The sequence below is a fragment of the Ananas comosus genome, linkage group 3, assembly GCF_001540865.1.
Source record: "Ananas comosus cultivar F153 linkage group 3, ASM154086v1, whole genome shotgun sequence".
Taxonomy (NCBI): domain Eukaryota; kingdom Viridiplantae; phylum Streptophyta; class Magnoliopsida; order Poales; family Bromeliaceae; genus Ananas; species Ananas comosus.
In genome coordinates, this window is record NC_033623.1 from 935536 (window position 1) to 1004964 (window position 69429).

The window sequence follows — 69429 nt, forward strand, 5'->3', positions numbered from 1 at the left end:
AACTAGAAAAAATATTTCAAAATATATCATGTAATATCGCATTTGCATACCACAATGTCATCATATTAAAAAAAAAAAAAAAGAAAAAAAAAAGCCATATTTATGTATGCTTTTGCCTCACTTCCATTCGGTAAACCTTAATACCAAACGACCTAACTCTATAACAAGAGGCAATTGAAAATATGACAAATAAGTCTTTTTCTTTTTTCTTTTTTTTTTTTTGAGAGAGAGATAGGTAGCGCGCTATGTGCTTTGTTTTATTTCATTTAGAAATAAACTTAGCTGGAAATATGAATCAACTAGAATTCGAATTTGGGACCTAAGGTATCAACCATCAAGCCTTTTGCCACTTACTTTAGGGACGGTCGGTAATACGACAAATAAGTCAACATGCAATTTTATTGACCCCAGTTCATATGTAGAATTGAGCCCAGTACAGGCCTTAAACAAAGCCCAGATTTTGAGCCTTACAATTTTATGTTTCTTCTTTCTCTTTTCTCAAAGCCTAAATAAATTTAGGGTATCTAAATTTTCATGTATACATGCACCTAAGCAAAGTACAATGAGAAAGTAGAATAGCAAAAATTCCATATCGCAATGAGTCCATTACATTGTATTTTCTACGATCCCCAATAAAAAATTAGAAAGTATACTTTTATATATTTTTGTTCCAATTCTGTAGTGTTTATTAGCATTATATAAGCCTTCATACTAAACGGGCGCTTCGTCTGTTGGTCCGTTTAATTTGATCTTGGGTTTTAGTGACTGAATTTGGATTTTAGGCCTTTGTAGCTTTTCAGGCTTTTGCATGTAGCTTGGTGGTATTTCTTAATTAGTTGCTTCTCCTATATAATATTTTTAAAGACTCTCACAACCCTTTTGTGATCATCAGCCACAATAAAGAGTGGCTAGTTGCATGTCCTCTTGTTTATTTGTTATTCAGTTGCGTTATACCCAGTTAAATAAAATTTGTCTATATATTATGGGTGTTCTCTATAAAAAAGACGTGATCTAAAAGTTAGAGAAGTGGGAAAATTCATTCCGCTAGTAAAAATCCATTCAACCCAAAAGCTTAAGCCTGGTGGGCTAGACCCATTAATAAACATCGAATTTATTATTTTCGTGTTTAACAAGTGAAATTCTAACATTAAGGACCCTTAGAATTAGGATTGGAGTAAGCAAACTGAGTAGGACTAGGAGAGCACAAAACAAGCAAATCTCTCCTTTTCTTTTCATAATGTTTCTTTAGTTGATATGGTGGCAAGCATGTACATGTATCCACTTCTCTCCGTATTATGGAAGTTTTTACAGCACCAAACTAATTTTCAACGATAGAACATTAGAAACGTCTATCCATACTATTGAACATTATCTTAAATAGTTGTAATTTAATTGAACCCATAAAATGGAACAAGTTTTTGTCAAAGGTATTCTAACTTTACTTCTTCTATATATAAAATGATAAATGTCGTACGCTAGCGGTCAAAATTTATATTTGGAATAGTTTGAAAATAAAGTAGAAAAATACTAAAACATTAGGAAGTTCACTGTCTAAAGAATTCAAATATTGCAGATTATATCTAACAATACTGATTATCATTTAAATACTCTATTATTCGAAATAAAGTTATTAAGCAAACGTCTTGATATAATTAATTAATTAATAATGCAGAATCTTTCTTTTTTTGAGAAAAAAGTTAGACTCGATATTTGGTTCATTCATAATAAATATAAACTGAGCTTCAAAAAGTGGGGCAACTGGCCACGAAAATCAAAAACATTCCGAACAAGAGCACGCAAGAAAGAAAGTTAGTTTATAATGTTAGAATTGGTTAAATTTGTAGTTGAAAATCCGATTTGACGTTTTCGTTGCGGAATCCCAACAATCGATACCGAATCCACAGCAGTCGGTATCGGAGCGGGTTGCAGATTCACGAGATCCGGTACCGAGGCGAGTACCGGATTCCCAACATATAATACAGAATCCAACCTATGTAATTTATATATGTGTTAGTTCACCACTCATGTAGGTCTCTGACATCTAACAAAAGTTAATGATGATTCCCTGATCATCATTTACTTTCCTTCCCCCAATTGATGACACCACAACACTCCCATGATTTGATAAGAAATTTTCCCCTCCCTCCAAAGTGATATGTATCTCTTTTTTAAATAAAAAAAATTAAAGTTGAATATTTTAATACAAAAAAAGGCACCCAACTAGCCAAATCATATTGGCACTTCACAAAGATAAGCAACTTTTTTGATGCCTAGCATTGAAAAGTAGATGAAGCCACTAAAATGTGTCTTTCCTTAGCTTAGTTGACATCTCCAAAATATATAAATTTATATACCACTTCTTATCCCTCCAACTTAATCTTCTCCCCTTTTTATAATAGATGATGAGAAGGAAAGCAAAGAGAATTAATCTACTAAGGTAAAAATGTGCAGAGACCCCTCGCCTATCAGCCATTCTGAAATAACCCTCTGAATTTTAATCGCTTTTTCTATCGGTGAGCTTTTTCAGTTAGTTAAACTATCAGTAGTTAATTGTTTTAGTTTATTTACTGAAAAATGAATCAAAACTATTACTTTTGATGTGAACTCGATAAAATTTACTCAAGAGCGAAAGATCAAAATTTATAGTTGAAGGGGTCTTCATGCATTTTTACCATCTACAAATTGATGGATACTTGTGGCCACTAATTAATAATACTTACTATGGTGGGCAATGACCACTTAAGATATTGTTAAATTAAACCAAATGGATAAGATACTGTTAATTAAATTAAACCAATTAGATCTTTCAAAGTTAGTGCTCCAAAGTTTATGCTCAACACAAAAAAGAAAATAAAATAAAAATAAAGTTAGTGCTCAATGGAGTGCTCCTTTCAGCAGTAAATGCCATCCTATCTACCACTTGCTGCAACAGAGTTGCAAGTAGTGATGTTAAATTTGTGGCCACTCACAAAACCCTGTGACATAGAAAATCACTTCTAGATCTTTTTTCTCATCCATGTTTCCTTTTTGTTATAACATATAATATTGAAAGTGGAAGGAATTAGCTTAAATCATTATACCAAAGAATTTTTTTTCTCAAAAAAAAATGATTACTTTAATAATTTTTCTTGCAATTTGGACAGTATATATCTCAATTACTTGTTTTACTTCTCTTTGTTTACTTTAATTTTTCACTATGCACTTTGCACAGTGTCTTCTTAAATAATACGAAAAAATCGTTATTTCTCTAAAAACTTAAGCCGATAAAGAACGAAGTTTAAATATTTTTATATTTAACACTTTTCTCACATCTGGACTCAAGACTTTTTACTAGGACTATGACGTGGATTTGAATTAAATGAAAGATAAAATTAATAATGATAGTACCTCCTCATCTGATACCATATTAAATAACACAAAACAATCGTTATTTTCTAAATGCTTAAGCAAATAGAAAATAGCGTTTAATTTTTTTTATATTTAATACCAATTATATATCATCTTGTATTTTTTTTTGCTTTAGTTCTCATCATGTATTTTTCATATTCTCAAAAAAGAGTTTTCTAAACCATAAGATGGCAAACTAATTAAAGTATTTTATTATTGTGTAATCTGCAATTTATAAGCAAAATTTATTGTCTTGTTCAATAGCAAGTTTTTACAGAAAACAAAATTAAAGTCATATATATCATAGTAAAGAAATAAGCTTGAATCACGAAATAGTAAATAAATTGCACTTATTTCTGTTTTTGAGCTTGCGCATACATTCTAGAACGGAGAAAAACTTGAGTAGGGATCTCCTTAATGACGCCTCGCTGTATGTATTACTTTTTATCTCAATCCAAGAGTTATAATTTTTATTTTTAGGATTAAAAATTATTCGACAAATTTTGAATGAAGACAAAACTGATATGTGACAGCGAATCAAGGGCTTCCCAATAAAGCATAATTGAAGAGCTCTTTATTCAAGTTTTATTCTTCGAGAACCCAATAACCTCTTCAGATATATCAACTAGTTTTTTTTAACCCGAAAATCCATCGATCAACTCTCTTTAAACTCCCAACCTCTAAGTTGGTGTTTGAAATAACTATTAAAATAAATTCTGAGCCATTTTCTACTAATCAGATCAATCTTTTGAATAATATAGTATCAGAACGGATTCTAAGCCCCCTCCGTTTCAAGAAGTGCATTATCTCTTAATTTAGTCAGTCTCCGCAAAATAATTCATCTGATATCGATCATGCGCGCGGTGGATGCTTAGTGATGAATAAAGTGTTTTTAAAGTGGATCCGTGCCTAACTCCATTAAAAACGTACGTGACCTCTTATCCCTTTTTAGTTTTTATTTCACGCCACCATGCAAATTCCACTTGACATGTCATGGATGTTACATAGTTGACCAACGGAAAAAGGGCGCGAAAGTCTCGCATTGGTTGGTCGCATGCGACGCTTTTTTCATGATAATTTATTACTCAACGGTGAAAGGCGAAGAGTAAAGCAAAAGCTTAAAAAAAAAAACAAAACAAAACAAAAAAAAACAAAAGTACCCTCACGGGGTCGGCACAAAGTTGGCTACATTATTCATGCTTTAATAACTGTGCAGCATTTATTTATTTTTTATATTTCTTTAATTATATCTCTAATAAGAGTATTAGCCTATTAGGGGAAAAAAATATTAGTGATCAAGTGATTTTGAATGTTGAGAAATTCGACCATGACTAAAAGTTGGATATTTCGAAGATGAACTCGGCCTCATCTCTGTAATTTTGTGTTTGATGAGAGTCAACCGGTGAAGAAAATGAATACTACTAGTTTCGGAGCATAGTCATTCTGCAATTCGGTGTACGTACAACAGATGATTAACTGCTGATCAGCAACGGAATCAACACCATGATCCTCTAGGGTTAAGTGGGTGGTTGGTTAAGTAAAACGATCTAACAGTTAGAAATAATAAAAGGGATAAATCTAACAGCAGAAAGGTCGGTAGCGTCAAGCGCTTGGTGCTATCGATAGTATTCCAATTGGACTCTATATATGAATTTGGCTGAAATACTATTAATAATACTAAGTCGTTGATACTACTAAATTTTCGACCACTGGATAATAAAATGTGTAGTTAGGATGAAAGTGGTCCCTTCAGGTCGAGTGGATGGTTGGTTGAATAATACAATTTAAGGGCTAGAAATGATGAAATGGATAAATCTAACAGTAGAAAATTCAATAGCACCAAACGCTTAGTGTTATCGATAGTATTCCAGCCGGACTCTATATATATATCTTTATTTGGGATAAATTTATACTAACACTAAATTGTACTGTTCACAACTTGTATATTTAGAGAATGTAAAAATATATAAGGAAGAAAATCAAGAAAAAAAAAGTCACATATTCTACAATTTTGTATTGAAATTTCATAGGACAATGAACTAAAAATGCCAAGTATTGACACACCCTTTTTTTTTCTTTTTTCTTTTTTTTTTAACGATTGCTTGATGTTTACAACACCAATGCATGCGTACACTCTTCAACTTTCCTACATTTAATTTAATTTACTGGAGAAAGTTTTGACTCTAGCTGTGTGTCACATTCCCAATAATTTATCCAGCATTAAAAAACTATTTATATTAATAAAGAAATAATCAAACAGATATTAAAATTGTTAATTTGCATGTATAAGAAGGATATATATATATCTAAGTTAAATCTAAGTTTGTTCGCACTATCAAGTTAATAAAACACCGGTCCAGTTAGATTATGTATATATTTTCTTGCTATGTGGTTACGAGAAGATCGGATTACCTCGCAAAAAGTTTAAAATCACAAAAAATAAGATATAAATCGAATTACAAACTCGAACAAGTCGAAGGTGCATGAGAGTGATTAATAGAGAAAATTTGACCGATACATAATTAACTTTGAAAATCTATAGATCGAGTTTCCAACTTTCCATTCATAGGAAATAGAAATCTTAGCTAGTGACAAAAAATTTGATGACTATATTTAAAATTTTAAATTCGAAGTATAACGACTTTACATTTTAAACTAAATTTATTTCTAAAAAAATAAACGAAGTGAGTAGCATGCTACATTTCTCTCAAAAAAACATAAAAGTATCACTATTTTTACCCTATTTTTTATCAGATTTTTTTGAAACAATCCCTCTATAGATTTAACAAGTAATAGATCGTTTCTGATTATTGGACTTAGAGTTTGATTGGGTCGTTTACGATAAGCTTGACCTAAACCTGCCCTCTTCCATCTGTGCTAGAGACGATCAGTAAAAATATATATATATATATATATTATAGTATTACTATGGATGCATGAAAAAATTACTTAAAAACTTTGGTACGTGTTCTGCAAAAACACTTGTAAAGAGCAACCAAAACCATTTTTTTAGCTTGTTGCAAAACAACGGTGACACATTACCATAGTCCTATGTGCAGGATTTTTTGAAGCACAAAAATGTCTTGTACAAGGCGATTTCACTGTCCATTTAATGAAGCGTCATCCAAAACATCGAATCTGTTATTAGATATAGCAACATACATTCATCTGAATGGAACTTGTCAATTTTTTAAGTGAACTCACTGTTCATTACCTTCCATTTTGGGCAAAAGAAACCCACCACTAAATTGTACCCTCTCTCCCTCTCCCTCCCTCTTTCTCACATCATCCATGATCCCACCCCCATTATGATTCATGAACACAACAACAACAACAACAGAGGAACAAGAACCAATTTCAGATCCCATCCAAGAACCCAAACACAAACACACCCCCTAAGAAGCCGAAAACGCGACACGTCACCTAAAATGGGATGCCGTGTCCAATTATATACAGAAAATTTCTATGCACAAAGCACTTGATTAATATATACTCTCCAAAATACTATTTTAATTTAGGGGCAATTGCCTATATATTTCTACAAAGCTTTTGATTTTTTAATTTATCCTTTTTAAAAGATTAATATTAAAAATATTTTTTTTTACGCTTCAACCTATTTTAAATGTATTTTTAAAGTTAAGTTCTGTTAATGAACTGTTAGTAATAACTATTATCTTTATAAAATTATTATTTTGCTCTTTCAATTATACCCTTCTACTATTACCGACTTTTATTTTTTATTCTTAATTTAGGGACACAAAAAATATTTTGATTCTTTGTCTTTTCAAATATACTCTTTTACCATCACTAGCATTCCTTATTTGTCCTTAAGTTTCGGGCAAAAGAAATATTTTAAATTTTTTTTTTTTTAACTCTGGTAGATATTTAACTCACGTTTAACCCAAATTAACTTAACGGATAGTAATTATAAAGATATTTTGAAATAACTGAGGAACATATATTTTTAAAATTTTAACGATTCCTGATATGCTACTGTGCACCATATAAACACATCGATATCATTACAGGAGACTTTTTTAGACAAATTTAAAGCATATTTTTGGGATCTTCTAAAATACTATTTTTGTAATTAAAAAAAGTGCATTTCCCCTCTCCACATCTCTATCATCCCAACTATCCCCCACACAAAAAGAGTCAAACCCAACTTGGTGGCGTTGCAATCCGTTTCTATTCACCTACTCCCCCCTCCCCCAATATTTCCTACTCGTCATAAAACCTCTCCTATCCACCCCCGAATAAGACCAATTCCTGCTCTTATTCCCCCCACTTCTTTTGTCCTATTTATTCCACTAAAAGGTGAAATTGAAGTACAAGGTGAAATTCAAATTAAAATAGATATATTCACAAAGAATTAGGGCTCAAGTAAAAAGTTAAATTTTTTTTTTGTTATTAGTTTGTATATATGTAGAACTGTTGTTTATTTGGTATGGATGTAATTAAAAGCTGAAATTGTAAAAGATAAGCTAATACTTATTATTATTAGTATTATTATTATTAGGCTAAATTACATAAAACTCTCTTAGAAATATTTGTTTTTTTCAATTTCTTTCTATAACTTTCAAAGATTTGTATTTTATCCTGTCAACATTTCAAGTTATTACATTTAGATCCTTCCGGTCCAAGATTTTAAGTGTCCGTCGGCACGGACCGTATCCATCGTGTCGTATCGTACCAACAAGATACCGGCACGATACAAACCCTGTGTCGATGATACAACTCAAAATCCTCTATTCTTTAAATTAGTAAATAATTTCCTCAATAAAGTTTAAAAGATGTGATAAAAAGACATAATAAATAGTTAGAATATTTTGTTGCTAAAGAAAATAAATATTTCATGCTATTATGTGTCGGCACACAAGAATTTCTTTTACCGACACGCATCGGCACGGCTCGGCACGCACCGTGACGTACCATGCCGATAAGTTTCCGGCACGACCACGTGCCACGGCACTTAAATCCTTGTTCCGGTCAGCATTCTATTACTACTCCACCCATTCCTTATAATTTATAACAAAATACCTTTCAAAATAATAAAAATATATTAAAAAAATTTTATATAGAAAAAGTAAGAATAATTTGGTTATTTTTTGCCATCTCCATTAACGTCGTACATTTCGAAAATATTTTTAAAACTTTAAGAGAATAAAATATCGATTTTTAAAAGTCGGAGAGATATAAAAGGTGAAAAAATAAATATTTACAGAAAGACATTTTATAATTTAGCCTTATTATTTTAGGTGGAACATCTAAAATTTTTCTTGTATACATTAATTTAACGAAAAATTAACGAAGACATTGGAAATAAAAAGAAAAAAAGAACTACGTGACACTAAATGCCTTTAAACCGCACCGGTTGTTTACAGTGTGCGGTCGCTCTGGGTCGGCCTCTCACCACACAAAGCGGCGATGCACGTGTCGCCGCTTTTGACCGTTGACTTCAACCGGCAGTTCCCGGTCGCCATCACGGCCTGCCGATCAGGAGCGTCCATTTTCAAGCTTTTTCTACCGCATTTTGACTTTAATCAGAAGATTTGGTCTAGTCCATGACCTTATATATCTTTGTGTACCGCAAAATAAGACACCTTTTTATGATAATATAATTGGTATGAAATTTTTCTCTTTTTTTTTGGCATTATTAGATTAAAGACTGATTTTTTATTTTTATTTTTACCATCAACATCGCTGTTAAATTTTTCACTTGTTGATTACTTATCTATGATCGAAATGATTTGATATGAAAATAGCTAGTTTTGTTTAGTTTAAAGAAATTTAAAATGACAGTCGATAAGAATACTAATTTTTATTATAACGTGGATAATTCAGAACAACACGACATGTAATTAGTAGGTATGAGTTTGTAGATGAATTCGAATTTATTCTCAACAATTTATTGATTTTTACCGACCGTCCCTAGAGCAAGTGGCAAAGGGCTTGGTGGTTGGTACCCGAGGTCCCAAGTTCGAATCCTAGTTGATTCACATTTTCAGCTAAATTTATTTCTAAATGAAATAAACGAAGCGGGTAGCGTGCTACCTATCTCTCAAAAAAAACAATTTATTGATTTTCAAATGTAATAATATAATTCAATTTATATTATGTTATATAAATAAAAATATTTATTTAGCAATGCTATGTATATACACATATGTTGGTTATAAACTAAATTTTTTTAAGAAAATAAGCATTATTTTATGGACCTGTAAAATTTAGATGATGAGGTAGCTTGATCCTACATTTAATAAAGTCCAGTTTGAACAGAATTATAAAACATATACTTTATGCACACAAAAATCTTTAAGTATGAAATGTTATTGTTTGTTCTTCATTAACTAAATGCATTTTAATTATTCTAACTTATTCAATATAAATATCGTGGCTTCTAACGACAAGATCAGTAAAGACTAGCGAGACAAGTCTCACATCGTTTGATACTTATGAGTGTTAGCTTGATGAGAACGTTAGGGCTTAAAAAGAAAAAAAATATGAGATCCCAGATAGTCTTCTATATAGAGTTAAAACTCTTAATCCGGTTATACCATTTTGGGCGGTGACTAGATCCAAAAGATTAAAAGAATTAAGCTTGATAAGACTAAAATAATCCAAAAATAGATGATTTTCTAAAAAGTGGGACGTCATATTTGGTATCAGAACCAATTACTAGCTAAAAATAAAAGATGAGTCTTAATTGAGCCAAAATTATACAACAGAAAAAGCGAGACTTTATTATTGATGACTGTGTTTTACTAATGATGAAAAATGAAATTTTTTTTGTCAGCAGAAAATTTTTACGTACAGAATTGAGAGAAGGTAACCGGCAATAGCCGGTGGCTAGAGTCCCCCCTCTCTCTCTCTCTCTCCTTTTCCTCTGTCTCTCTCATCCTCAACCGCCAAATGTGCCTCCTTTCTCTCTCTTTTTTTATTTTTTATTTTTTATTTTTTATTTTTTGTGGGTCGACCCACAATGCTCCAACAGGCTACAAAAATTCAACCCACCAACACTAAAATAATGGGATTATATTTCAACTATGAATTAAATGCGCATCAAAATTGCAATGTGGCCGTTGTTTTCTACGTCTAATTAAATACAAAATTATTATTATTATTATGAGCTGAAGCATCTAATTAAGAACATCGAAGTAACACACACAGGAGTCAACACCAATCTCTCTCTCTCTCCCTCTAAAGCTCTCTCTCTCTCTTTCTCTGTGTTCCCCAGTTTGGATTCTATGCTTGTTTTGATGAATTAAGCTTCAAAAATCTTCTATAAAAAGCGAAAATTCTCTTGAAATTTTTTAATGGGTGTCTCCAATTTTTCGCTTCTGAGCATAAAAGGAGTCTCCTTTACACTTCTCTTAGCTCAAATTTTGGTTCTTAATCTCTCCGTGTTGCCCAATTTCGGTTCTATGCTTGTTTTGATGAATTGAAACCTACTAAATCTTCTATAAACAGCGAATTCTCTTGAAATTTTCAAATGGGTGTCTCCAATTTTCGCTTCTGAGCACAAAAGGAGTCTCCTTTACACTTCTTTTGCCTCAATTTCAGGCTCTTAAGCTCCCTCTCTGTTGCCGCATATGGGTTCTGTGCTTGTTTCGATGAATTGAATCCCAAAAATCTTCCTCAAACAGCGAAGTTCTCCAGAAATTTTCAAATGGGTGGCTCCAATTGCAGCTTCTGAGCAAAAAAGGAGTCGCTTTTACACATCTTAGCTCAGTTTCTGGTTCTGGGAATCACTAGATATGGGTAACAGGGGAGATCCGTCGAAGCTCCTCTTCATGCGCACATGGCGTTTGGTTTTATGCCTCCTCTTCTTCTACACTGCGCCCACCAATTCCCAGGGCCAGGAGAGCTTCTGCAGCTCCTCTGATTTGGATGCTTTAAGGGGCTTCTCGGAAGGCCTTAATTCTAACATCAAAGATTGGGGCCTCAATTCGTCGGCGGCGGCGACGGTGGATTGCTGCACCTGGACTGGTGTCTCCTGCGACGATTCCTTGACGGGGTTTTCCGGCGGGCGGCGAGTGATTGGATTGGATCTCCAATCCATGAAGCTCAAAGGGTCGATTTCCGATTCATTGGCCGGATTGGATCATCTGAAATGGCTCAATCTTTCCTTCAACTATCTCCGTGGCACCGTTCCAATCCAACTGTTTCACCTTCCCCAGTTGGAGCGCCTTGATCTGAGCAGTAATGAGCTCTCCGGCCCGACACCGATGAACATATCGCTTCCGTCGATTCGCGCTTTCAATATATCTTATAATTTGTTCAACGGAACCCACCCCGTCCTTACCGGATCTACCGGTCTTCTCGTGTTTGATGTTAGCTTCAATTTGTTCGTCGGTCAGATCGATACGAGCATCTGCAATTCGCCTACCAAGATTCAAGTCCTCCGGTTCTCGATGAATATGTTCTCGGGCGATTTCCCGGTTGGTTTTGGCAATTGCGGTTCTCTTGAGGAGCTCGCCGTCGATTTGAATGGGATTTCCGGGAACTTACCTGATGATTTGTTCAAGTTGTCATCTTTGAAGCTGTTATATCTCCAGGAGAACCAGCTATCAGGGAGGATGAGCACAAGATTCAGTAATCTCTCTAACCTTTCGCAATTGGATATTTCCTTTAATTCGTTCTCGGGCAACATCCCGAACATTTTCGGTAGTCTTAAAAAGCTCGAATACTTTTCCGCTCAATCTAACAGTTTCAGGGGCTCTTTGCCCTCTTCCTTATCGAATTTGGCCTCGCTTAGAGTGCTTTACCTGAGGAACAATTCGCTGAGCGGCGAGATCAGTCTCAATTGCTCGGCGATGACTCATTTGAGCTCACTCGATCTCGGCACGAACTTTTTCACGGGTCCGATTGATAATCTCTCTAATTGTCTAGAGTTGAGGAGCTTAAATCTCGCCAGGAACAATCTTCGCGGTGAAATCCCTCCAAGTTTCAAGAACCTCGATTCGCTGTCCTACATCTCCCTTTCGAATAACAGCTTCTCTAACTTATCTTTGGCTTTGCGAGTTTTACAAGACTGCCCTAGCCTTACTAGTCTTGTCCTCACAAGGAATTTTCTTGATGGCGATCAGACTGCGCCGATGATTGGGATTCACGGATTTCGAAACATAGAGGTTCTTGTCATCGCAAATTGTCATCTTTCGGGCTCGATACCGCAATGGTTGATTAATTGTACGAAATTGAAAGTTCTTGATTTATCTTGGAACCAATTGGACGGGGCCATTCCTTCGTGGATTGGAAGCTTCGAGCGCCTCTTTTATTTCGATCTATCTAATAACTCGTTGACCGGAGAGATCCCGATAAGCTTTTCGACGATGAAGGGCCTTGTTACTCGCAATACCACTCAACCACCGAGTGAAAACGAGGATTTCCCTTTCTTCATCAAACGGAATAATAGCGGGAGAGGTTTGCAATACAATCAATTTAGCAGCTTCCCGCCCTCTATGATTCTCTGCCATAATATGCTCATTGGGCCGATTTCGCCAGGTTTTGGGAATCTCAAGAATCTCCATGTTTTAGACCTAAGCTGGAACAGGTTTTCGGGGATTATACCGGAGGAATTGTCGGGCATGTCGGGCTTAGAGACTTTGGATTTGTCGCACAATATTCTTAGCGGAAGCATACCTTCCTCGTTGACGAAGCTCAACTTCCTTTCAAGTTTCAGTGTGGCGTATAATAATTTATCCGGGCCAATTCCAACAGGAGGCCAGTTCTCAACCTTCTCGTACTCCGACTTCGAGGGAAACGCTCGTCTATGTGACTTCCACTTCGCTTCATGTCCCTCCAGGGTTTCCGTACAAACCGTAGCCCAAAGGACAAAGAACAAAGGCGCCGTTATAGGTATCTCTCTCAGCATTGGACTCGGAACAGCTTTTATTCTTGTTTTTATCTACTTATTTGTCGCGAGGGCTAATGCGAGAAGGCAGGAACATGCTACAAAATCTGTTTCTGATTCCAACGGAAACTTCGAATTGGCCCCTTCCACATTGGTGTTTCTGTTTCAGAATACCGAGAACAAAGAGCTAACCATCAATGACATATTGAAAGCCACGAATAACTTCGACCAAGCAAATATTATTGGGTGCGGGGGCTTCGGCTTAGTTTATAAAGCAATTCTACCAGATGGGGCAAAACTCGCAATTAAGCGGCTTTCTGGCGACTATGGGCAAATGGAGAGAGAATTCAAAGCCGAGGTAGAGACCCTCTCGAGAGCTCAGCACACTAATCTTGTTCTTCTTCAAGGATATTGTAGAATCGCGAGCGATCGGCTCTTGATCTATACGTTCATGGAGAATGGTAGCTTGGACTATTGGCTTCACGAAAAGCCCGACGGCAGAACTACACTGAATTGGGAAAGAAGACTCAACATCGCGCAAGGAGCGGCAAAGGGATTGGCGTACTTGCACCTATCGTGTCAGCCGCATATATTACACCGTGATATTAAGTCGAGCAATATACTTCTCAATGAGAACTTTGAGGCTCATTTGGCTGATTTTGGGCTCGCTAGGCTTATTCTGCCTTATGATACGCACGTGACTACCGACTTGGTGGGGACTTTGGGGTACATTCCTCCCGAGTACGGCCACTCGTCGGTCGCCACTTTTAGAGGCGACGTGTATAGTTTTGGTGTTGTTCTCTTGGAGCTGCTTACGGGGAAGAGGCCGGTGGATATGTGTAAACCTAAAGGAGGAAGGGAGTTAATATCGTGGGTTCTTCAGATGAAGAAAGAGAATCGTGTGGCCGAGGTGTTTGATCCTTTGATATATGAAAAGAAGCATACTAACCAGCTTATGCAGATGCTTGAGATTGCTTGTATTTGCTTGAGCGACAACCCTAAGATGAGGCCATTAACCCATCAACTAGTTACATGGCTCGATAACATTAGTCTTGGTAGCAAAAAGCCATCATAAAACGAGGAACAAATAAGTTACAATTCGGTGATGCTGAAGATATTTGGCGGTTTACCTTACTGTTAACTCTGTTTTCTTCAATGTGCAGATGCCAGGTGTATATAATAATCCTTTCGTCGTCAATTCGTTCTATACATAACGACGCAACTATATGAGAGGATGCACCGCACACATGTTAATCTGTAAGTTATGTTTGCTGAATAAAAGAGTTAATTTTATCCGCTGTATAGAAGATCCGGATAGTTCTTTTCGTTCTGCTTTCGTAGCAGAACTTTGAATTTGATGTAAGAACAGAACATGCATATACAGCTACAGAAATTGAGATACTGCTCATCAACAATTTCGCTGATATTTTTGTAAGTTTGATGTAAAAATGTACAAACATTAAACATTTATAGATCTGGAGTTAACTGTATAACATACTATCTTCTGAATCCATGAGGAGTGTTGATTATGGTGGTTTTGTATAGTTCCTGGTTATTAACTCTTTCAGTTTATGTCTTGCTAGAAGAGTATCTTAAGTCCATAAAATGCACTTATGTGATCTTTACATCAGCGACGGAGGCAAAGAATTGTGAAAAGAAACGAAAAAAAAAAAAAAAAAAAAAAAAAGCAAACATTCTCTTGCTTGTGAAATTTACATTTTTCTGACTACTCCATACTTGTTCTTGTTGGTTACTTGCAATGCATCATGATTAGATGCACGGCGACATCTTATGTACTAAAAAAAGGAGCCAAGTGTGGACTGCAGAAGTTACAATCTGTCGACTCATTCGATCACACAAAATTTGAGTAAGAAGCCAAAAATCAACATTGAATTCGCATACACCATTTTGCTGCAAAAATTTGCTTTATAATGAGAACTCCTCATTAACAATTGTCGATTTGAAACGCCAAATGCATATGATCTCTTTACATGACTGTAAGATTCCTATAAAGGGTGATATTACTAAATAACAAATGAACATCCAAGTATTCATACTAGTCTCAGAATAATTCAACAAGATATGCTGCTGCTTACGTATCAAGCATAGCATTCGACGTCATCTTCGATCTCGTGCACAGCTTGGAGAGGGCCACCTCCAGAAAAAGACCCAGATTCACATATGTTCACAGGACCATTGCCAAAAAGGCGTACTTGCGGTTCAATTTGATTCATCCTATTCCATTCGTCATCAGATAGAGACCAATCAAAGATATTTATGTTCTTCTTTATCCTCTCAGGGTTTAGGCTACACGGTAGGACGCTCGTTCCTCGCTGCAGTCCCCATCTCAGAATAACCTGTCACCGACAATACAAATGCCATCACAAAAAAGGCGAATAAGTTTGCCAAATTCGAGTAGTATTTGAGTACTATACCTAAAAAAAAGTGACAATCTATAAGGTATATTCGATATAACGTCTAGTATAGTAAAAACTTAATTGAATGATTGCATACACAAACATCAATTTACATAGATATTTAAACAAGTAAACAGGGTAGATAATGCACATCAATTTACACATTGGAAAAAGTGTTATACACTGCTTGTATTGCATGTGAGTCTTCAAGCTTTATGAATTTTCACACAAAGCAAACGCCTACATCAGCTTGAGTATAAAATGGCTTCTATATGCCGCGAGAATTTGAATTTGTCTCCTCAGGTTCACAAATTTTTTACGACAAAAAGTTAAATACAAGCTAAACAATCTCAAAAACTAAGTTAATGAAAGGGAAAAAGCAAACACACATATAGAGTCTAAAGTGGAAACTTTAGTCATACTTTAGTATTCTTGCTAGTGTTTCATGCATTTCATAACCTACTGTTATGAAATCAATCGAACCAAAAAAGTATAATTTGAAGCTGCGTAAGTTCGATTGTTCAGAAAGAATTTCCAAGAGAAGAGGATAGCGAAAACGAACCTGTTCAGGTGTCTTATTATGGCGATCTGCAATTTCTGCAACAGCAGAAAGCTTCAACATCGGGCCATGCACCGATCTCGACCTTCTAAACGATATTCTAGGGGTCCCGAGCTCGTCTTCTGACCCACTGTCAGAAAGGCCAGCACCACTTGTCAGCATATTCGAAGTTGCGGGCACTCCTAACGGAGTATGCGCGGAGACATGGATACCTTTCTCTTGGCAGAACTTCACAAGCTCATCTTGCCTCCAAAAGGGATGCAACTCCACCTAAACATAACAGTTTCAAGAAGAAAATCGCACGGTATGAAAATTGGTTTAATAGAAAATTGACGCGAATTGTAGTGACCGACTAAAATTTGTGAAGTGCGAATTAACTTCATTCTATGATATTACTAAATTCACGTAAATTTGCCAACAAACTATCATATCAGGGTATTTAACTTACAAGCAAAAAGTAAATCAAACTAAATGGTACAGGGAAAAGAAGTGTATCTGTGATTTCCGTATCAAATATTTCTGCAGATCAGAAAAGCCGACAGGAAGCACACCTGGTTGACTGCTGGAACTATCTTGGCGAACCGAAGCAACTCAGAAATCTGCTGAACATTGAAATTGCTGACACCGATAGCGCGAACAAGACCAATCTCAAGAAGACCCTCCATAGCCTTCCAAGTCGGCTTCAACCTCTGCAAGAATTGCTTGTATGCGCTTCCCGATTTCCATGGCGGGTCGGTGGCATCTTCGACGGCCGAACTCTCGGGCCAGTGCACAAGATAAAGATCCAAATACGAAACGCCGAGGCTCTTCAAAGAGACTCTGACAGAATTCTCGACCCTCTTGTGCGAATTCGTGGCGCAGTACAACTTAGAGGTCAAGAACACCTCCTCCCTCTTGACTCCGTTATCGAAAGCTGCCGCCAACGCCTTCCCGACTTCGACCTCATTTCCATACAGATGCGCACAATCTATGTGGCGATATCCGACGTCTAAAGCCGTGGCGATGGCTTCGATACAGATGTCTCCTCCACTCTGCCATGTTCCGAGCCCTATAGCCGGAATCTTCGCGCCCGTGTTTAGAACAAAGTACTTTTTACTTGTGTCACTCTTTGGCCTCATCCTACCAACCTAAACAAAGAACCACAAAAGCAAGGCCTGGTAATCCGAATATGCTTGAACTCGGCACAATGCAATGGATGGATTAAGGCATTAATAGCTCCACAGGCCGCAACTATTGAACTGGAAAGGACGAAAAGGCATAGCAACATTCTTCAAATAATGATCGGAGTTTCTATGATGGGAAGCACGGCCCACATAAACTGTGATTCTATACAACGTGATTCATAACTAGTAAAATTCATCTACAAAAAGAGGTAAATATGCTAAATATCATATGAAAAGCGCTAAAACATTTATAAAAAAAAAAAAAGCCAAAATCAAAACCAAACCTTTTTCTTGATCCCCTTAAAGAACTGCTGTGGGGGAAAGCAGATGCATCCCTCGCACCGAAAAAGCGATTCTACAAGAAATCCCCAAACACAGAAACGGAAACAAGGAGAGACGTGTTCAACACCAACTGCGGATGTAGAAAAGAGTGTAACCCTAATAAGAAAAAATAATAATGCTGAATAAATCCACGGCCACGTAGCTATCTAATGTGCTCAATAAAAGAAGAGAGAGAAAGAGAGCTCTCACTTTCTTCTTTTTTTCCTTTTTTTTTTTTTTTAATAAGCCTACCTACCAGAGGACGACCTGAAAATCCACCAACAACCTACCTCCCCTTAAAATAAAGACTTCATTTTCTTTCTTTCTTTTCTTTTTTTGATATTATTATAACACGGTCAAAATAATTTGACATCGAATGAAAAAATAATTTTAATTAAAATATATGAGGTCTGTATCCTAATAATAATAATCAAATTTAAGTGTTTTAGACTGATGATTTACACTCGCCGGAAGTGTGAGAACTAAGTATTATGCAGGACAAAGTGCTATACCAACTGATTTGATGGAAACCACTTCTAGAATTTTACGTTGTTTGATAATTTGTAGGATTATGCACTAGCGGGTCGGATAGTTATAATTATGCAAAAAAAAGAAGAAGAAAAGAAGGGCGAAATAGTTTTGAACACTACAACTGATACACTCCCACACGAGTATAAATTTTTACATCTCTTCATTTCAGAGTTCATATTGAACTTTTGTCTCATCAAAAAAATTTTAGCAGTAAGAATTTTCTAAATTTTTAGTATGGAGGGAGTAGGATCTACGCACTTTGAAAAAAGAGTATAACACATGATAGTGACACCCCATTATCTATATAACTAATCAATCAAATTTTACCAATGAATTCACCTATTGAATCCCACAAATACATTTATTGTACATTTCTCTCCAAATGAGAGATTTGCTTGGTTGAAATATGGATGATATGGTGCTTCACTAGCATTTTTTTTAATAGTTACAAGAATGGTTAATGGTACACTTCAAATGGATAAATCTTCTTATACCCCCTCAGCCGCTTTTTTAATCAAATTTATAGTAAATTTTAATTTGTCTCTAGCTATTGTTTGGTTGGGGTTAAGGGGTGGAATAACCTCTTAAGGTTAAGGGGTGGAATAACCCTTAACCCCCATTTTATTCTCAAATATTTCTAAAAATGGATGGGATTAGATCCCATCTCAAATGGATTATTCCGGATTAGCTAACCCCACCTAACCCGACCAAATCCTAATCAAATATTATTTTCTATTCATAATAACCCACTATCCTTCTTATCTCACATACTCCAACCAAACACTATTTTTCACTATCCTGAACTAACTCCAACCTCCAACCAAACACAAAAATACTCTGACCCCATCTTAACTCTAAACTTAACCCTATCCCTGAAATAACTAATTTTTTCTTACCCCGAACCAAACGGTTACAGTTTAGCATGTATTTACTATGCTATTTACAGTTCAAAAATTGCACTTCACTATTTTATAATTCATTTTTATTTTTACTGTATACTGTTAAACGAGATGGTAAAATGATATTTACTTTTTGCAAACTACAAAGTAGTATAATTAATATAGCATTTTATCATTTCTATGATTTTACACTTTATCACCCTTTTGTTTACAAAAAATAATATTTTACTAACTTGCTTAGCAGTAGGCTGTTTATCGGTTCAATAATCCAATTTGTAAATAGAAAAAAAAATATATTATAATGGAAGAGTGATAAATAATGGATAAATATATAATGCATTGGTGCACACATGCGCTAAAGCATAAGTAATAATTATTTTTCTAATAATAAATACAAATAGAGAGTTAGGTTGTCATACTATCAGTAGCTATCAAATTATTCTCAATGATACGGCTTTTAAATCAACGATCGGTACTGTTAGACTTGATCTACACTATTAAAAATATTTGGAAGCTAAATTTTATAACAATTTTTTAACATTATTTGACTAGTGACCATTAGGCTCAGAATTGATAATGATCAATATGATGCGTTTGTGAATTTAACGGTATAAAATAATTCAGATCTAATAAAATTTTTATAAATATTTTTTTCACTATTTAAAATAAGATCAGTACCTATGATGTTAAATTCAAGTCTTTTATCATTATTTTTTATAAAATTTTTTTATCTTCGATCGTTTACTTTTAAACTACTCGTTTGATAGATAAATGATGTCGAAAAATTATGAAATTTAGCTTTCAAATACTTCAATAGTGTAAATGCAGTCTAACGAAGCCGATCGTCGATTTGAAAGTCGCATCATTAAAAATAACTTAGTAGTACAGAGACTTTCGTTTTATCGATAATATAATAGTCAGACTCTCTCTCTCTCTCTATATATATAGAGTCAAAACTAAAAATAATTTGTAATAAGGGTAATAAAAGAGAGAAGATTTGTTTTCTTAGAGAGAAATGTAGCATACTATCCATTTTATTTTTTTTATAAATAAATTTAGCTGAAAATATGAATCAAGTAGACTTCAAACTAAAAACCTCGAATACTAACCATCAAATTTTTTACCGAATAAAAAGGCCTTAAGCGTCTTTACTTTGGCCAGTGAACTTTGGACAGATAGTAGCAATAAGGGGGGCATAGTTGGGAAAAAAAGAGCTAACTATCATCTCCTCTACGTGGTGGGCTTTCTGGTTGGAGCGAAATAGAAGGATTTTCGACCATAAAAAACTTTCGTTGCGACAGCTGTTGGTGGACTTACACACACTTATGAATTCGTGGGATCTTTATTGTGTTTAGTTTAGTTTTTTAGTTTTTTTTCTTTTTTTCTTTTTTTCCTCTTGTGAAGCTTTGATGCTTCACTTTATTGCTAAATTCATCTTTTTACTGAATGAACCGATAGCATGCTACCTTTCTCTCAAAAAAAAAAAAAAAAATTTACCATTTGAACTGAGGACGGTCGGTATAAAAGAGAGAAGGGTGAATGGGGAATTAGGAAGGGTTTGTCTTTTTCAAGTGGGGCCCTCCTAAAGCATAATTGAGAAGAAAACAAGAGAGGATGAAAACAACGGCGCTTGATGAGTCGGCAGTACTTGTGTTAGAAAAAAAGCCAGAGCAGGCAATGGCCCAGCTGCCGGAAATCATTGCATGGGCCCACAAACCGCTGCTCATAATATCTTCAAAGCCCTTGTTTGGATATATCAGCATAAATTTGGTAAAATATACAGAACTTATCTGGATTATAATTATGAATTATTTTGAATTAGCTATTCTGAGTTTTTAAAATTTTGATTTTGCTAATTAATTTTTTAATATATTTTGTTTGAATCAATAAATAATAATTTGATTTTAAATTTTGAATGCATCTTTTATATTTACAGATTTAATTAGTATGCTTTATGTAATTCTCATAATAAGTAATTAGCTTAAATTTTAAAGTTAAAATACTATTGACTGACTAAAATCCAGCAAATTGGAAGGCTAGATAGTAAAACTAAAATTTTGAAATGTTGGGTTGTTAATTCAAAAATGGTTTGTAGTTTAGACAAGTTCTGTTTGTTTTTATCAATAAATTTTATAAGAGTAATTTGGTACTGTGAAATTTTGTTTTCTTATTATCATTTAAAACGTCATTTTTTTAGTTTTTTTCACAAGGTTTCGATTGTCATGATTTCGTAAAATAACACTTTCATTTTTTTCTTTTGTGTGTGTGATATACCGAACAAGATGATCATATATCTAGAAAAGCTTAAACATTCTCTTTAATTGATTTGTACCAAAAACTTGCAATATTTGAAAGGTAAAGAGTATAATCAAGTCTACCAAATTGTGAATATTAAAACCTTTCAAACAGCTTGCTAAAATAAAACCTGAACATTGTATGATGAAAACGAAAATTATTATACGTAATTATTGAATAACTTATTCTGACATCCAAATCAGGCCTATGTTCATATGCTAAAATGTCGTGCGTAAATTGGTTCTACATTACAAATTTGCACATTAGCATTTATAGGATTATTATCTTTAAACAGCTTATAAGACATCACTTTCAGAAAATATTTTAGATTTGTCATGAAGGATCCCCCATAGGTTGTTGATATATTAACAAGCTCATGTGACGCTTTAAACTACATGCATATATGACTTTTTTAAACTACTCAATAGTTTATAAGAGGAACATTCTCCCGCATAAATAATATTTTGTATAATGAACATGTGTTTTGCTTTTGCAATATTCAAAGAATCTTTCTACTTTTACAATTTAGTATAGTTTTTAATTTCAATAACTATATTGGCCTCAGCTTCTACTTTTTTATTGTCAATTTTTTTTTTAACTATACTGACTATCACTAACGCAAGTGATAAAAATTTTTAATATTGATATTCAAAATCGTAAAATAAATAAAATTATAAAATTATAAAATTTGATTTCTACAGAGTTCAAATAGCTTATATTGTGTATGATAATTCCAGGCATTGATTTACATGCAACCGTCATCAGAAACAATGCGAAAATATTCCAACTTTACTTTAAAAAGGTGCGAATTAACTCATTCTTATCCCTTCTCTCATTGTCTTCGCAATAATAATTTCTAAATAGAAAAAAAAGAAATTGAAGAAAAACAGAGTAAAATGTCCTCATCATTGCCATGGCCACCAAGATCAATTTTCTGAGAGAAAAAGAGAAGAGCATATTATCAGCATCCATTAAATGTTGGGAACATGAAGAAAAGCATCTGATCTGTACACTTGACAGTAAACTAACAGAGGTGTAGAAATGGATGCAAAAGTTTTACTTGTAGGGAGTTAGCAGCACTCTTTGGGGCCCACATTACATTTAGTCTTGTTTACAGAAAAGTCTTGCACACTGAATATTTATTACTTATCGGTAATAAATATATTTCAACAATCAAAAGCTACAAAATAATTTTGCTGTTGAATTTTTCTACGTACGGAGTTGTAGGAAATGTGTCACTTCACTCTTCGTACTCACAATTTAATGTAAAGATTGATAGAATCACTCAATCTTAATTGAAGTTTTGATACCTATAAGTGATTAGCATCCACGATTCTAATGATAGCTTTATCTGATGCGAAGAACATTAAATCTTAACTGTAAATATAAATATGATGATATTAATTGGTTCCCTGTTCTAACTGTAACTCTCAAATCAAATATTAGGATTGAGTCACTTTCTAATGCCGACAATTTCGTCTTAAGGATGCGTGAGAAGGCTAAGTGTTCGAGCATTTCGGTTCTCGAACGTTAATATATTGCAATTTCAAACTTAAACTTTAAACATTATTACAGTTTAGTCCTATAATCCAACTAAATCAACTAAACAGTAGGTATCGCACGATGTAGCAGTGACGTGACATTGTTGCGATTAATGACACATCAACGAATAAAATATCACATCAATGTCACATTTTATCTAGTACGATAAACTAAACTACAGAATTTAATTGAAATAATCGAAAAGGCTTAAGATAGAAAGTATAACGCATTAAAGTTTGTAACCAATTTGTCACCCACACCGTAGTTTGACGACTCAATGTATAACTTAGGTAAAAAAATACAGAACTTTATTTAAACAATAGACTATTTAAAATTAATTATCCAATCTTTCAAATTTTTAATTTTATTATCGAATTTTTATTTATTTATTTGATTTAAGTGAGTCAATGATACTATCACTTCGAAATTTAAGTTAATTATTTAATTTTAAAAAATTAGAGTTGCAAAAGTTACTTTAAGTATACTGACTAAATTTGGAAAAATAAATAGCATATTTAAATTTTAAATTCAAAATGCTATTGACGGGCTCAAATCAAACAAATTTAAAAATAAAATAATAAAATTAAAATTTATAAGTTTATATATTTTATAATAAATAAATAAATAAATGAGGAGCCTCGCAGAGTGCGGATAAAGCACTCTCTTTTTTCTCTCCGTGATGTTTACGTCTGCTTCGTCTTCTTCATCATCATCGTCTCTTCCTCTTCTCCCTCCATTTTCTTTCACGTATACATCTAAAATCCCCATTTTTGCAGAGCAACAACAATGGAGGCCCTCTCCCACGCAAAACCCTACTCCTCCTCCCACCTCCCCTTCTCCCCTCCCCGCCGCAGGCCCTCCCCCCTCCTCCGCGCCCATCGCTCGCCTCTCCGTGGTAATCCAATCCGTCGAACTCGTACTCTTTAATCCCTAATTCTGAATCGTTTGTGCCTTTTTTTTTCTTTTTTTTTGGTGTCCAGTGACCTTGTGCAGTTGCTCCAAGAACCAATTTAGTCGGAGTGGCTACGCATTTCGTGGCTCGGATTTGAGAAATTTTTTGATGGGGGAGCGTGTGATCCAAAGGAGCACCATCGCGAGGTCGGAGATCGCCGCCGCAGGTCCCGCCGATGATTCGTCCCGTGCTTTATCAGGTTCTTGCTCCGAAAAAACCTAGTTTTGGTTGAAACCCTGTGGTTTGATCCATTTTATAGATGCAAATGAGAGCTAAGAAGACATTAGGGTTTAGATTTTATCAATTACCTTCTTTGATGAATTTTTAGTTTAAAAAACCTAAATTTGGTAGAAACCCATTTATTTCTATAGTAATTCTTTTCAAATGATTAAATAAGAGCTCCGAACAAGTACACAGTGTTTACATTGTGTGTCTCACACCATCTATTCGATTTTATGCCACAACCAGAACTGAAACTGGGTTCGAGAATCAGAGGGGTTTGCTTTTACTCCGTGACCGCCGTTGTCGCCATATTTCTAATCGTGGCGATGGCATTGGTGCATCCTTGTGTTCTCCTCTTCGATCGATACCGTCGGAGAGCTCAACACTTGATCGCCAAGATATGGGCTACATTGACCATCGCCCCATTCTACAAGCTCGAGATCGAGGGGATGGAGAATTTGCCCCCGCGGAGCACCCCGGCAGTGTATGTTTCCAACCACCAGAGCTTCTTGGACATATACACTCTTCTAACGCTAGGGAGGTGCTTCAAGTTTATAAGCAAGACGAGCATTTTCATGATCCCGATCATCGGGTGGGCTATGAATTTCTTGGGATTCATTCCGTTGCGGCGCATGGACAGCAGGAGTCAGCTGGTATCAGTTCCCTTGCACTGTCGTCAAAAGTATCCCATTCTTTTCAGACATCTCACTTTATTATCAAGTTGTCGAATTTCTTGTAAATTGTTTCTTGAGGCATTTTATTTGGGTTACCTTCGCTTAAAGCATGGAATTTGTAGCCGAAATTAACTTCCATCGTTACTCAGCTAAGTAATTGCAAAATTCATGTACCAATGGTTTTAGTTTCTAAGATTAGAAAGTGAATTTTTAACTTTTTCATCGCTGCAGGATTGTCTCAAACGCTGCGTGGATTTGGTGAGAAAAGGGGCATCGGTGCTTTTCTTTCCGGAGGGTACTCGAAGTAAGGATGGAAAGTTAGGTGCATTCAAGGTGAGGCATAGGCCTGTAGAGCTGAATTTCGTACTTCTTTCAACTACATGATCTGATTGCTTGACTAACTTATTTTGCGTCGATGGCATTAAAGAAAGGCGCATTTAGTGTTGCTACAAAGACTGGTGTACCTGTTGTGCCCATAACTCTTATGGGAACTGGAAAACTGATGCCCGCAGGAATGGAGGGGATTCTAAATTCGGGTTCCGTGAAAGTTGTTATTCACCATCCTATTCAAGGCAAAGATGCTGCTTCGTTATGTAATGAAGCTAGAAGTGTTATAGCCGACACTCTTATCCTCCACGGCTATGGCGTGCATTGAAATGAGTAAACAGATACTGCTCTTTTTAAGATCTCAATGATGAGGCTTTCCTTCTTCATCTATACTGATGAGGTACTTAGTTTTCGCCTATTTTCATATATTAATGTCTAGTCTCCATTTTCTTGAACTATTGATTTCTCCTATTTTCCATGTATCTATGTCTATTTTCCATTTTCTCGAACTATTATGCAGTTTAAACTTGTCCGATGTGTAAGAACGTTTTTCTTGTTGTAATTGCCTGTTGCTCTTATGTGGTACAGTTTATTGAACTTCTAACTTTCATGATTACATTAGCATTTCTTTGTTTCGAGTAAAAGCTGAATGAAATAAGCAGATGATGTTTCTACTGCATTGACATGAAGAGCTCCGATGTAAATATAAAGTATATTTTTCTCTAGAGGAAGAGAATGTACTGCAGGAACAAAAACATATTGCATGATTAGCTTAAGCACTACCTACAAAAACTGAAGATAGTGCATGCAAAGATGTCGCATGAGGACAACTGGGTAGCTGTAAGTACTGGTGCTTTGTCAGCGTCATGCTTACAAACAAGCACAATTAGAAGATTATGTTTTTGATTACCAATGGATGATTGTTGTCAATACACAATTTTCGAGAATTCAAGCTTCACGATTCATTCAAAGCTAGAAGAACTATGAACTTCCACAATCATATTAAACTCTCTAAATTATATTGTATGATGCTGTTCTGTGTGAAGAAATGCAAACTTTTTGCAAAGACTTTCCATGCGGGTATTCCAATTTTATTTGCATGCCGCCGAGCAGTTTTGTTTTTCTGAGATTTCGGGTGCTAATTTGTATCATTTTTTGCAGGATGATACAGCAAGAGTGGAATGAAAACCTTGCCCTTTGCCCTGCTGTTCGCTGCGATCTTAGCACATCTGTGGTGCAATGCTATAAAAAGAGGAATGAGTTGGAGCTCTTTGTTTGCTTACCTGATGCTTTTTGAAGAGATATATATGGAACTAAAGTTTAATTTTTTCCGACTCATCATACACAATAAATAGTTCATAGTATGGTCACATGCACGATGCTCGCTTAGAGGAAAGTAGTTTCTTATCAGCACAATTTAGAATGGAAAGCTATTTGTAGGAGTGCTACTCAGAAATAGATGGTGTTTAAGTTCGTATGTTGCTAAACTTATTGTTTTATTGTCATCCTGAGAAACACAGAGGCCATAGTAGTCAATTTTGTGTGTTTGCGACATGTGAATATAAGTGTTTCTCTTCAAAATTATTCTGTCAAATTTGTCTATGTGCCCACGTAACCTTTGATAATATAGTAGTATTAGTTGTTCTTTGTCAAATAAGTTACGTAAATTTTGGAGGAGAAGGGGGAAACAAGATTTCACAGTACAATTCACCCATAAAATCAAAACTGCAAAGATGTTTGAGCTGCAGCTTCACAGTTTTTAACTGCTTTTGCTTCTTCCCCTGCCATTTGGGTTTCAGAAAGGGAAAATGTACAAAAGACCCCCTAATCTTTAGCACTTTTTAATTTTGACAATTAGACCTTCTGGAATTTATTAAATAGTTTGATATGTTTCATTCTCTAGATTGTCTCAAAGCAGAGGAATATTTCCAAAGGAAAAAAAAAAAATTCTTTCCTAAATGTCTTTATACGTTTCTTTTGTAGTGGGACTATATGTCGTAATACTAGTCTATGTTCTCTTGAAAGAGTGATAATCAATTTAAAAATCTCAGGAGCAAGTGTAATCTGATCACAATTTCCATCCTACCATTGCAACTAATTAAACTCTTAAGGACCAAAATGTCACCAACCTCATAGTTTGAGGACCAAAAGGTGCAATTTATCCTAATATTTATCTTCAAAAGAAGTGACTGGTAGGAGTATATATCACTCTTACCAGGAAGTCTATTTTGTAGTAGTTTACACCGCATAATCTATATCCAGCTAATCACATATTTTCTTTTCAAAGAAAAATACAATAAAATATTTTTCTACAAATCATGATGGGATGGGTGAGTCCTAAGAATCAAATGCAATTATTGGAGACAACACCATATCACCCATATGACCATCACATTTTAGACTTTTTCCACTCTTAGATGGCACAAGATCAAACAATTTGCGACGTGTTACGGCGAATCAACAAATGATCATAGCAGCATAAGAAATCATACCAAGAGGATTGGATAACAGCATTTGTTGCTAATGCCTGGATGGAGAAGTCACTTTTTCTGTTCCGAATCCAATTGTTCTTTTATCAAACTTAGAATCTCCATTATCTGAAAACGTAAAGAATTAAGTCAGTGATCTTTACTTTTTCTTTCTCATGAAAGCAAATAACGAATTTTATTGTCGTAAATGACCCTTTCAATTTTATCTTAACTTTTGCTCTTTTTTTCTTATTTGAATCATTTAACTCAATTAAATTGCGAATTGATTAAATTCATTGGTGATTTTGTCAAAATTAATGATCTTAAATACATTTAGCAAATGAGACCGGAAAAATAATGGGTAATAGCTAATTGAGCGATTAGATTTAACAACTTAACTAACTAGAATAAATTGAATCAAAAATTTAGAAGTTGAGGGGGTTGCTTGCTTTTACCAGAAAATGATTTTTCAGTCTCAGTGGAAATTAATGAGAAGTCATATTACCCCAGAATAATGTTGCAGAACTGGTGAATAATGATCCAATGCTTCATATATCTTCTCGATAAGGCTAAGAAGCAGATCCACTTGATCCCCAAGCAAATCCACCTACAGTTCAGGAAAAACAAGGTATGTGTGCTAAGTTATCTATGAAGTTTTCCATTTATGCACAAATAAAATTTAAAAAAAAGGGTTTGGCAAACAAATGAGAACATAAGTCGTCATCAATAAAAACGATAAATATCGAAATTATGTTACAAAAAAGAACAGTAATTGATGTAGCTTCTGGAAAAAGTACGAGTTGCAGAAACAAGCAGCGAAAAAACATGACAGCAGTAGGATTTCATTGAACTACTTACGGAACTTGAAACAAAGAAAATACGGAAAATGGAGGAGTGAATTTCATTGGATATTCTGGTTCTATTCTTTCAGACATGCACTTCTATATATAAGAGGACACCTCGTGGTACCAATAAAAGAAGCATGGAATTATAGGTTGCGAACTATGGCAACAACAGCATAATGGTTCAAGAACATTGATCCAAAAGTGAAAAAGGTTCCGACAAGTATAAACTAGGGACATATTACTAGTTATACAAAAAATGAGCTAGTTGTAGCTGAAGTTTTGAGTAAGATCGTTCAGATAAAGCAGAGGATTTAGCTTTCATTTATCGATATGAAATGGATTGTTTGGAATAAAGTATGTTTCCTAATTATATTTAGCAGAAGAATGACCTCCACTTCTTTAGCAACCTCTGCTATTGGGTTGCCCGCTTTTGAGTCCAATATAAATTCCAAAAGAGAAGGAAAAACTTTCTCATGGGACAGTCGCAAGAACTAACAGCTGTGCTGTACTTAGTAAAGAAGAATACTGCCAATAGAGCAACCTTGAGATGCAGGCTAATGAGGTCGGCTTTAAACACTAAGACAGAAAGTCCTGACCTCCGCTTCAGCTGTTTGGAGATCATAACACCGCCTGGTGAAAGCTTTACGATATAGCAATTCTTTTCCTTTAATCGAGTTTACTTGCTCGACTAGAGGGTCCAATTGCCGATTCAGATCTTCCAACCTGTGTGATGATCTCTCAGAAACAAAATAACGGTTTGGTTTCTTAGGAAAGAAATAATAATAATCTAGGACTATATCATTCTGACCATGAAATAAAACCAAAGGAACTATGCATGAAATTCGTTTTTGTCAACATAAAATGTTAAACTTGAAAACAGCTTGCATGAACTTAGCATAAACAGATGTTTTCTCTACAACTAAGGAGAAGACATTATGTCAATTAATCTGCTTAACTTATGGAAGGGTTGTCTAATGCATGAACTGAACAAAAGCCAGTTGTAGAACCATGTAATCACTTCCACCCTAAACCAAGTATTGTCGTACCACTAGAATGGGGCATGACACTGTACAGAGTCTTCATTGCCATGGTCTGCATAGGCATAGCAACACAGAGGGCTGGTGGGCACACCATTCCTTGCTCCGAACTAAGAGGAAGCTTAACAGTAAATTTACTTTAGACTGCATAAGGTTCTTCAATCAAATAGTTATCTTTGATAAACAAAAAAAGTTGGCATCAGTTTCATTCAGGAAAGGGGTAACCTTGAGAACAATGAGCATGCGAACACAAGCATAAAATGTTAGATGATTATTTCAAGCATATAATAACTTGTAGGAAACTTTAAACTGTTTTATGTCTATCTGTCTTCCATAAAATATGACAGTAAAAAAATTTACAAGAAATAACAAACCTTGAGGTATTTGCTCTTATTCTCTCACAGGCCATAAACTCAAAGTCCGTGAATATTTGCAAAAATTCAGTAAATGGTATTAGCAAATATTGAAGATCTCTGCAATGTCTATCATCAGCAACTTCAGTTCTTTGGGAAAAAGAACCGTCAAAAGGTACTTCATCCTCTTGGCATTTTGTCAACATCAAATTATGCATGCTTTTGGTTTCTTTGATTATCTCGCTGAAAATAATGCAATCAATCTCCTCCTTGGCCAGTCTCTCTAAATCAAAAGTTTCCTTCATGCTATTCCACATATTTACAATCTCACGGATGATAATGCTAAATGTATCCTCTCGGATGTGGGTTTCTAAGTAAGTATCAAAGTAATCAAAGCATTGTGTCCTCACCAAACCTTTGAAGAGTATGGTGTAAGTCTCTTCCATTAGTCTAGATATAGTGTTCAAATCATCTTTTTCTTCCATTAGATGTCTTATCTCCTCAATTAGCTGAGCATCTACTAAACGACGACATTTCTTGTTCTCTAACCACTTGTGGGCTTCTCTCGGCAGCTGTAAAATCTTGGTTTCTCTCTCTACTGATTCAGATCCTTCTGAATTATGTTCAAGATAGGCTTCGAACAACTCGGCATTCTCTGTTTTGATAGCATCCATTCGTTTAATTATCAGAGCAACTGCTTCTTTAAGTGCATTTAAGTTTTCATCTTTTTGCGACGAATATATTTTTTCTTTCGATAGCTTATCCTTCAGCCAGTTAATTTCTTCAGTTGTCCTCTCAACGGACTCGTTGCCTGATGGGTTTTCTTTCCCCAGGTCTTCCATATGATCGACTTTTTTAAAATGAGTGCCAAGCCCTTGATTATCTATTGCACCTGCACCATCACCAAAATTATTTAACAAAAGCTTATCTCCTACTGATGTGTTCCCTTCGAGTCCACTATTTCGTCCCAAAAGTATTTTCGACAAAGAATTATGGGGAGTCCTTATTTGCATGTCAATGTTAGAGACTAATACTCCTAATTCAGCTTGCAAGGTCGCAATGTTGTCGATAAGAGAGAACCAGTTATGATCCAACAAAAATGGAACAGAACAATTTGCAGGAAACCCAGTACTACGGCATAAGTCTCTGAGAAAATTTGTAATGACAATTCCGGAAATCTCTTTCTCAGCACTCGAAACCCACTGCTGCTCTTCCATAGTTGTTTTAAAGAAGGCGACAGAGCTCCCCATTATTTCGAAAGAAGAGTCGATGCTTTCTTTTAGAACGCCAGCATCGATAATCATCTCCTCGAACTCCATCAACAGCTGCGCCATATTATAAAGGTCAGGTAGCATCTTCATGCCATCACCGTCAACGTCAAGCCCAGAAACAAACCTCTCTACGTCCGACGAATTCCCCCCTCTCTTTTGCATCAGACTCGTCAGAATCTGCCGCCCATTCTCCAACTTGCTACTAAGTTTCTGCATCTGTAGACCAACCGAGTTTTTCAATTCATCAAACATATGAAATTCATCCTTTTGCGTACCCATTGTGCTGCATGGAACCGGCTCGCTTGCTCTCTCATCCTTCACTCTTTCGAGCCCAAGCGCCGTTAGCAACGAGCTCACTTCCTCGCCCTTGACTTCTAACGCTAGCCTAAGCTTCGCCTCGTTCTCTTTCCTCCTCGTTAGCTCCCTATCTTTCTCGGTGATCGTGATCTCGGTCTCTTCGAGCCGACATTGGATCCGATCCCTGGTCTCCAAAAGATCCGCAAGCAGCTGCTCACTATCACGTGCATCGTCTACGACGCTGCCATCCATCTCGTCCTGCACGAACTTAAGGCACCACTCGAGCTGCATGATCGCAAGCTCGCAGAACCTCGACTTCTCGTTTAACCGCTCCAGATCCCCTTCCTTGGACAAGCTCTTCTTGTACGCACCTTCCATCGCAGAATTCACAATCCCCATCATGATCGAATCGGCTACTTTGCCGGAGACTCTCAACCGATGACCGAGGCCACTAAAGAATGCATCCATTTTCTCATCAAACAAGTGCTAAATCTTGCTACCAACTAAGTTTATATTCAATCAAACCATCCCATTTCTTTGCATTCTCTCTTCGGAATTTCTTCGAACACTTTCTCTACATACAAATGAGTGAAGGAAATTACAGAAGAATAACAAAATATATATAGAAATTTTTATCATAATCAACAGTGTAAGTGCTAAAATTCAATGATAAATGCGGGGAAATTAAAATAAAGATCACAATAAAAGAAAAAAAAAATTGATGTTTTTATTGCATGTAGTAGTAAAAGTTGGAACGTAGGGGAAGGGGATAGACCCGGTCTTTTGAAATCAGAGGATCCACGAATTACGTGAAAGCTCCTACGTATTTTTAGCTCTTCCTTACATTCTTTGGTGTAAAATTGTACTACAAGTCCCGAAGTTTAAGCCACCTTTCATTTTGATCCTTGGAATTTTAAATTCAAAGTTCGATTACAAACTATTGAAATTGTTTCAATTTAATTCTCCTGCATCTATCCATCTATCACGTATTTTTAATCCATTAGTCCAATTTCTAATAATGAGAAGAGTGTTGTTACACATCTCTTTACACATAAATTAGCCGCTTTTTGATTAGTTTATGCACATATTTGAAATATGTTATGTATAATCATCGACATATCAATACCCTCTCTAAAGTGTTTGTCTTACTAAATCTCGGGCATGAAACTTGCGCACCTCACCGATCTGCGAGTATAGGTGTTTGAAGGCGACCAGCAAAATCGGAGATCAAATGCAAAGAGCAGTTGAAGGTGCGTGTTAAATAATTTAAAATAACTATTATTCTCTAAAAAGTTCAAGTTATCAAAGAATAATATCTTTATATTTTTATACTCAATGCTCTCCTTCACACCTAAGTTTGAGACTTTTTAATAAATGAAAAATGTGAAGTAAATTAAAGGAAAAGAAGTTAAATAATGCCAGAAAACTGATAGGACTTGAATTTATAACCTTTGCTTAGAATTAGTCTTTCCAATTGTTGCGGTTGGAACTGCAGCCAATTTGGGCATAGTTTCAACTGCTACAGTTGGATCTCCTCCTGCAGTTGCTACTCTAGCAATTTGAGTTAAATATTAAACCAAATATCAAATTTATATTTACATACAGTAACAACTACAAGCAACCAAACGGCCCTGAGTGCAACTACTTAAACCCAAAAGGCAAAGTAAAAATATGCAAAATCGGAGAGGTTGAATTGAAGTTTACCAAAAAAAAAAAAAAAAAGGTCGAATTGAAGTTTACCAAAAAAAAAGAAAAGTAAACTTCAGAGGAAAAACCATCCCTGTTGTGTTGCAATTTCTAAAGTATCATATAATTTAAAGTGTATCAATTTAGTATCACGTGGTTTTATTTTTTTCTTTTCGTCAGTCCTTTCATTAACATTTAGTTAAATTATATACCAAAAATTTTAGATAACCCATCTAGGTTTATCGAATATTTACTTTAGTATTCTTTAGTTTTAACTTTGTCACTGATTTAACGGAAAAAAATAGTAAAGAGGATAATAAAAAGAGAAAAATGAAACCACAAGTTCATGGACTATAAAAGCGATATATTTTAAGGGGAAACTTCAAATACCCGCCTGTGGTTTCGCACTTTCTCACTTTAGTGCCCTGTGGTTTAAAGTGCATCAAATTAGTACCCTGTGGTTTCGCATTTTTTTACTTTAGTATCATGTGGTTTCAAGTGTATCAAGTTAGTACCCTGTGGTTTTGCATTTCTCACTTAGTACCCTGTAGTTTAATATCTCGTTAAATTATATACCTCGAAATAGATAATAAAAAGAGAAAATTGAAACCACAGGGTACTAACTTAATACAAAAATAAAACCACAGGGTATTAACTTGATACTCTTGAAACCACAAGATATTAAAGTGAGAAAGTGCGAAACCTCAAGATACTAACTTGATACACTTTAAATCACATGTTACTAAAGTGAGAAAGTGCCAAACCACATGGAGAGTGTATTTGAAGTTTCCCCATATTTTAAAGTATTGGATACTAAAGTGAGAAAGTGCGAAATCAGAGGGTGGTATTTGAAATTTACCCAAAAATAGAGAGGGGCGACTCCTCTTCTCCCATCCGCTGCTCTCTTCCTTCGCCCCCGAGGCCGAGCGAGCGAAACCCTCGAACGAAAACGAAGAAGAAGTCGGCGACGATGATCAGCATCCTCGCTCAGGTTCGGCGCCGAATTCAGATCACAACACTAAAAGCACACTTTGTCTCCTAATTCCCCTTCCTCTCTTTTTTTCTTTTTTTCTTTTTTTTTGGGATGCAGGAGCGCGTTCTCGGGGCCGCGTTGGGGATCGCGTTCACGGGCTCCATCCTCTTCCATCAGCGCCGGGAGATTTACCGATCCATACCCAAGAACAGTTCTTACTCATATCAGGTATCGATTTCACTATTCTCCCCTTTTTTTCCGATTCAAAATCGATCATCAGATCAGTAAAAACAAAAAAAAAACAAAAAAACGAAAAAAAAAGATACATAATTCACACAATTTTGAGGAGCATGCGTAACTCGTTTCGTAGATCGCGCAAATTTGGACGAGGTATAACTTTTTTTTTGTTTTTTCCGTATAAGATTCGGAAGTTGGTTCATCAAATGAGGAGATGTTTCTCTTTGGAAACGATACATTTGCGAATAGGCTTTTAGTGATCTTCATGTCTTAATTTGTATGGTATTCAAAGTTGGTTTTGATTCGCCGTATCTTACAATTGAACTGCAAAGTTGTGTTGCTAGGCATGGTTTTGTTAGACAAATTTGTTATTATGTAGTTTCGCAATCAACGTATCCAACATCTATAGCATTTAAAACTCGTCGCTAGCAACATCTTCTTTATGAGATATCATCTAATTATCATGTTGAGAATTCTCTTCAATGGATTCTCTCTTTTTTCCCTTTTTTTGGACAATAGAGGAAAATTTTAGTCCACCTCAGGAAAAAAATTATTTTCGCGTGAGTTACTGTAACTAGTAAGAGTATTGAACTATTAGAGGGGAATGAAGAGTACTAATGAGTACGCGATGCCACATGGCCCCTCTCAAGTGAGGGAAAAAAAATCTAGAATGCATCAGTTATATTACTGATGTAATATTACCAGTCAATCAGATTGTTATTAGAAAATTTTTTTTATTATACTTTTCTCTCAAATAGACAGATGTGATTGACTGGTTAGAGATGATGTGGTGTGACTGCTACGTAGTAGAAATCCTCCTCAAGTGACTCCCTAGAGAGGAAGAGTACAAAAAACCAAGTTAAAAGTAGTAAATTTCATTGCATGTTATACTACCAAACGCGCATGTGCGAATGCATGTTTATTATAGTGAGGTTGTAAGCAGGGTTTGAGCAGTTACATGCAAAGAAGTTCCCTTTTGTTAAATATTTACAAGCGAAGCAGTTGAGTTTCTTTTCGTTTGGAGTTTGGACACTGTGAGTTGTACAATATTTCCTTGATTTTCTACTTTCCAGATAAATCATCTGAAGCTAAAATGATGTTCAGAAGTGTAGATAGTAAGCGAGCCAGCTGCTGAAATCAACTTAGTTATCAGTTAGTTGTAATTAAATTCGTGCATGCGTGCGTTCAACATAGTGCATTACCTTTTATTCTTCTACGTTTTGTTATTGTGATCTCGAACTCTATAAGTTGATGACATGTAAGTGGATTTTCTTTGCAGTATAAAGAATTAACACATGGAAAGAACTCTACGGATCTTGCTCGAATGTGGAACAAGGCCATCGATGGTACGCTCGGACAACTAGTCGTGTTTCTTAGCTCGCGTGGCTGGTAACAAGCTCGGCATCCATTTTTCCAAACTTACCAAGATGCCGATGACCGTTATTTCTTTCGGCTCCACTATCTGTGTTTTGCTCGAGTCCCTATGACCTAATCTTTTTCATGTGATTGTTATAGTATGACACATTGTTCTGTATGATTTTTTCAAATACATGGTGATATTTGCAGTTAATCTTTTTCATCCAAGTGATTGGTTTAATAAATTCTGGATTCTATTAAAGGGTTGTGTTTTATGAATCGATGGTTTATACGTAGAAATGGTAGAGATTTTTATTGTCATTTCCTGTAATTTCAGTGTAGATTTTCGAGACCGAAAAATTTTGTAAGTTTGCATCTGTACTTGCATGCGCTGCGAATGTATTAGCTCTCCATCTTATCTCTTATTTTTTTACGCAACCATTCATTTCTCGAGAAAAAATTGCAACTCAGTGTACGGTGTAGATTGATAGATGATATGGGATCGACGGCCGATGGAAGTGTGTTGTATGTATGTATGTACAGGTGCATCATCTGTAAGCTACAAGGGGATATTTAGAAATGACTATTCAACGTTTAAAAATTTTGATTTTACTATCTGACCTTTCAAATAGTTTGATTTATTTTTTAAAAAATAATTGCATGCATCATGTCATTTTTTTTTCCTAAATACATCGCGTATTATTGATTAGTATGTGAGGAAACGTGATGCAGCTAGGTTTCGAACTTAGACATCTCGGGTATCAACTATGATAGGGATTGCCATTGCATGTAGTAGTCGAAATTAATAAACAACTAAAATCAAACAAAATAAAAAAGATTAGATAATAAAATCAAAATTGTAAAAGATTACATAGTGGTTTCTTANATCAGCATCCTCGCTCAGGTTCGGCGCCGAATTCAGGTCACAACACTAAAAGCACACTTTGTCTCCTAATTCCCCTTCCTCTCTTTTTTTCTTTTTTTCTTTTTTTTTTGGATGCAGGAGCGCGTTCTCGGGGCCGCGTTGGGGATCGCGTTCACGGGCTCCATCCTCTTCCATCAGCGCCGGGAGATTTACCGATCCATACCCAAGAACAGTTCTTACTCATATCAGGTATCGATTTCACTATTCTCCCCTTTTTTTCCGATTCAAAATCGATCATCAGATCAGTAAAAACAAAAAAAAAACAAAAAAACGAAAAAAAAAAGATACATAATTCACACAATTTTGAGGAGCATGCGTAACTCGTTTCGTAGATCGCGCAAATTTGGACGAGGTATAATTTTTTTTTTGTTTTTTCCGTATAAGATTCGGAAGTTGGTTCATCAAATGAGGAGATGTTTCTCTTTGGAAACAATACATTTGCGAATAGGCTTTTAGTGATCTTCATGTCTTAATTTGTATGGTATTCAAAGTTGGTTTTGATTCGCCGTATCTTACAATTGAACTGCAAAGTTGTGTTGCTAGGCATGGTTTTGTTAGACAAATTTGTTATTATGTAGTTTCACAATCAACGTATCCAACATCTATAGCATTTAAAACTCGTCGGTAGCAACATCTTCTTTATGAGTTATCATCTAATTATCATGTTGAGAATTCTCTTCAATGGATTCTCTCTCTTTTTTTTAACTCTTGTTTGGACAATAGATGAAAATTTTAGCCCACCTCAGGAAAAAAGTATTTTCGCGTGAGTTACTGTAACTAGTAAGAGTATTGAACCATTAGAGGGGAACGAAGAGTACGCACAAGTGCACGCGATGCCACATGGCCCCTCTCGAGTGAGAGAAAAAAAATTGCTAGAATTTCTTCAGTTATATTGTTGATGTGACATCACCAACCAATCAAATTGTTATAGAAAAAATATTCTTTTTTATACTTTTCTCTTAAATAGACGGATGTGATTGACTGGTTAGAGATGATGTGGTGTGACTGCTACGTAGTAGAAATCCTCCTCAAGTGACTCCCTAGAGAGGAAGAGTACAAAAAACCAAAGTTAAAAGTGGTAAATTTCATTTCATGTTATACTACCAAACGCGCATGTGCGAATGCATGTTTATTATAGTGAGGTTGTAAGCAGGGTTTGAGCAGTTACATGCAAAGAAGTTCCCTTTTGTTAAATATTTACAAGCGAAGCAGTTGAGTTTCTTTTCGTTTGGAGTTTGGACACTGTGGGTTGTGCAATATTTCCTTGATTTTCTACTTTCCAGATAAATCATCTGAAGCTAAAATGATGTTCAGAAGTGTAGATAGTAAGCAAGCCAGCTGCTGAAATCAACTTAGTTACCAGTTAGTTGTAATTAAATTCGTGCATGCGTGCGTTCAACATAGTGCATTACCTTTTATTCTTCTACGTTTTGTTATTGTGATCTCGAACTCTATAAGTTGATGACATGTAAGTGGATTTTCTTTGCAGTATAAAGAATTAACACATGGAAAGAACTCTACGGATCTTGCTCGAATGTGGAACAAGGCCATCGATGGTACGCTCGGACAACTAGTCCTGTTTCTTAGCTCGCGTGGCTGGTAACAAGCTCGGCGTCCATTTTTCCAAACTTACCAAGATGCCGATGACCGTTATTTCTTTTGGCTCCACTATCTGTGTTTTGCTCGAGTCCCTATGACCTAATCTTTTTCATGTGATTGTTATAGTATGACACATTGTTCTGTATGATTTTTTCAAATACATGGTGATATTTGCAGTTAATCTTTTTCATCCAAGTGATTGGTATAATAAATTCTGGATTCTATTAAAGGGTTGTGTTTTATGAATCGATGGTTTATACGTAGAAATGGTAGAGATTTTTATTGTCATTTCCTGTAATTTCAGTGTAGATTTTCGAGACCTCAAACTTTTGTAAGTATGCATCTGTACTTGCATGCACCGCGAATGTATTAGCTCTCCATCTAATCTCTTATTTTTTTACGCAACCATTCATTTCTCTGAGTAGAGAAAAGATTGCTACTCAGTGTACGGTGTAGATTGATAGATGATATGGGATCGACGGCGGATTGAAGTGTGTTGTATGTATGTATGTACAGGTGCATCATCTGTAAGCAATAAGGGGGGATTTAGAAATGACTATTCAACTTTTAAAAATTTTGATTTTGATTTTACTATCTGACCGTTCAAATAGTTTGATTTATTTTTAAAAAAATAATTGCATGCATCATGTCATTTTTTTAAAAAAAATACATCGCATATTATTGATTAGTATATGAGGAAATATGAAGCAGTTAGATTTCGAACTTGGTATCTCGGTATCAACTATGATAGAGATTGTCATTGCATGCGGTAGTCGAACTTAATAAACAACTAAAATCAAACAAAATAAAAAAGATTAGATAATAAAATCAAATTTGTAAAAGATTACATAGTGGTTTCTTAATGGCCTCAAGTGCAGATTCGTTACACAATTTTTACCTATTTCTAAATAGACCTAAAAGTTTGAAAATTATTATTTAATTAGAGTGCAAAATTAAAAATCACTTAATTTTAAGGAAAAATATACAGAGATTATGTAAACTATGAATCATTTTAAATCAACCGTCCAATTTTCTGAAAGTTTGATTTTACTACCAATCTTTCGATTTATTTAATTTGAGTCCATCAAGGATACTTTAATTCTAAATTTAAATTAATTACTTATTTTAATAAATTTATATGTGAAAAAATTGTAGAAAGCTTACTAGCTAAACCTGTTGTTTATCATCTCAAATTAAATAAATTAAAAAATTGAATAATAAAATTAAAATGATAAAAGTTGATTCAAAATTGTTCATCATTTGGATAAAGTTCCGTAGGTTTTTATTTTTATTTTTTTCCATTATCCCTCTCTATCGTACGGCGGTGAATCCGCCTAAGTTGTACTGGATCCGTTTAGCATCGTACCGGGTCCGATACGATCCGATATTAGATGCTGAGCGAATCCCAGTTCCCAACCCGGTACCAACCGTAACCCACAAAAGCGCGACTCGGTCGACTCGAACCTCCACTCTCCCAGTAGATTAGGGTTTGTTCGCACCGTACGAGCGCGAGGAGGTGGGGAAAGGAGATAGCGAAAACCCTAACTCTCGAGCCATGGTAATCGCTTCTCCTCTCCTCTCCCCAGCTTCACGCAAGCTTTTTCGATGTTCTTATTCAATAAATTAGGAGAAATTTGGAAATTTCCGCGTGCGAGTTAATCGTTTGTTTGCTGTGAAAGTAGTTTTGGAGATGCGATTTGTGAGTTTCGCCTTGAAAAATACTGGTATTTTAAGCTTTTTTATTTGGTTTTCGTGATTATATATGGTAAATGGTAGCAGATTTTGATGCTAAAATTGGATTTTTATTTATTGTTATTGTTAGATCAATTATAGTGTAAATTCAAAAAATTGACCAGTAGTAGCAGATTTTGGCACAATACTGAGCTCTATCAGTGTAAAGTTAACATTATATTAAGGGGAAGCCCGTGCTTTTGCGGAGGATTACGGCATATTTTGACGGGCTTGTTTGGATGTTTGATTAAGTTATCCAGTGATAACTTATGCGTGATGAGGACGTTCTTCTATATTTGCAAGCTAGGATTTGATTTTAGCTCCTTACAAGATCTCGGCAACCATGATTTGTTAGGATATTGTGCTTCACCTATGTAGTTATCTTATATCGAGAAAATGACTTGGAGACAGAATATAGTATCCTTTCTAGATGGTCAAACTACTATTGCCCTTTTTGGATGCATGAACATCTTATTCGGTATATTCCTTCGATTTACTCAATAAGTATGTAGTTTTTGTTTGATGAGGAGTATAATCAAATGTTCAAAGTAGATACCATATTCGGTCTTTAGGTTATTTTTTCAGAATAAGATAAATCACCTCGTAGGTGTTTTATGTTATCCTACGAAATGATGGATATCAAGATGTTTCAAGGAGCAATAATCAAGCTTCTAACTTCCAATAAAACTAGAAAATTCTTTATCCAAAATAAGTTATTATTGAATATTTTATTCTGGCATCTAAACGCGGCCTATATGTTTCTCAAGTAAAGGAGATGTGTTGAACAAGATATGCATGTGCCCAAGTAGGCCCTACATGTTGGAGTCTAAACTGGGAAAAGAAACTACGGAATATATCACATATGTCAAAACCTGCTTAAGGTACTTTAGTAGGATATATATTTTTTTCGTAGAATATGATAGAAAATTAGTCTTGATTTGCAAAAACTCATCATAGAGGTGTTTCGTAATATTTGGATAAGGATTGTTTTATCCGAATCTCCATTCTTTTTCGCTTGAGCATAATGGTTTAAAAGTTCAAGCAAACGAGAGGATAAACTATGAGTTGCCTCTATGTTTCCTCTAATCGTCCAATCAATTGATCAAAGTACCAAGTATGGAGTATCAAATAATCGACTATCGTTTGGCATTTTGGCATTTTCAACAGCTTCCTAGTTTACTGGATGGACATGTTATATTTATGCTTCTTCTTGAATTCGCTTTGAAGCAATGGCCCTCTCTCTTACAGGTGAACGTTCCGAAAACAAAGAAAACATATTGCAAGAACAAGGAGTGCCGGAAGCATACCCTTCACAAGGTCACCCAGTATAAGAAGGGTAAGGATAGTCTTTCTGCTCAAGGGAAACGTCGTTATGACCGCAAGCAGTCGGGGTACGGTGGACAGACGAAGCCCGTTTTCCACAAGAAGGTCCTGCTGCATCCATTTGTTTGGCTTTTCGGTATTGTTATATAAAACTTTTCTCTTTGTTTTATCAAAATTCAGTCAACAATTTTCTGCTTTAGGCTAAAACAACAAAGAAGATTGTACTGAAGCTGCAGTGCCAGAGTTGCAAGCATTATTCTCAGCATCCTATAAAGGTTGCCTTTTAGTCCTGTATATCTCTTTATGTGTTAAATTTTGTTCTCTCTTATAAATAACATGTTGTGTACAACTCCCCTTGCAGAGATGCAAGCATTTTGAGATTGGAGGAGACAAGAAAGGGAAGGGGACATCTCTCTTCTAGATTTTTTCTCTGTTTGCCATTTCAGAGTGTTCTCATTTTCAGTGTTCAATCAAAATCACTCTATGAAGACACATTCTCTTGACATTTTGCAGTTGAAGTTGTGTAAACTGATGCTCGGATTTTTGACTTAATAGTAAAAGTCTGAGCTTTTCTTAGATTGCATCAGCTAATGTAGCAAGGTATTTATAGTTTGTCATGCTTGGATAATTTGTCGTTGCGAGGTTTGTGAGCTACTATCTAAGACATTTCAGTAATTCAATAGTATTTTCTGAGTGTTTGATTACTACTTCATTGGGATAATTCCATAATGGAGAATGTTTCATTGCTACAATAAGTTGTTAGGCATTATCTCCTCTCCTTTGTTGAATGAATATTTTTTTTGGTAGTTGACTGTTAAGAGGTATTAAAAGATCTCCACACTCTTTTTAATGTGTTAGATTAGATGAAACAATATATGTTGAAAAAGCTTGATTATTATGACATCATAGTTAATAAAAACTCTAATCCAATCCTAGTTATTCTTGTATGGCTTGTTTCTGACATTCAAAACTAGCCCTGTAAGCAACATGTATGATGAACTACACAATTTTTTAACATGAAATTGGATAGTATCTGATCCTCTGATCAGATACTACTCTATTGAAAATTTGATTCATACCTAATTTGTGAAGTTAAATAAAAAATGTCACTTCATAAAAAAAAAATAATGTTCAATTTCTGCAACTCCTCTTTCCATCCAATAATTGATAACCAAATATGTATATTTTGCTAAAAGAAGTTCCCAAGTGACAAGAAGAGATAAAGATAGAGGAACCCTTGTTGATTATTAAATGACTCATTAGGTTGTGCGCGGCGATTAAATTAAACAGCCCAAGATAAGTATAATATAGCTAACACTTCTGTTCCTGTCTTAGACAGGTTCTAAGGTCTCCATCTGTCCTTTGTTGAGAGTTATTTTAATCTCCCTGGATGCTTAATCACTAAGCATTACGCAGTAATATGACCAAAATGAATGGCCACACACCCTAACCCCATCATTAGAATAAGTTTTGTAGTTAGTATTAATAAAGTGAGCCACAATGTTTGATTGTACCTCTTTCAAGGCCAATAATAGTGCTCATAATGTGTAAGATAAGATTGACTCTGTTGTTTGTACTTTTTAATTGTTACACCTAATCAGATAACATCTTTGGACAGGGACATATGCTACACTTAAATAAATCTAACTCCAATACATTATGTAAAGTGCACTCAGAGGAGGTTCAGAGGCTAAATCTAAACTGTTCATTTGTTTTTTTTTAAGAATGTAATTAAAGTTTATAGTTTTTTTTTTTGCTCATGATGAATTTCTGCATCCTGCCAAATACTAGAATCATTAGAGTCTTAAAAAAGAAGACAAGTTGCAAATGCTTAATAAGATGAAGTAACAACTTAAATTCTTGATCTTAGAATACATGATCATGAAGCAGGACTAAAAGAGAAACAGAAGGGGACAGCATCATCACAAACAAAGATGACAACTTCCAAATACAACTTAGGTAACAGAACCCTAAACTGATGAAGACACTGAAAACAAATAGCAGGTACACAAAAGACCACATCATGCAGGGGCCTTCTTTCATGTATCTACAGTTGCACTCATGCAATGCTCCACCACACACAATAGGAGTAAGAAGAAGAAGAAGAAGTCGGAGATCGCCGTCGATTAGGCGTTGCTCCGGAACGATCCCATGGCCTTCGCGCCGCTCGCTCTGAGCACATATTGATGGTACGCAGCGGCGATCGCAGCGCCAATAAAAGGCCCCACCCAAAAGATCCACTACATTACAAAGAAAACAAACCACAGTTAGCATCATTTTGGTTCTTGAACTTTTCCTATAAGTTCCGATTATTCGGATCACTCTTCGACATTAAAAAGTTTTTAGTTGAACAATAAGAGTATTTGTGAAAGGATGTGGTGGTACATTGAGTTGTGATTAATTGACTAAGCAAGAGTACTACCAAAATATTGAGGATTAGGTTGGTGGTAGGTATATATCATGCCTAAGAGATGCTTTGTTCTAGTCCCTACTAAAGCTAACATTTTCTTTATCATTATTAATTTGAAGGTTAAGTTAGCAAACCAATGACATTAGTGGCATGCATGTTGAGCTATGGTTGCTCATCTAGCATCTTTATTTGCCAATTTCATTTCCTAACTCATATAGGATTCTAAAATGATGTGGATTAGGATTAGAAAATTTACAATATAACCGAAAAAAGTGTGAATGTTTAGATTATGTATTCTTTTTGTACTTTGATTGTCGTATGTACGTACGTACGTATGTATCTACGTATTTATACCTGATCGTCCCACGCCTTGTCATTGTTGTAGATCACGGCGGCGCCGAAGCTCCTCGCGGGGTTGATTCCGGTCCCGGTGATCGGAATTGTGGCTAAGTGGACCATGAACACTGCAAAGCCAATTGGAAGGGGAGCCAAAACCTACACAATTTTTTTTTTTTTTTTTTGTAACAAAGTAGATCCTAGAGTTAGTCACTGCAAACAACATGAATTATTAGCAAGTATTACAAAGGCCAATTCATCAAGTTTTAATTGGTCATGGTGTGGATATTGTAACATTTAAAGCCAAATAATTGTTTTTTCTTTTTCTTTTTTTCTTTTTCTTTTTTAAAAAAAAAGTTTTTTAAGATGGTGATGTTTCACCTCAGTCCAACTGGAATATTTGGTAGAGAAAGCATCCTTCTAAAAGGAGGATCCATCCTTTTCACTTTTTTCAAATGCAAGCCAATAGGAAAAATTATTGTTGCAATGGACATTGATAGTGAGATTCTATTAAAGCTAAACCACATGCATCTTTAGTAAGTTGAATTAGTACTATTTAAATCTCCAAAAGTAAAATTTCTTTTCAATTAAGCTTTAGAAACAAATATTGAGGCTATAGTATAAACTCTGCGATCTCACGGAAAAATAGAGAAGCATATCTCACAATCTCAAACGGGCCCCAAAATTTTCGTCCGAAAACTTTTTAATCCCTTTACCGAAAAGCTATACTGGAATGATTATTATACAGAAGCTCGAGTCGGACCCAAACACGCACTACGCGACATGGCGAACCCGAAATCCTCTATGGATCTCACAATATGGTCCCACCCAAAGTTGTGTACTGAAACAAAAATCACATGTGTGGAAGTGCAACCAACATGTACAGCTCATTTTTGCTGTGAATGAGGCCATTAATTTGTACCAAATATGAGGTACAATACAATTTGATCTAAAATTCCATAGTGATTTGCCTACGAGTGTGTTCCTTGCATATCTAACTCTACAGCTAGGATTTGTGCTCCTTTTTGTCATCAAATGTATATGGTCCCCATGACAAGTATGTATATTGAATTATAGAAATTTTTTTACATCAAGTGCACGGAAAATATTACCTGCGATTTTTATATTTTTACCTTCTGATTAATAGAACTTAATTAACAAGTACTCTTATGTCACCTTTATTGGACATTATATTACGAGGACGTGAACACTGCTTTAGTATAATATATGTAAGATAATACGGGGGAGAGCGGGAATTACCGGGACGTGGGAGTCGCGGGCGCTGCGCTTGGGGTCGGTGGCGGAGAAGACGGTGTAGACGAGAACGAACGTGCCGATGATCTCGGCGGCGAGGCCGGTCCCCCGGGAGTAGCCGGAGCTGAGCTCGTTGGCTCCGCCGCCGTAGCGGTCGTAGTACGCCGATTGAAAGCCCTTCACCAGCCCGACGCCGCAGATGGCCCCCAGGCACTGCGCGATCATGTACAGCAACGCGCGCACCAACGACACCTTCCGCGCCAGAAACAGCCCAAACGTCACCGCCGGATTTATGTGACCACCTACATACATATATATATATATATATATATATATATACACATATGCGCGAAATTTTAGTTATTCTTTCTTTCTTTCTTTTCTGACCGTAAGACACAGAATGATTTCATATCCCTAGAGTTCGTTACAGTTGTAGCTTCATTTGTTTCAAAATACTCTACTTTTTAAGTAGTTATTTTTCTCGAGAAATTTTTACCGCATGTAATAAAAGTGTACAAACGTAAGATTCCAAAAAGAAAACAATGAAATAATTCATCAGACGCCGACTGATTGAGACGTGTTTTTTCTGCCGTCTATCAGATAGCATTAATTTGCGTGCAGAAAAAGACGCATGTCAAGAGATAAGAAAGAGAAAGAAAAAAAAGTACCGGAGATGCCGGCGGTGCAGTAGACGAGGATGAAGATCATGCCGCCGAAGGCCCAGGCAATGCCGAGGATGCCGACGCCGCTGCAGGCGGCGTCGGTGGGGTTGACGTTGGGGTCGGACTGGTGCTTGTACCCGATGACGGTCGCGACGGTGACGTAGAGGAAGAGCAGCGTGGCGATGAACTCCGCGATCACCGCCCGGTACAGCGACCATTTGGTCAGCTCCTCTGCATCTATCAGTGCAGCCGGCGGCGGGTCCGCGTAGTCCTTCGCCGTGAATTCTCCCCCCTCGCCCACGGCCTCCACGTCTTTCGCCATTATCAACCCCTCTGATCACTACTAGAGAGAGAAAAGTAACTCAATTGGATTAGTGGAGAGAGAGGGGAGGGGGAGGGGGGGAATTTATGGGGCGAGTGTAGCGAATAGAGACAAAGAATGAGTGGGACATGAATTTTTTTTTTTGTTGAATTTTTTTGGATTTAATTATTTGATTAATTAGTGGATAAAATTGTTTAAGTGCTTAATTGGCTTGTTTTAGGGGGTTTAATTTGCCGCCCAAGCCGACTACGCCTCCATCATTACATCATATCCAAAATTTTGGGGGCCCCACCTCGTGCATGAGAATTTGGTTAATTTGTTTAATCAACGGCGGAGATGTCATCATCATCATCATCATCATCATCACAAGATAATGTTTTTTTTCTCTTTTTTATTTTCTAATAAAAAAACTGGATAGGCACATAAGCCACAAATTTATATTATTTAAAAAACTAATTTAGTTAAAAAAAATATCATCTGAAATTATATTTAACAATTCAAACTAATAATATAATAAAAGAAGCATAAATAAAACTGTATACAAATTATTATATTATGATAACTGATATTTTCAGAGCTAATTTTGATATTACTGGAGTAATTAAAAGATCTAAATCGTAACTAGATATAATGTACATAGATTATGGCAACATCAAATTCAATTGTGAAAATATCAATTTTCTTATGATAAAGAAGCAAATTAAAAATGCCGAACAGAGTATTTGGACGTCGTTTCATCTCCACTTTTTTTCTCAAAAGATATAAAAAAAATTTAAAAAAAAAGTCAAAATGGCCTTATATTTTCACATAATTGGAGGAAAAAACTATTTAAATGAAATGATAATTAATGCAGTGAACAAATGGGGTCTATCTATTTTGCCAATTTAAGCACGTTGCAATTATTGGTTATTTAATTTATTCTTCTATGATCTAACGTATTTTCATTTTACTATTTTAATTTTTTTTTACTGTAAATGTTGTTTTTACTATTTTAGATGCTAAAATAATATATATTATAAACTATTGTTGAATATAGTAATACAGTATAGTAAATTTGTTAAATACTACACATCATCGCAAGAGAGCAAAATGAAATTTATATTTTTTAATTTAAAAAATGTTAAAAAAAATAAAAATTTTAAAATAAACAATTAGTTTAAATTTTGAGTAAAGTTTACTGTCTCAAATCAAGTGATAAATTGGAAAATAAAATAGTAAAAATAATTTTTTAAAAAATTGTAATAATAGTTCGTCCAGAATGGTTAATGGTTTTTGCTTTTTTTCCCCTTTATTACGTGGGAGCCAAATTAAAATTTTATTTTTTTAAAAAATAATATAATCTACGATAATAGAAAAAAGAAAATAAGAGGGTTTTTTTTTTATAGCACGTGGTGCGCGCACTTGTACATCGGGGTGCGTGCCCGTGCATCGTGATGCGTGCTCATCGGATATTTCTTCTGCTGGAGTAGTAGTAGTGAGGGGGAGTGCAACGTGGCGGAGCGCTGGCCGGTTGATTAACTAGTCGTGATTACCCACCCGGGCGGTGCCACGTGGCCGTACGAGTGGTTGAGCACAGCGTGGCGGTGTGGGGGTGGTGGGAAGGGAAGTGTCCAGAAGCGAAGTGGCGGGCGCGGGTGCGGGCGTGGGTGCGTGGGGCCCGCACCAAATTCCGGAAAATGAGGTGGGCGACGGCGGCGGGAGCTGGAAAGCGCTGTCCGATGCCCTCTGCCCACGTTGGCCTGCAGCTGCCTGCAGGTAGACCAAACCACGCAAACAAAAAAAAAAAAAAAAAAAAAAAAAAAAAAAAAAAAAAGGGTTTCAGATTGAATTTAGAGATGCAAACAGAGCGAATCTTTCGCCACTATCGTGTTTTGTTAGTAGATCGAGACGAATTCAGAATGATTACTTTGCGCTCACTTAGAGGCTGTATAATAAATTAGAAGTGCAATATGTAAAGTCTTTTCTCGTAGGAACTCGAGTTTGATCCTACTCAAGAGGAAGTTGTGATTACTAACCGAACATGAAAGTGAGGAACTCCTCCTTACAAGTCTACCGAAGGTGGTTTTCATGTTCGTGCTTTTCCAGTTTCTCCCCACCAACTTTCAGTGAAACAAATAGATGTTTACCGTTTCATTTGGAACTGGAGAGAATTTTTGACGGGTCAAAATAAATCAATAAAAGGAAGAGGGTTTTCGGCTTTCCGCTTCATTTCTTAGCAGATTGAGATGGATTTAGAAATTTTTTTATTTTTTCTCTCATTTATAACCCGGAGCAGATCGAGACAGAATTAGAACGGTTTTTTTTTTTTTTCCCTCCTATTTACAGTCCCATTCGTCGCGGATTAGGACGGGATCTCCAACAACATGGATCCATTTGCATCCCTTTGAAGGCACTTTGTTTTTCTGATAATATCATATGTATTATACCTCTAATTTTTAATTATATAAAAATTTACTGAAAATATTGATATTCAAATATTTTTAAAATTTTAAAATTTTATTATGAATATTTATATTGCTAATAATTTGTCTAAAAATAAAATAAAATTTTTATTTTACCCATCTCTATTATCTATGCCTTTTTGATGAACTTCCAAATTTTTTTTGCTTAAAAATATTATAAATACATTTGAATGCATACTAAAGGGAAACTAGTTAATCGGAATTATAAAAAAAAAAAAAAAATCTACTCAAATGGTAAACAAAAAAAGACATACTAATTTAAACAAAATAGAAAATGGAATCACAAAAAGAGTATAATATATTTTTAGTTCTAATAGATTCTTAATTAAGATCACTAAAATTAAAAATAAACTTTAAGTAGACAAAAATGACATTAGTAAACTAAAACATAAGCAAAAACTGATTCTTTTTTTTTCGTAATAATTAAAATTATTAGTCTCGCATAATACCATATGATTGTTTATAATTAGTTATAACTAGGGACAAGTTAGTTCAAAACACTCAATCACTCAATGTTATAGAGAGCATTTTTAATATAAGTTATTAATTTATAGTGATAAAAAAATATATATATCCATAACATTTTGCAACGTTCCAGAGAAGTGATCAAATGATTGAACTTGCCCTATTTTTTTTCCATGGTTCAGCAGTCCTTCAAAACAGTATTACTTCAAATAAAACAAATTAATAAAATAGCATCCATTTGTAGAAAGAAAAAGGAGTGAGAGAACTCAAGAAAAAGATAAATGTCTGAAATATTTTACGATCACTTTACCAAAAAAAATATTATATATTTGAATTATTTCCCAGTATATTCCAAAATTATATAGAAATGAGATTGTTTTATTTTATTGTGTATTTTTATATAAATCATCCAAATAATTCTTTTACGCACACGCGCACTAAGATTTACTACCTTGTTCCAAATTGCATTGTCAAAAATACTTATCTTTTACTTTTTTTTAAATTATCCAAAACAAATTAAAAAGATAAAATTGTGGTTGCAACCGCTACAAAAGATCACCAATCCTAAAATTACTCTACTAGCACACTTAACTCTCTTAGAGGGTGTTTGGCCTAACTTTTAAAAAGCGCTTTTGGACTGAAAAGTAATTTTCGGCTCAATAGAGCGTTTGGCAACTCACTTTTAAAATCTGATTCTTGATTCTAAAAAGCCCCAGAATCAGAAGCAGAAAAAAGCTGATTCTGATTTTAGATTAAAACTTCAATTTTTTATTTTTATTTTAATTTTAATTTTTAAATTTTAATTTTATTTTAATTTTTAATTTTCAGATTCATTTTTGAATTTTTAAATTTTAACATTTAAATTTTAAATATTGAAAAATAGATTTCAAATTTTAAATTTTAAATTTTAATTTAAATTTTCAAATCGCAAATTCAATGTAAAAATTTAAAATTTTTAAATTTCAAATTATAATTTTTAATCTTCAAATTATAATTTTCAAATTTTTAAATTTTAAATTTTAAAATTTTAAATTTTAAATTTTAAATATTCAAATTTTAAATTTTAAATATTCAAATTTTAAATTTTAAATTTCATAATTATTTTAAATTTTAAAATTTTAAATTGTTATTTAAATTAGATTTTAAATTATTTTAAAATAAAATTTAATAAAAATATTAATTTATGCAAACATCAAAAAAAATTTGCCAAACAACTTTTCAAAATCACTTCAGAAAAATCACTTTTATCTAAACTCTGCCAAACGCTCTACAGCTTTTAACCAAAATCACTTCTCAAAACCAAAATCACTTTTTTAGAAATCACTTTTTCAGAAACTAGGCCAAACAGGCCCTTAAGCTCTTAGACCTACCACCGCCTAAAATACTTAAGCCGGATTAAAAGTTTAGCCCTATTATATCTTATATATAGGACTACCTCGGCTCTCATAGAGTGTGTGGAATCTCACCCCAAACAAAAAAAAGTAGTTTTCAGAGAAACCAAACACTTCCCAGCAGTCCAAAACTTAAAAGAAACAATAACTTATGATTTAGAGATTAAAATCTAACCATTAAAACAAACAATAAGGAATGCATGCAATAAGGAGTAAAAGGAATGTATACAAATTTGTTGTACTACTAAGTAAAAATATGACATAACTGGAACTCCATGAGCATTCAAAGTAGTATTATTCTCTGAAGTACCTATAGTGCTTTCAAATATATAGTATTCCTCGAAATAGCATATTTAGATTATGTTTTGGAAAATAATGCATGAGCCTACAACAATGTTTTCATGTAACAACGATTTCTTTCGCCTAGATTATAACATCACCCCATCCTCCGCGCTTCATAATACATCAATAAGATTCAAATCCTTCACCTACTTCTTGCTAAACCTATCCTAAATCAGTAGGATCAATACCCCACTTTCCATTAGCATCCATAAAATTAGAGCCAATCTGATTCGAGACATCACAAAACCTATTTTCTTTGCAGGAAGGAAAAATACAAAAGGTATGACTTACAAATATACGAGAGTCGCAGGAAACAAGTAAATAAGTGCTGTATATCTAAAATTTCAGATTATCATCAAAGATCGAAAATGCCATCAGCAAAGACTAATCAATCGAACCAATGTCATAAACGAACATAAAGCCACCTTACACATTTGTAATTCTACAAATTCATACAAGCAACGTGCAAATCAACATCCAGATACCAGATAAATTAACAGCGTAAGTAATAAAAACAAGAGGTACCATCTCTTCATCAGAAAATGACTTTTTGATATGACAAATCAAACAAAACAAACAATTAATTTAACTTTAATAAAGACCATAACCACATTGAACGCAGGCTTCGATCAAACATCCATACTGAAATCTCCAAAACTACCAATTCTTCCATTGCAAACTACCCTTTTTTCCCGAAAAGGGAAGATGATTTAACACTAAATAGCTCAACATCATCTTACCTGATACCGCCGCATAGAAATTGCAAATTAAAGTCACCACAACTACGTGATGTAAATTCACCGAAGAGAGAATAAAAATCTAATCTTTAAAGAGAGAGACAACCCTGAAACAGAGCAATTATGAAGAGCAAACAAAATAACCATTTGTTTATCGCAAATTAACATTCTTCTACTCTAATACGACAAATTGAACAAAACAGAACAATCATTTAATTTAACCCAAAAATAGCTCAACATCATCTTACTTGGTACGACCACATAGAGATTGCAAATTGAAGTCTCGAAAACTACTGCATGAATCAAAATCATCAAAAGGGTGAATAAAAATGTAATCTTTAAAAGAGAGGGATAGAGAAGCGACCGATCTCACGCGTCGGGGACTTCGACCTCGCCATCAGAGATCTCCTGCTGCAGATCCTTGGGGTCCTTGCCGTCGACGGTGCACCCGACGGAGACGCAGGTGCCGAGGATCTCCTTGACGGTGCCGGAGAGGTCCTTGGCCATGGATCGGGGGCGCATGATGCGGGCGATCTCGACCACGTCGTCGAGGGAGATGTTGCCGTTGTGCTTGATGTTCTTCGTCTTCTTGCGATCGCGCTCGGGCTCCTTGAGGGCCTTGATGACGAGGGCGGCGGCGGAGGGGACGACGCTCACCTTGGCCTGGCGATTCTGGACGGTGAGCTTCACGGTGACGCGGAGGCCCTTCCACTCCTTCGCCGTCTCCTTGGCGATGTCCTCGCCGACCTTCTTCGGGGAGAGCCCCAGGGGCCCGATCTTCGGGGCGAGGGAGCTCGCCGCGCCCACCTCCCCGCCCGTCACGCGGACGTACACGTCCACCACCTGCGACGGGTCGAGCTTCGGCGGCATCGCGGCGGCGCAGTGGCGGCGGAGGAGGGAGGAGCTCTCTCTCCCTAGGGTTAGGGTTTTGAGAGAGGTAGCGGGGGAGGAGGCGAGAGGAGCGGGAGAGACGATTAGGGTTTCGGGCGGCGTTTTATATTTATAGAGGTGAAAAATGCAGGAAGAGACCCTCAACTTCAGGTTATTTGGAAATCGATCCCTAAATTTTTAGTTTTATTAAATATGTTATTGCCAAACTTTTTATTTGAGTCATTTTTACAGATTAAAGAATTTTTTTGTTTAAAATATAGTAGATAAATAACAACCGTTATTTATGGTAGCTCATATGCATCACTTTTCTCATAAACTTATATGAATCGAATCTCATTTTAAGCGTAATGTATGCGTATGTGTGATCTACAGACATCTTAAAAATTATAAAGATTATTATTAGCTATTCACAAAAATAATATTTTCTTTAGTGAAGCAATTTGAATAGCTAAATTAATACAATAATTAGTGAATGACCTAATAGAATCTCTAATTCAAATTTTCAATGTCAAATTAAACAAAATAAAAGTTGGAAGAGTAGAATATTAATTAATAAGAAATAATGTACAAATACATAATTTAAATTTGCTATTAGGTGAGGGGTCTACATGAAAATAAATTGCTACTGGCATGATGGGCCTAATCTGGGCTTAATAACAATCTACTAATATAGTTCCCAAGGTCCAAAATCTGGCCCAATTACATGCCCATGTTTTTTTCCTTTTTTTTTTTTTTTTTTTTTTTTTTTTAGGGTTGAACTGTAATTTACTTAGGTCATTTGTTACTAATATAACTGCATATATATAGTATTCTAATTTAAGTTACTCATTGCGCACACAGGAACGATCCCGACGCTCATATGCGACAAATTCATTTGCATCGCCTTCACGGCGTAGCGCAAGAATTATAAGTGGCGTGTAGGAAAACTATAGTTTTGGTATGCTAAAGCATCTCTAAAATTGTTGTTTTATGTAATTCTTGTAAAATTCCTTCCTATAACTTCTTTTTATAACAAGGTCTAAAGTTTCAAATTAAAATTTATCTTTTGCTTGAAAAGCCTAAGTAGGCACATGCTAAAGTTGTTGGCCATGCGGGGCAGTTAAATTGATACATTTATATTTATTTCTACCGTTTGATCCATCGTCAGTAATTTAATGATCAATTTGTAAGATGAACATTCTACTCTTACAAATTTATCTGTGTAAAAAACAATGACAAAACAATGACGGAACTCACTATTATAATATAAATTACATATTATATATAAGAAATAAAAAGATCATTTTATTTTTTATGTAATCGTGGTTAATTATTTTTTTTACTCATAGTTATCCATAGTTTTGTAACATAAGTGATATATTTATAGATAAGAGTGAGGATTTTTTGGAAGGACAAATTTGACCACTTGAGTTATATAGAAATTTTTTTGTTATTTGATAATTTTGCACTGAGCCATCTATACCTCTATATACTTATACATGATTTCTCAGGGCTAAATCCAAGATGTACCACCTTCATTGGAGGATGGTGGGACCCACTATTTGTTTAAATATTTTTCTATACTCTTTTATCTCGATAAAACCCTTCCTCTCCCTCACAATTATATCCTTCAAATCTTTTTCTCTCCTTTTTTTTCTTTTTTCCTTTCATCTCTTACTTTTATTTATCTTCCAAATCAATAGTGGCGTCGCTCTCTCTTTCTCCCCTCACCTCACCTCACCTCACCTCACCTTACCTACACAATGATTTTGGATCTCTCCACCCATAATTTTAGGTTTTGTTTTTTCTCTCCCCTTTTCCTCTCACTCACCGCTCAAAGCCCTTCAGTCTCCATTTACTGCTCCTTATGCGTCCTCGATAAGGACGATGTATAGTGTCAACGGCATCTGCCCCATTCTCAACAATCATGAAATATCTATATTTCTATATTTTCCTTTCTTCCATAAATTTTTATTTTTTTCTATTATCTACTCGTCGTGTCGTGCGGGTTACTTCAGCAATAAATAATTATCCCTTAAATGAGGTGTTATTTCTTTTCAAATCTATTTCGAACCACTGTGGAGCATTTTAATTGTTCGAAAATAACGTATTCTACGTGAAAAATGCGAAAGCCTTAGTTTCCTTTCTCTAATAATTCTATCCTATGTGTTGCATCAAAAAGAAAAGATTGAAAACCTTATTAAGCCCTTAATTAAGCATTAAGCATAAAAACAAAAAAACATATTAATACAAAAGATATTGGAAAAGACTATTTCAAAAGACTATCATGCACAAAAACTCAACTTCTTAAAATTTCTAACCCTGCTCCGCAAATTGGACAACAACGAAGCGCAAATCTCAACCCAACACAGCGATCAAGTTGGATTCACCTCAAGTCTCCTGAACCAACATTTTTTATTTTTTCCAAAGATGTCTGCAGAATTCAAATCAACATCTTTTAATTTTAATACAATATATATTAACCAACTGCTCTAAATAGTGATGATTTATTTCTCAGTTGGATTGAGTTCATACTTTTCGATTTTACTATCCTACCGCTGATATTTTATCGCACATATATGTAGCATTTTTCTTGCTCGATCTTTTCTATATTGTTTTTTCGTGGGTTTTTTCTTTCAATCCTTTTGTTCCATTTATTCTATTCTATCTCTTTCTTACTTAACTCTCTTATATTGACATTAACTTCTCAACGCATACTTCTTAACGAGTAGTCAAAAATATTCATTTATAAAACGTTAGGTGTGGGACAACCATCGTACTAATTCATTTATATAATCTCCTCAGGAGGAGAAAATTACTAATTTGCTTACTTAACATTCATTTGAGTACTATTATAGATTTTTTTTTTTTGAAAAAAAGAGTAATATATATATACTATACCTAAAATCAAAGCTGTATTTAATTGTTGAAAACTATAAACTATATATGAAGAGATAAGTATGATTCATAATTTTAAATTAAAATGCAATACTAAATTACATGATTTGTAAAATATTATGAGAATTTTTTTTCCCTTTTAATAAATACTTGACGTTGGCATTTATAATTTGAAAGTTTTGACTGGTTCGTACATATTTTTTTTAAAAAAAATATTTATATATATATTAGTACACCAATAATCTATTTAAGTGAATATTTGGAAGAATCCTGTGAAACAACCGTTGTACTCTAAAAGCTTTTAGTGTACAACGGTTGTTTCACAGGGTATCAGAGCAGAAGTTCCTGAGTTCGAGTCACGCCAGACTCCTAGCATATTAATTTTCTCCCATTTAATTCAAGCCCACGTCATAGGCCGACAAAAAAGTCTCGAGCTCAGACGTGAGGGGGAGTGTTAAATATAAAAATGTTTAAACATCGTTCTCTAACAGCTTAAGCTTTTAGAGTACAACGGTTGTTTCATAACAGCTTAAGCTTTTAGAGTACAACGGTTGTTTCATATATGAAACAACCGTTGTAATGAAACAACCGTTGTACTCTAAAAGCTTAAGCTGTTAAAGAACGGTGTTTAAATATTTTTATATTTAACAAACCCAAATATTTTTAGTTACGAGAGAGAAATATTTGTATAACTTGATAAATTTACCAATGACTTATAAATACATCCNTATATATATATATATATATATATATATATATATATATATATATATATATATATATATATATATATATATATATATATATATATATATATATATAGTTTCTAATAAGAGTACTTGCTATAATATTCTTAATATATTTAAGATGCCCAACTAATTTGCTAACATATGATGTACTACATACATATATATATTTAAAAAAAAATTGAATCTCAATAATATTGTCATTGTAAGTAGCTTAAGTAAAAGCTCTACTTGATGTTTATCAATATATCAATAGCATTTAAAAATAATACTATGAGAAACTATAAATTTGTATAGTGAGGAGCATTCTAAGGAAAACACAGTTTTTTTTTTTTTTTTTCGTAAAAACGTATAAAATTATTTGAATTATGGTCTATTTCGAACCGTTCAAAAATTTAATTTTACTCTAAATTTTCAATTTGGCTGATTTGAGTTAGTCAACAACACTCCGACTTCAAATTTTTGACTAATTATTTTACTAAATTTATAATTACAAAAATTACATAAAATATGATAACTAATCTGTAAAAATAAACGATGTATTCAAATTTTAAAATCAAAATATAGTTGACTAGCTGAAATCAAATAAATAGACAAAGTAAAATAATTCATAATTTAAATAAATATTAAAAAATTTTATTTTTTTACATAAAATTTATCAAAATTATTTAATAATTTTAATAAATAATAATAAAAAATATTATTATTTTATTTATAAGAAAAATTTCTGCGCACTAAATTGTGTGTTGTTGCGGCAGCTGCTACTGTAGGTGGAGCAAATCATTCCGAGAAACTGTGCACCTACCCAACCACCGCCACAATCCATTACGCACGTGCGCCGTCCACTGGGAGCGCGCCACGTGGCCCCATCATTTAATTTTCATCGCGAGTAGTACAAGACGCGATAAACTCGTCCGACGCGAGCCACAGTGTCCTGTGGGCCCCCACACGGGGCCCCGTGCTTAGCTGGTGCCCGTGGGCCCCACTTCACGTGCACTGGTGCTCACCCGCCATCTCCCGCCACCTCCTCCTCCGCTCCCTCCGCGCGACACGTGGCGATCCGTATCCGAGTCGCGACACCGTGTCGACATGTCCTCGGCGAGCTCGTTTAGCCCCGCCTGGGCCCCACTGCCGCAGTAATTATTTCCCCGCGCCTGGTGTATGAGGTTTCCCCATACACCATTCCCTAAAATTCTCTAACAAAAAGATAAAAAAAATAAATATCCAAATTGACGATATGTATCATTAAATTTAATTTAAATTTTTAACTAAATTTTACAATTGCTCAATATAATTTGCCTACTATTGAAATGGTCATAAAATTAATAAATTTTAATGGCTACTATAAGGTGAATTTGATACTAATTGATTACTAACTAAATAATATCATAAAATTATAAAATTTAATTTTCTACAAAGTTTAATTAAGCTTGAACAAGCTTAATACCGCCGATTTTTAATTTGTGCGTCTATTATTGAAAATGATGATGTGAAAGTAAATGATCATGTTCACTTCTAAAAGTATCTTAACTCCACTATTACAATACTAGTATTAGGATTAAAATCTAGCTCATTAAATATTGATTCATACCATTTGAAATACATGTATATTAAAAATTATAAAATTGAGGTAATTAAATTCTTATAAATTAAATAAATAAACAATAAGTTTTTAGAACTTGTGATTTTTTATTATGGGTGATATTTTTTTGTAGTAATAGATTTTAATTTTAAGGAAAAACTTTCAAAAAATCCCTGTGGCTTCGTAGTTTCTCACTTTGCCCCCCTGTGGTTTAAAAATATCAATTTTCCCCCGTGTGGTTTCTTTTTTCTCTTTTTCTTATCAATTTTATTATTTTTTTTTTCTTAAATCAGTGATAAAGTTAAAATTAAAGAGTACTAAAGTGAATATTTGATAAATCTCGATGTGTATCTGAAGTTTTTTGTATATAATTTAATAAAATATTAATGAAAAAGTTATCGAAAAGATAAAACAAAACTACAGGAGGGCAAGTTGATACACTTTAAACTACAGGATATTAAATGAGAAACAATGAAACACACGGGGGTTTTTGAAGTTTTCCCTAATTTTAAAGCATCGATGACAATGAAGTTTGCGGTTCATGATTAGTACGGGTATACCGGGTTCACGCAATAATTTCTCTCGTCTCTCTTGGTCCACGTCGCGACAAAATACGGCGCGGGGAAATTTTTCCTCGTAACGATAAATAGCTCCGGAGCTAATTTACGGAAATATCCTCGCCCCCAACATAACCCCTCTCATTTGTCGTTACCCGCGCCACGTCATCACCTTCCCCGACCGTCCGATCTCTCATCGTTCCGACGGCCTTGATCAGCTTCGCGACGAGTGCGGTAAAGTATCCCTGCGGAATAGTTTAAGCCCGACTATTAAAGTCCAAGTGTCGACTTGATGACGGGTAACGACGCTCTCCGGGGGAGCACCGGAACGCGGCCCACGTACCGTCCAATCAGGAGCCATGCAAAGCGGTGCATGGACACGGTGGCGTTCTCGTAAATACGTGATGCGACGAAGGGCATAATCGGAATAACGAGAAAGAGCCTTATCCGCATTGTCCCCAATTACCCCCTCCCCCCAACCCTCTTCTCCTCCCTATAAAGCACGCCCCACTCCCGCAGCGAGGAGAAACAAAGCCGCGAACCCCCTATACTCCAAGCAAATTTCATTTCGGTCCTCGCAGCGAGGGGTTGGGGGGGCTTTTTGCAAAAAGGCACGTATGGCGGGGAGGAGCAGTCGCGCGGCGGCGAAGCACGCGCACCGGCTCTTCACGCCCGGGCCGGACTCGGCCGGTTCGGTTTTCGCGCCCGGCTCGGACGAGTTCGACGAGTCGGACGTCGTGTGGGGGAGCCCCGCGGTCGAGCCACGCAAGCCGGCCGGGTCGGCCCNCGCCGCCGCCGCTGCGGCGGCGGCGGAGGATCGGGTCACGGCGGCGGCGTCGGTGCCGGTGAGCATACCGGACTGGTCGAAGATACTCCGGGAGGAGGAGCACTGCGGGGGCGAAACGCGGAGGTGGGAGGTGGGCGAGGACGACGAGGAGTGGGGCGAGGGCGCCGGGGCCGTGATCCCACCGCACGAGCTCCTGGACCGGAACCGGGCCGCGTCGTTCTCGGTCCACGAAGGGGTCGGCCGCACCCTCAAGGGCCGCGACCTGAGCCGGGTTCGCAACGCCATTTGGGAAAAAACCGGGTTCCAGGACTAGATATCATACCATCCTTTTTTTTTTGTCTCTTTAGGAATGAGATCCTACCACAGAGAGACTACTATCCATCTCCTATTCGAACTCGGGACTTATAAAAATATATTAGAATAGATAATTTTTTATCTGTAGAAGTATATATGGAGAGACCTTCTCGACTACAGGTCATTTTGAAACAGGTCACTCTACGTTTTTCTTTTTGTTCTTTTTAATAGATATTTTACTCTTTGTATTTGGATTATTTTAGTTGGTTTGAGTTGAAAATTGTGTTAAATTTGGTACTTAATTGCAAGATTAGAAGTTAAGAGATTGTTAATTAAAAGAAATGAAGTTCATGGACTATTATTATTATTATTATTATTATTCTATGATTGTTTATAGTTAATTAAAGGGGTTTTCATTTGTTGAATTTCGTTACAAATTTTTAACAAATTAGTTGAATTTAATGAATTAATACCATTTATTAGTGGGTATAAATTAATCCCATTTAATGGTCATTTTTTTTTAAAAAAAAAAAGGTGGAGAGGAGTCCAGCTACTACAAGTACGGAATCTTCCGTACTCTTAAGTCGTTTTAGATTATAGAAATTCTGAATCAATCATACTCTTAAGTCGTTTTAGATTATAGAGATTCTGAATCAATGATCGAACTTTTAAGGTTGATCTAAAGTATTTATAATATTTAAAAATTAAATTTTATAGATTTTAAAATTAATTATTAAGTTCATTTAAAAGTCGAAAAATAAAAGACCAAAATATGAATAATCTTGTGAAAGTTGATATTGGACTTTTTTTAATTCATGATCGAAATTATCAGATATTATCTGAATAGTATAAAAAAAAATTATCAAAAATTCAAACTATTTGTATTGTTCTACGCTGTTAAACAAACAAACGATTCATATAGGTCATAAAAAATTATCGATTTTGTGATCTTATGATCATTACGTAAATATTTTTAAAATTTATAAAATTAAATTTCTTGACACTTTTAAATATTTTAGATCAACTTTAATGATTTCGATAATCGATTCAAAATTTCTATCATCTAAATGACTTAGGAGAACGTAGATCTCCGTTCTTTTGAAAGGATAGTAGCTGATTCGGTGAGGGGAACAAAAGAGATGATTAAAATAAATGCCATATATTGTACCATGCAATCATGTAGCACTATTGTAATATTATAAGTATGTTGGGTAAATTTTATTCAAATCATCTTTTGTGATTTGACTTGGAAAATTTATTTTATTTGGGTTTCTCTCTAGTTGAAGATTACACTTTACATATATTCTATTATGCCCCATGCGATTATGGAAAGTGATGTGTTTATTGTTCTTAAATTAAAGTAATGGATTTAGTTCCATAAACATAAATAATTGTGCTCTTTACTCTTTGTAGCTTTATCCTTTATAGAGGAAAAGGTGATATAGTGGGGGAGGTACAAGCCAAAGAGGGGGTGGGAATATCCTTTTTGTTGAAAAGAGTGTTAAAGAGGAAAAAGTTTAGTGGACCATGTCCATGGAATGGCCATAATAAAAAAATTCTTTTTTTAAATTTAGAGTTAAATATTGGTGCACCTTTTTAAAATTTAAAAATAACTTAATATATTCTATCAGAATTTAAGCCAACTTATATATTTCTATACACTTCTAATAACTTATAAACATATTCTTTCGATTAAATTTTTATGAATTTTTATTAAAATTTTCTAGCTTTCAATATTATTAACCCAAAAAAAAATTTTCAAACAAAAATATTTTCTCCTACCATATTATATCTTTCTTTTTATTCCATTTCAAATTATTCAGTATTAAGAAAAAAATCTTTTGTACTAAGGCTTTAAAAAAAGTAAAGCAATTAAAAAAAAGTGATTTTCTAGATAAAGAAAAAAAAAGAAAAGAAACAGTAGAGAGAGAACGGAAAAAATAAAGAAAATTTAACAAAGATTGATGCAAACTTAACTAGAAGGATATTTTTTAAGATATTAGAAGTTTAGAGACGTATGCAAGCTCACTTAAAATTTGAAAAAATATATATAAGTTATTTTAAAATTTAAAAATTTTACCAGTATTTAAATTTTTTTAAAGATAAGAGTAGCTATATATATTTTGAAAAAATTTCAGTGCTAAGCATGGGATTTTGGATTTAAACAAATAATACAGATTGTTATTTTTTAATTTTTTAGTCTAATTTGAAAAATAAAGCTCAACTTATTTATAAAGAGGTCCACTTATATTTAGAATTTAACAGTTGGATTAAAATCTACCGAATAATATTGCATCAACTTTTACCATTTTCTTTCCCTAACCCTAATTCCTCTTTCCCTTCTTTTTTTTTTTTCTTTTGTTTTTTTAGTTTTTTTTTAGTTTTTTCACACACACACCCACAGAGCCGCCTCTCTCTCTCTCTCTCTCTCTACGCCCGAAGAACCCCCCGCCGGCAGCGATCTTCCGTCGTCACCGTTCGCACGCTCCCGGCAGCGCATTCTTTGCCGTCTTCCCCGTCTGCCGTCGAGGATTTGAAGGGCGAGTGAAGAAAGATGAGAGACTTGCAGCCGTCGCTGAACCAAACGCAGCGCGTGCGGCTGCAGTCTGCCCTCCGGCAGCTCCACTCCCTCCCGTCTTCCTCCTCCTCCTCCCCCCTCTCTTCCGTCGCCGTCGCCGATCCCATCCAAGTAAACCACGACGACAACATCCTCAAGTGAGAATCACGATTCTCTCCTTTTCATTCTTTTTTGTAATGTTTCTTTTTAATTTCTTTTTATTTTTTTGATGGATAGGGGGCATGGGACGTTGGATTGCGATGGTGAAGTGGTGGCGACGTTGTGCGGCGTGGTCGAGCGAGTGAACAAACTCGTTTATGTTCGTGCTCTACGAGCTAGGTATGTTTCCTTTCTTTTTTTCTTTTTGTTTTTTTGGTAACACTTTGAGGGGTTTTACAGAGAGAGAGAGAGAGAGAGAGAGAGAACAAAGGGTAAGGGGAAAAAAATAATTTGGTAAAATCTACAACACTTACCTGAGCTATGGACAGTTTCGAATCAGCTACCTAATTTTTCAAAATTTAAGCTAATTACTTACTTTAATGAATCTATAGTTGCGAGAGTTGCACGAAGTATACTAACTAATAAACCTGTGTAAGATGAACGGCTGATTCAAAATTTCAAGTTAAAATGTCGTTGACTGACTCAAATCAAATAAATTAAAAGATTGAGTAATCAAATCAAAATGATCTGTAGTTAAAAGAAAAAGCTTTTATGAAAAAACACCTTTTTTCACCCCTTTTTTTGATAAAAAATTCGGAAAAACGAAAACACTACTAAAACTAATTTTTCTATAAGTCAAATGGACGGAAAATACTATTCTAGCTAAAAAGCTATTTTCTCGAATATTGTCGTGTAAACCAAAAACCCCCTAATAAGTGTTTCCACGAATTTTTTTTTTTTCTTTTTCGGTCGGAAAACTGTTTTCTAACCTCTTTTCGGCAGAACCAAACACCCCTCATTAACAATTTGCTTTTTCAAAGTTGGTTTCATGTTATTGGGCTTTGATCATTTGCTTGTATGCGTGATGATGGGAAAGTTTAAACAATAGTTCGCATATTATCGATGATGCACAGGTATAAACCGGAGGTTGGCGATATCATTGTTGGCCGCGTTATCGAGGTAAAATTTTGGTATAGGGGTCCTATGCTGGTCGACATAAATATGGTGTATATAATGATAGGACGGAAAAGAAGATGATTAGTTATTTAGACATTTACTCGCACTTCATATTCTAATCTGTATTGTCGCCGTATATGCACTTCTTTCCTGTAGTTTGACTATTCTGTTATATTCTTTTCTGTTTGTAAAGATTGCTCCAAAACGCTGGAGGTTGGAGATAAATTTCAGTCAAGTTGCGGTTTTAATGCTTTCGTCTATGAATTTGCCTGATGGTATTCAGGTAAAGTTATATCTCTTTTTTCCCGGTATCTTCCTCGCAATTTAACCTTACTAGTGATGAAAATTGAAGTAAATTTTTATCAATATGTTCGTAAGGAGGGAAGAGAAACCAACTGCATAGTCGCGTAGGAATAAGTTTTAAGAAAATTTGAAATTTCTATTGTTACGTGGTAGATAGAATGGCATAGCTTATAATTAAAATTTGACTCGAAGTGGTTCGCTTTACCGATCAAATGAATGGAAGGTTGCAACCGAACTACATAAATGAGCTTCGTAATAATTCACAACTGCTGCACAATCTGTACTCTCTACTTTTGTGCTAGAAATAGTAGTTGATATCTGGAGACTCTAAAGTTTACTTCGATATTAATATTATGTTCCTAGGAATTTTGGTATTGTGTTCCAGGAAAATATGAACCCTTATGTTTTCTTTAGTTCACACAGTAAATTTCACATCGTGGAGATATTTTATGGAACTCGTAGTCTATTTATAAATAACTGTGGTTCCTTTTTTGTTTGGTCTTAATGGTGGTAGCATACAACAATTTTCAACAAGGTTGTTGTTGACACGTAAAAAGGAGACTTTTGCATAGCATAACTCAGGGAATAAGAATTAGATATAGATCTTCTATATAGAAAATGTGTACATCACTGCTATTATTCAGATTTTGGAGATGTTCCCCTTCCTTGAAGAGGTTTACATTCGTAACAATATAAAGGTAACAACATAAAGGTCCTGTGTACATCTTTATTGGAGAGAGTGCTAGTTCATGTTGGGTCTACGGAAAAGGTGTTCATGATGATAAAAAAAATAAAAAAAAATATTGAAGCAATCTCAGCCATATTTAGGCAGATTTTAGGTTCCTAAGAAGATGCATTGAAATGACCAAACTTGTTAAATTATGTTCTGTCTGGTTTGTTCATTTTCTTGCTATATGGCAGCCGTTGAACGATGAATAATTGTGCATTTATCTTTGTTTTAAATGACTGTCACGTTGACTGTTCTTGTTTTTGGTAATGCTCCATGATCTCTTTGAGCTGATATACTTCATTTTGTACTGTAAATTTTTAATTTGATAGAGACGGAGAACTGCTGTGGATGAACTCAACATGCGCAGTATCTTTGAAGAAAATGATGTAATTTGTGTAAGTACTTAGTTAATCACCATGCTATTCTTTTTCTATAAAAGCTTAGTTTCTTGTCAGGTTATTGTATCATTGCTGTACTATTAATTATTCATGTAGTAAGTTTTTGTAATCTCATGTTGTTGTTAGTTATTCTCTAATTATGCTTTACACTCTAAGGTGTTCTATGGTTTCAAATTGACCTTTCCTTTAAAAAAAAGAGTATATTTGGTGGAAATATGGGTAAATGATATGCTGAATATTGGATTTAAGTGGCAGGCGAAATTAAAATTTTTGAAAGAACTTGCATATCCAGTATAAAAAGCACTTATTAAATCTTTTCTGTTTTTCCTGCAGTTTATAACTTTGATTCAGGGTTTTGCATATTCTCCGCATACAGTCCAGCTTATCTTTGCCGCGTTCATTTTCACTACCAACTTTAGAAAGAATTGTTATTTTTTCAACACCTAAGCATTATTTCACCCATTGTTACTTGGGTTTTGGTGTTTTTCGCCTAGGTTGCATGCTTAATGATTCCTTCGTCTAATTGTTTATGAGCCAGTTGCGAGGGAGTTCTTGATCTTGTGGCTGGTACCTTTGTGACTTGAAATAAGTTGCCTTAGCATAAGGCTACATCTAAACATGACTAAAGAAAGTTCCAGCTTGCATGTGTTGGATTAGCTTTGTGATTCGCACACCCGCTTAACAATGCATGCATGACTGATGTCCATCAAGATTTCCCCGAATGGGAGATATTCGTGGATCTCAAAACCTGCCTGGGATGTGTAGAAGCAGAAGGAAAGCCCATCATTGCTTCTGAGTACATATGATATATATGCATATTTATATGTCTATACCCACTTTTCTGGAGGATTGCTACAAAATTATGATTGAGACCATTGATTCTGCTATAGTAATAAAAATATAATATGCCTAATCACTGGAATATATGTTTTAACCCAATGCTTAATAAGCTGTAGTAGTTTAGTGTGTGCAATAGGGGAAAGTGGATTGGCTCTCCTCTTGTCAATTTATCTAGCATTACTCTGGAATATTGTACACCTCGGCCCAACTCTTACATACGTCTTCTATGACAGGATCAAGTATATACTTGAATGCATGGTTGGTGTTCTTACTTACCAACCTGATATATGAAATATTTAGCGTAAGAACTGTTTCAAACTTCTACCTGGCTCGAGATTGAGATTGCATTGCTACAAGTAGATTAGAGCGCATTTTTTTTAGTTGACAAACTGTTTACTAATCGCTAAAGCGGTTAATATTATGTTTTCTGGTTAAGGGTTATTAAATTTACCTGCTTTTTAGGCTGAAGTTCGTGGTTTTCAGCATGACGGAAGCTTGCATCTGCAAGCAAGGAGTCAGAAATATGGAAAGGTAGGTTGTCCTGCTGACATATGCTGTTTTTCCTGAGTTGTGGCAATCCCAGGAGGATCTTTGATTTTTGCATCATCTTGAATCAAATTAGTTTGCCAAATGATTGTATTGCATTTAAACCCGAAGGAAATCTTAAACTGTAAACAATCAAGGCAGTTGAACTTGGTTTAATTCTCAACCCCATCATCAGATTCGAGTCAGATTTGGATCCTTTAATTGGTTTATCTTTATAAGCTAAAGTAGAAGTGAAGGTGCTAATAAAAGCTGTAATGTTTATTATTTAAGTAGCTTTTTATGAATCCTACTGAACTGATTAAGTGCCAACCGATATAGCCTTTGTATAAATTACCGTTCTACTTGAACTTCTACCTGAACCAAAAATGTGCTTCATATGAGGTGTCAATTTCTACAATTGGAGAGTTGAGGATTGTAGTTAATTGTTATAGTTGTAATATATAGTGATGCAATCTTAGCAGAATCTAGCCACTCTTTGTTATTATGATTGTTAAAAATCCAGCAAAAAATTTCCCTTTTGATTTAGATGTTGATATATCACCAATTCTTCTGTATGTTGTGTACTATCATCTAATGATTCTGTTTGGAATTTTATCGCAGCTTGAAAGAGGTCAATTGCTCACTGTTCCGGCCTACTTAGTGAAGCGGCGGAAGCAACACTTTCACCACCTCGAACAATACGGTGTCGACTTGATTATTGGGTGCAATGGATTCATTTGGGTTGGCGAGCACGTAGAAGCCGGAGAGAATGTTGGCATGTTAGTGGAAGATCAGAAGAAAACATCGACCGCCGAAGAGGAAAGCTGGTCTTTTACTCCGCTAGAGACACGGAAGCACATATGCCGGATCGCCAATGCCGTTCGCTTGCTCTCCGCCTTGGGCTTCACTTTGACCGTTGAGGCCATCGTCGACACGGCCGAAGCAAGTTTGGCGTCGAATATCGAGATAAACGACATGCTGGGAGCAGAGTTTTTTGTTCAGACGGCGGAAAGGGAGGTCCAACGCCGGGCGTCTATGGTTCGAAAGAAGGGGTGAATGTAGGCAAGCTGACGCGGATTATGTTAAATGACCTGTAACAACTGTTTGTCTACAAAAACTTAAGCCGTTAGAGAATGATATTTTTAATTTGTAGTTTCAACATGTTATGGGATCAATCCGGTTTAGTTGTTCAGCGTGGTGGTGGGGATCTGAAACATAGGGGAAGGTATAATCTTGGGTAATTTTGTGCATGAGTTATCTTAGTTTTAGGTTGTTGTAACTAATGTGTTGAAGTTTCAGCTCAAGTGAGTTCACGAGGATATAATTAAACTATCTAATGAAATTCACATATCTAGTTGCCAAAATTAAAAATTTATACTTTGGAGTAGGGCTATTATACTCTTATTATGAGTATTGGGCCTTTCGTATTCATAAGTTATTTTCGATGATGGGGCTTTCGAATCGACGATCCATTTCGTTAAATATGATCTAAAGTATTTGGTACTTTTAAAAAATAATTTTCGTAATTTTTTAAAATCATAATAAACTTCATCAAACGGGTATAAAATGAACGGTCAAAATCAAACGATATCCTAAAAATGAATGATCAGATTGTTCAATTTAAGATCAGAGTTATTGATCTTTATCTAGATAGTGAATAGAATTTTTTATAAAAAATTCAACCTATTCCAATTCTTTTACACCGTTAAACTAGCAAGTATTTCATACCAGTCGTTAAAAAATGTCAATTTTGTGAACTTTTGATTGTTGAAAAATATAAAATTGGATTTCTAAAGTTTTAAATGCTCTAGATAATATTTAACGGTATGGATTATCGATTCGGAAGCTCTATCATCGAAAATAATTTATGAATATAAAGATAATCGTACTCATAAAAATATAATAGCCGGATTCATACGTTTGTATACAAAAAATGCTAAATTCAAGGAGTTTTTACACATTTTTTCCTTAAAAAAAATAGCCTCGAGTAAGGAAGTCATAATTTTTAAAATTTCGAATCCAAGTCCAAACCTAAAAATCCGAAGCCAAACGATTACATATTTTTTTANCTAGAGTATTTGGAGTACCTAGAAAATAAATTTTATGATTTTACGATATCATTTGCCTAGTGAACGAAGGGGCTCAAAATCAACGGCTGAAAATAAAAATCTTACAAAATGTAATAATATGACATTAAAATTTTAAATCAAAGATATTAATCTTGTTTTATATAGTATAAAGAATTTTCTATCAAAATTTCACGTGATTTGGATATTTCTACACCGTTAAACTTGTAAACGGCTCAATTGGGTATTTATATCCGAATTCGAATCAATCAGATTTTTTTTTTTTTTTTTTATATTCACATTTCTTTAGTTTCTAATAAACTCGCTTCGTTCTGATTCGAATTCGAATAAAATTTTGGGTACATGTAACCATTTATATACCTGGCCCGGAAATATTAACCCAAAAGATGAGTTCGGTTCGGATTCGGATTTGGACCGGTTTCCTCCTCCGTTCCGGTTCGGCCCACTCGAAACTGCTGACTTTTGACCATCCCCGCACAGATTCGAACTAAGAATTAGGGCATTCAACAACACCCCACTTCATCAGGTATAGTCCGAGCTCCGAAGCAAGAGTAAGCATTTCTCCCTTTAATTTCATCCCAATTTTTTTCGTGTTTTTAATTTTTTTTCCCCCTTATTGTACTTGTTGCGGCTCTTCACCATCAAATCCTGTTGTTTTTTTATTTATAATTAAGTGTTTATTTATTTATTTTTTTGAGTGGAAGTTTTGGGAACGTAGCGATGTTTTTTTTGTTTTTTGATTTCCTTTTTTGATGTGGTTAAAGGAGTTGATCTTACCTTTTTTGCATTATTCAACGTCCTAGCGAAATACTGGTTCTTCCAAATTAAATTTTGGTGTGTTGTGTTTAGGAATGCCGAATTTTTTGATGTTAATTTGTGATAAAAAATGTTGAGGGGAAAAAAGTTGAATTTTGTAGGTTTCTTTTGTAAATTTTATCAGAAGGAGAACACTTAACTGAATCACTTATACTGTCGAATGCAAAATATTAAAATACGGAACGAGAGCAGAGTGAGAGGATTTGAGTTTGTATCCCATGAGGCTTTATTTAACTTCATGTTTTGGGCCTATTAAAAAGTCACGAGCACAAACGTGAAGGGGTGCCGAAAATAAAATAGGTAAAAACATACATAATTTGTCTGAAGTTTGGACTACTTTGAATTGGCAATCCAAACTTCAAAAATTTTGATTTTACTACCCAACCTTTCAATTTGTTTGATTTGAGTAAAATTTAAGCTTATTGAATTTATAGTTGCGAAAATTGCATGAAGTATACTAAACTTATAAAAGAATGTGACACGTTCAAGTTTTGTGGTCAAAGTATCGTTGGATGACTCAAATCAAACGAATTAAAAGGTTGGGTAATAAAATCAAAATTTTAAAAGGCTAGGTAGTCGACTCAAAATGATCCATAGTTCAGGTAAGTTTTGTACATATTTACCAATAAAATATTAAAACACCATGATCTTGTAGAGCGACACTTGCAAGTCCCATGTACATCTTGATTGATATTGTAT

The 69429-nt window shown here is 35.0% G+C and overlaps 11 protein-coding genes across 21 annotated transcripts in view; 7 read left to right on the forward strand and 4 right to left on the reverse strand.

The window, feature by feature from the left end:
• LOC109708126 (phytosulfokine receptor 1-like) lies at positions 10485 to 14730 on the forward strand. Its single transcript, XM_020229733.1, has 2 exons — positions 10485 to 12810; positions 12892 to 14730. The coding sequence occupies exons 1-2, from the start codon at positions 11145 to 11147 to the stop codon at positions 14313 to 14315; spliced, it is 3090 nt and encodes a 1029-aa protein (XP_020085322.1). The 5' UTR covers positions 10485 to 11144; the 3' UTR covers positions 14316 to 14730.
• On the reverse strand, positions 15147 to 17867 carry LOC109708128 (aldo-keto reductase family 4 member C9-like). 2 transcript variants are annotated; one of them, XM_020229738.1, is made up of 4 exons: positions 17664 to 17867; positions 16768 to 17343; positions 16220 to 16486; positions 15147 to 15597 (listed from the first exon to the last, which is right to left on the reverse strand). In XM_020229738.1, the coding sequence occupies exons 2-4, from the start codon at positions 17332 to 17334 to the stop codon at positions 15340 to 15342; spliced, it is 1092 nt and encodes a 363-aa protein (XP_020085327.1). In that variant the 5' UTR covers positions 17335 to 17343; positions 17664 to 17867; the 3' UTR covers positions 15147 to 15339. The 2 variants fall into 2 exon arrangements, with proteins under 2 accessions (XP_020085327.1, XP_020085326.1); XM_020229737.1 differs by having other exon boundaries at positions 16768 to 17454; positions 17664 to 17847.
• Positions 22144 to 32214, reverse strand: LOC109707664. 6 transcript variants are annotated; one of them, XM_020229115.1, is made up of 5 exons: positions 29867 to 32208; positions 29052 to 29178; positions 28116 to 28217; positions 27635 to 27739; positions 22144 to 22359 (listed from the first exon to the last, which is right to left on the reverse strand). In XM_020229115.1, exons 1-4 carry the CDS (start codon positions 31879 to 31881, stop codon positions 27683 to 27685), a joined length of 2301 nt encoding a protein of 766 aa, XP_020084704.1. In that variant the 5' UTR covers positions 31882 to 32208; the 3' UTR covers positions 22144 to 22359; positions 27635 to 27682. The 6 variants fall into 6 exon arrangements, 5 of the variants coding, with proteins under 5 accessions (XP_020084704.1, XP_020084706.1, XP_020084703.1 ...); XM_020229114.1 differs by lacking the exon at positions 22144 to 22359 and having other exon boundaries at positions 27146 to 27739; positions 29867 to 31987; positions 32189 to 32214; XR_002215556.1 differs by lacking the exon at positions 29052 to 29178.
• Positions 23624 to 26736, forward strand: LOC109707665 (1-acyl-sn-glycerol-3-phosphate acyltransferase 1, chloroplastic-like). Of its 3 annotated transcripts, none has more exons than XM_020229118.1 (6): positions 23624 to 23862; positions 23948 to 24118; positions 24388 to 24794; positions 25047 to 25148; positions 25243 to 25542; positions 26304 to 26736. In XM_020229118.1, the coding sequence occupies exons 1-5, from the start codon at positions 23754 to 23756 to the stop codon at positions 25468 to 25470; spliced, it is 1017 nt and encodes a 338-aa protein (XP_020084707.1). In that variant the 5' UTR covers positions 23624 to 23753; the 3' UTR covers positions 25471 to 25542; positions 26304 to 26736. The 3 variants fall into 3 exon arrangements, with proteins under 3 accessions (XP_020084707.1, XP_020084708.1, XP_020084710.1); XM_020229119.1 differs by having other exon boundaries at positions 25243 to 25537; XM_020229121.1 differs by having other exon boundaries at positions 23624 to 23859.
• Positions 33935 to 35893, forward strand: LOC109707174. Its single transcript, XM_020228289.1, has 3 exons — positions 33935 to 34090; positions 34190 to 34300; positions 35589 to 35893. Exons 1-3 carry the CDS (start codon positions 34070 to 34072, stop codon positions 35700 to 35702), a joined length of 246 nt encoding a protein of 81 aa, XP_020083878.1. The 5' UTR covers positions 33935 to 34069; the 3' UTR covers positions 35703 to 35893.
• Positions 39613 to 41955, forward strand: LOC109707040 (60S ribosomal protein L44). 2 transcript variants are annotated; one of them, XM_020228099.1, is made up of 4 exons: positions 39613 to 39747; positions 41169 to 41348; positions 41444 to 41518; positions 41605 to 41955. In XM_020228099.1, exons 1-4 carry the CDS (start codon positions 39745 to 39747, stop codon positions 41662 to 41664), a joined length of 318 nt encoding a protein of 105 aa, XP_020083688.1. In that variant the 5' UTR covers positions 39613 to 39744; the 3' UTR covers positions 41665 to 41955. The 2 variants fall into 2 exon arrangements, with proteins under 2 accessions (XP_020083688.1, XP_020083687.1); XM_020228098.1 differs by lacking the exon at positions 39613 to 39747 and adding an exon at positions 39865 to 39888.
• On the reverse strand, positions 43070 to 46284 carry LOC109707937 (probable aquaporin PIP2-2). The gene is made up of 4 exons (XM_020229484.1): positions 45912 to 46284; positions 45250 to 45545; positions 44008 to 44148; positions 43070 to 43483 (listed from the first exon to the last, which is right to left on the reverse strand). The coding sequence occupies exons 1-4, from the start codon at positions 46225 to 46227 to the stop codon at positions 43370 to 43372; spliced, it is 867 nt and encodes a 288-aa protein (XP_020085073.1). The 5' UTR covers positions 46228 to 46284; the 3' UTR covers positions 43070 to 43369.
• On the reverse strand, positions 51746 to 52611 carry LOC109708180 (60S ribosomal protein L12-1). Its single transcript, XM_020229810.1, has one exon. It carries the CDS (start codon positions 52492 to 52494, stop codon positions 51994 to 51996), a length of 501 nt encoding a protein of 166 aa, XP_020085399.1. The 5' UTR covers positions 52495 to 52611; the 3' UTR covers positions 51746 to 51993.
• On the forward strand, positions 59065 to 59463 carry LOC109708181 (the record flags this gene model as incomplete). The annotated part of the gene is given in 1 exon segment (XM_020229811.1): positions 59065 to 59463. A coding segment is annotated over 1 exon segment (313 nt), but the record flags the coding sequence as incomplete, so codon positions are not given.
• LOC109707961 (exosome complex component RRP4 homolog) lies at positions 61913 to 67164 on the forward strand. The gene is made up of 7 exons (XM_020229506.1): positions 61913 to 62073; positions 62153 to 62254; positions 62989 to 63034; positions 63225 to 63314; positions 64394 to 64459; positions 65765 to 65833; positions 66449 to 67164. Exons 1-7 carry the CDS (start codon positions 61913 to 61915, stop codon positions 66881 to 66883), a joined length of 969 nt encoding a protein of 322 aa, XP_020085095.1. The 3' UTR covers positions 66884 to 67164.
• The window catches only part of LOC109707673 (endoplasmic reticulum metallopeptidase 1), a 9935-nt gene continuing 8831 nt past the window's right edge, over positions 68326 to 69429 (forward strand). Inside the window, exon 1 of one of the 2 annotated variants that reach the window (XM_020229132.1) lies at positions 68326 to 68440. The gene's annotated coding sequence lies outside the window, so the exon portion shown is untranslated. Of the gene's footprint in view, positions 68466 to 69429 lie in introns of both variants that reach the window. The other variant, XM_020229131.1, reaches the window with a different exon arrangement.

Coding starts and splice junctions, on each gene's coding strand:
- LOC109708128 (XM_020229738.1), bottom strand. CDS start 17,334: ATGAGGCCAAAGAGTGACACAAGTAAAAAGTACTTTGTTCTAAACACG. Junction 16,487..16,767: donor TAGTTCCAGCAGTCAACCAG/GTGTGCTTCCTG, acceptor TGTTATGTTTAG/GTGGAGTTGCATCCCTTTTG. Junction 15,598..16,219: donor ATAATAAGACACCTGAACAG/GTTCGTTTTCGC, acceptor TGTCGGTGACAG/GTTATTCTGAGATGGGGACT.
- LOC109707961 (XM_020229506.1), top strand. CDS start 61,913: ATGAGAGACTTGCAGCCGTCGCTGAACCAAACGCAGCGCGTGCGGCTG. Junction 63,035..63,224: donor TTGTTGGCCGCGTTATCGAG/GTAAAATTTTGG, acceptor CTGTTTGTAAAG/ATTGCTCCAAAACGCTGGAG. Junction 65,834..66,448: donor GGAGTCAGAAATATGGAAAG/GTAGGTTGTCCT, acceptor ATTTTATCGCAG/CTTGAAAGAGGTCAATTGCT.
- LOC109707665 (XM_020229118.1), top strand. CDS start 23,754: ATGGAGGCCCTCTCCCACGCAAAACCCTACTCCTCCTCCCACCTCCCC. Junction 23,863..23,947: donor CCATCGCTCGCCTCTCCGTG/GTAATCCAATCC, acceptor TTTGGTGTCCAG/TGACCTTGTGCAGTTGCTCC. Junction 24,795..25,046: donor TGGACAGCAGGAGTCAGCTG/GTATCAGTTCCC, acceptor TCATCGCTGCAG/GATTGTCTCAAACGCTGCGT.
- LOC109707664 (XM_020229115.1), bottom strand. CDS start 31,881: ATGGATGCATTCTTTAGTGGCCTCGGTCATCGGTTGAGAGTCTCCGGC. Junction 29,179..29,866: donor ATAAGAGCAAATACCTCAAG/GTTTGTTATTTC, acceptor ATCATCACACAG/GTTGGAAGATCTGAATCGGC. Junction 27,740..28,115: donor TTCTGCAACATTATTCTGGG/GTAATATGACTT, acceptor TTACGTTTTCAG/ATAATGGAGATTCTAAGTTT.
- LOC109707040 (XM_020228098.1), top strand. Junction 41,349..41,443: donor AGCCCGTTTTCCACAAGAAG/GTCCTGCTGCAT, acceptor TTTCTGCTTTAG/GCTAAAACAACAAAGAAGAT. Junction 41,519..41,604: donor ATTCTCAGCATCCTATAAAG/GTTGCCTTTTAG, acceptor CTCCCCTTGCAG/AGATGCAAGCATTTTGAGAT.
- LOC109708126 (XM_020229733.1), top strand. CDS start 11,145: ATGGGTAACAGGGGAGATCCGTCGAAGCTCCTCTTCATGCGCACATGG. Junction 12,811..12,891: donor ACGGAATAATAGCGGGAGAG/GTTTGCAATACA, acceptor CGATTTCGCCAG/GTTTTGGGAATCTCAAGAAT.
- LOC109707174 (XM_020228289.1), top strand. CDS start 34,070: ATGATCAGCATCCTCGCTCAG. Junction 34,091..34,189: donor TGATCAGCATCCTCGCTCAG/GTTCGGCGCCGA, acceptor TTTGGGATGCAG/GAGCGCGTTCTCGGGGCCGC. Junction 34,301..35,588: donor ACAGTTCTTACTCATATCAG/GTATCGATTTCA, acceptor TTTTCTTTGCAG/TATAAAGAATTAACACATGG.
- LOC109707937 (XM_020229484.1), bottom strand. CDS start 46,227: ATGGCGAAAGACGTGGAGGCCGTGGGCGAGGGGGGAGAATTCACGGCG. Junction 45,546..45,911: donor CTGCACCGCCGGCATCTCCG/GTACTTTTTTTT, acceptor ATATGTATGTAG/GTGGTCACATAAATCCGGCG. Junction 44,149..45,249: donor CCCGCGACTCCCACGTCCCG/GTAATTCCCGCT, acceptor AAAATTGTGTAG/GTTTTGGCTCCCCTTCCAAT.
- LOC109708180 (XM_020229810.1), bottom strand. CDS start 52,494: ATGCCGCCGAAGCTCGACCCGTCGCAGGTGGTGGACGTGTACGTCCGC.